The sequence below is a fragment of the Thalassophryne amazonica genome, chromosome 15 (genome assembly GCF_902500255.1).
Source record: "Thalassophryne amazonica chromosome 15, fThaAma1.1, whole genome shotgun sequence".
Taxonomy (NCBI): domain Eukaryota; kingdom Metazoa; phylum Chordata; class Actinopteri; order Batrachoidiformes; family Batrachoididae; genus Thalassophryne; species Thalassophryne amazonica.
Genome location: NC_047117.1, coordinates 93,387,917 through 93,448,876, shown reverse-complemented (window position 1 = coordinate 93,448,876; position 60,960 = coordinate 93,387,917). Strand labels below are relative to the sequence as shown.

At 44.0% G+C, this 60,960-nt stretch overlaps 5 protein-coding genes across 12 annotated transcripts in view; 2 read left to right on the top strand and 3 right to left on the bottom strand.

The window, feature by feature from the left end:
* The first annotated feature begins 9,200 nt into the window (after positions 1–9,200).
* tiprl (TIP41, TOR signaling pathway regulator-like (S. cerevisiae)) lies at positions 9,201–10,574 on the top strand. Its single transcript, XM_034188797.1, has one exon. The coding sequence runs from the start codon at positions 9,545–9,547 to the stop codon at positions 10,340–10,342; it is 798 nt and encodes a 265-aa protein (XP_034044688.1). The 5' UTR covers positions 9,201–9,544; the 3' UTR covers positions 10,343–10,574.
* A 929-nt stretch (positions 10,575–11,503) lies between these two features.
* Positions 11,504–22,098, top strand: tk1 (thymidine kinase 1, soluble). Its single transcript, XM_034189156.1, has 7 exons — positions 11,504–11,662; positions 11,891–11,922; positions 16,233–16,346; positions 16,662–16,755; positions 18,090–18,179; positions 18,327–18,446; positions 21,361–22,098. The coding sequence occupies exons 1-7, from the start codon at positions 11,597–11,599 to the stop codon at positions 21,538–21,540; spliced, it is 696 nt and encodes a 231-aa protein (XP_034045047.1). The 5' UTR covers positions 11,504–11,596; the 3' UTR covers positions 21,541–22,098.
* Positions 22,099–29,955: 7,857 nt separating this feature from the next.
* syngr2b (synaptogyrin 2b) lies at positions 29,956–36,365 on the bottom strand. The gene is made up of 4 exons (XM_034187535.1): positions 36,164–36,365; positions 32,864–33,101; positions 32,165–32,301; positions 29,956–31,090 (listed from the first exon to the last, which is right to left on the bottom strand). Exons 1-4 carry the CDS (start codon positions 36,272–36,274, stop codon positions 30,854–30,856), a joined length of 723 nt encoding a protein of 240 aa, XP_034043426.1. The 5' UTR covers positions 36,275–36,365; the 3' UTR covers positions 29,956–30,853.
* Positions 36,366–42,825: 6,460 nt separating this feature from the next.
* On the bottom strand, positions 42,826–49,997 carry si:dkey-93h22.7 (Fc receptor-like protein 3). Of its 5 annotated transcripts, none has more exons than XM_034187528.1 (14): positions 49,910–49,997; positions 49,804–49,830; positions 49,551–49,674; positions 49,289–49,480; positions 48,895–49,022; positions 48,375–48,561; positions 44,684–44,790; positions 44,311–44,586; positions 43,928–44,236; positions 43,744–43,845; positions 43,624–43,651; positions 43,397–43,442; positions 43,217–43,266; positions 42,826–43,129 (listed from the first exon to the last, which is right to left on the bottom strand). In XM_034187528.1, the coding sequence occupies exons 1-14, from the start codon at positions 49,938–49,940 to the stop codon at positions 42,955–42,957; spliced, it is 1,782 nt and encodes a 593-aa protein (XP_034043419.1). In that variant the 5' UTR covers positions 49,941–49,997; the 3' UTR covers positions 42,826–42,954. The 5 variants fall into 5 exon arrangements, 3 of the variants coding, with proteins under 3 accessions (XP_034043419.1, XP_034043420.1, XP_034043421.1); XM_034187530.1 differs by having other exon boundaries at positions 42,955–43,129; positions 43,207–43,266; XR_004565107.1 differs by having other exon boundaries at positions 43,089–43,129; positions 43,207–43,266; positions 43,820–43,845.
* Positions 49,998–51,569: 1,572 nt separating this feature from the next.
* The window catches only part of LOC117525629 (Fc receptor-like protein 5), a 10,001-nt gene continuing 610 nt past the window's right edge, over positions 51,570–60,960 (bottom strand). The window contains exons 3-9 of one of the 4 annotated variants that reach the window (XM_034187533.1): positions 60,783–60,960; positions 59,171–59,467; positions 54,693–54,965; positions 54,289–54,612; positions 52,857–52,906; positions 52,671–52,777; positions 51,570–52,528 (exon numbers count right to left, since the gene is read on the bottom strand). The exon at positions 60,783–60,960 is cut by the window's right edge and continues 152 nt beyond it. In XM_034187533.1, coding sequence (XP_034043424.1) covers positions 52,709–52,777; positions 52,857–52,906; positions 54,289–54,612; positions 54,693–54,965; positions 59,171–59,467; positions 60,783–60,960 — 1,191 coding nt within the window. In that variant the 3' untranslated portion in view covers positions 51,570–52,528; positions 52,671–52,708. Of the gene's footprint in view, positions 52,529–52,670; positions 52,778–52,856; positions 52,911–54,288; positions 54,613–54,692; positions 54,966–59,170; positions 59,468–60,782 lie in introns of all 4 variants that reach the window. The other 3 variants (XM_034187531.1, XM_034187532.1, XM_034187534.1) reach the window with 3 other exon arrangements.

Genomic DNA, 60,960 nt, shown 5'->3' with positions numbered 1-60,960 from the left:
ACAGTCCTTTTGTGACAGTTTTGTGTCAGTCCCTTTTGTGTCAGTTTTGTGACAGTCCCTTTTGTGACAGTCCCTTTTGTGTCAGTTTTGTGTCAGTCCTTTTGTGACAGTCCTTTTGTGTCAGTTTTGTGTCAGTCCCTTTTGTGTCAGTTTTGTGACAGTCCCTTTTGTGACGGTCCTTTTGTGACAGTCCTTTTGTGTCAGTCCTTTTGTGTCAGTTTTGTGACAGTCCCTTTTGTGACAGTTTTGTGACAGTCCTTTTGTGTCAGTCCTTTTGTGTCAGTTTTGTGTCAGTCCTTTTGTGACAGTCCTTTTGTGATAGTCCTTTTGTGTCAGTCCTTTTGTGACAGTCCTTTTGTGACAGTTTTGTGTCAGTCCCTTTTGTGTCAGTTTTGTGACAGTCCCTTTTGTGACAGTCCCTTTTGTGTCAGTTTTGTGTCAGTCCTTTTGTGACAGTCCTTTTGTGTCAGTTTTGTGTCAGTCCCTTTTGTGTCAGTTTTGTGACAGTCCCTTTTGTGACAGTCCTTTTGTGACAGTTTTGTGACAGTCCCTTTTGTGACAGTTTTGTGACAGCCCTTTTGTGACAGTCCTTTTGTGTCAGTTTTGTGACAGTCCCTTTTGTGACAGTCCTTTTGTGACAGTCCTTTTGTGACAGTTTTGTGACAGTCCCTTTTGTGACAGTTTTGTGACAGTCCCTTTTGTGACAGTTTTGTGACAGTCCCTTTTGTGTCAGTTTTGTGACAGTCCCTTTTGTACCAGTCCTTTTGTGACAGTCCCTTTTGTGACAGTCCTTTTGTGACAGTCCCTTTTGTGACAGTCCTTTTGTGACAGTCCCTTTTGTGACAGTTTTGTGACAGTCCCTTTTGTGACAGTTTTGTGACAGTCCTTTTGTGTCAGTTTTGTGACATTCCTTTTGTGTCAGTTTTGTCACAGTCCCTTTTGTGACAGTCCCTTTTGTGACAGTCCCTTTTGTGTCCGTTTTGTGACAGTCCCTTTTGTGTCAGTTTTGTGTCAGTCCTTTTGTGACAGTCCTTTTGTGTCAGTTTTGTGTCAGTCCCTTTTGTGTCAGTTTTGTGTCAGTCCTTTTGTGACAGTCCCTTTTGTGTCAGTTTTGTGTCAGTCCTTTTGTGACAGTCCTTTTGTGTCAGTTTTGTGTCAGTCCCTTTTGTGTCAGTATTGTGTCAGTCCCTTTTTTGTCAGTTTTGTGTCAGTCCCTTTTGTCTCAGTTTTCTGTCAGTCCCTTTTGTGTCAGTTTTGTGACAGTCCCTTTTGTGTCAGTCCCTTTTGTGTCAGTTTTGTGACAGTCCTTTTGTGTCAGTTTTGTGTCAGTCCCTTTTGTGACAGTTTTGTGACAGTCCCTTTTGTGTCAGTCCCTTTTGTGTCAGTTTTGTGACAGTCCTTTTGTGTCAGTTTTGTGTCAGTCCCTTTTGTGACAGTTTTGTGACAGTCCCTTTTGTGTCAGTTTTGTGTCAGTCCCTTTTGTCTCAGTTTTGTGTCAGTCCCTTTTGTCTCAGTTTTGTGACAGTCCCTTTTGTGACAGTCCCTTTTGTCTCAGTTCTTTTGTGTCAGTCCTTTTGTGATAGTCCCTTTTGTGGCAGTCCTTTTGTGGCAGTCCTTTTGTGACAGTCCTTTTGTGACAGTCCTTTTGTGTCAGTCCTTTTGTCTCAGTTCTTTTGTGTCAGTCCTTTTGTGACAGTCCCTTTTGTGACAGTCCTTTTGTGTCAGTCCTTTTGTGTCAGTTTTGTGACAGTCCTTTTGTGTCAGTACTTTTGTCAGTTTTGTGTCAGTCGCTTTTGTGACAGTCCTTTTGTGTCAGTTTTGTGACGGTCCTTTTGTGACAGTCCCTTTTGTGTCAGTTTTGTGTCAGTCCCTTTTGTGTCAGTCCTTTTGTGTCAGTCCCTTTTGTGACAGTTTTGTGCCAGTCCTTTTGTGTCAGTTTTGTGCCAGTCCTTTTGTGACAGTCCTTTTGTGTCAGTTTTGTGCCAGTCCTTTTGTGTCAGTTTTGTGCCAGTCCTTTTGTGCCAGTCCTTTTGTGTCAGTCCCTTTTGTGTCAGTTTTGTGCCAGTCCTTTTGTGACAGTCCCTTTTGTGTCAGTTTTGTGCCAGTCCTTTTGTGTCAGTTTTGTGACAGCCCTTTTGTGACAGTCCTTTTGTGTCAGTTTTGTGACAGCCCTTTTGTGACAGTCCTTTTGTGTCAGTTTTGTGACAGTCCCTTTTGTGACAGTCCTTTTGTGACAGTCCTTTTGTGACAGTTTTGTGACAGTCCCTTTTGTGACAGTTTTGTGACAGTCCCTTTTGTGTCAGTTTTGTGACAGTCCCTTTTGTGACAGTTTTGTGAAAGTCCCTTTTGTGACAGTTTTGTGACAGCCCTTTTGTGACAGTCCTTTTGTGTCAGTTTTGTGACAGCCCTTTTGTGACAGTCCTTTTGTGTCAGTTTTGTGACAGTCCCTTTTGTGACAGTCCTTTTGTGACAGTCCTTTTGTGACAGTTTTGTGACAGTCCCTTTTGTGACAGTTTTGTGACAGTCCCTTTTGTGTCAGTTTTGTGACAGTCCCTTTTGTGACAGTTTTGTGACAGTCCCTTTTGTGACAGTTTTGTGACAGTCCTTTTGTGACAGTTTTGTGACAGTCCCTTTTGTGACAGTCCCTTTTGTACCAGTCCTTTTGTGACAGTCCCTTTTGTGACAGTCCTTTTGTGACAGTCCCTTTTGTGACAGTTTTGTGACAGTCCCTTTTGTGACAGTTTTGTGACAGTCCCTTTTGTGACAGTTTTGTTACAGTCCTTTTGTGTCAGTTTTGTGACATTCCTTTTGTGTCAGTTTTGTCACAGTCCCTTTTGTGACAGTCCCTTTTGTGTCAGTCCTTTTGTTTCAGTCCTTTTGTGAAGTCGTTTTGTGACAGTCCCTTTTGTGCCAGTCCTTTTGTGTCAGTTTTGTCACAGTCCTTTTGTTACAGTCCTTTTGTGTCAGTTTTGTCACAGTCCTTTTGTGACAGTCCTTTTGTTTCAGTCCTTTTGTGAAGTCGTTTTGTGACAGTCCCTTTTGTGCCAGTCCTTTTGTGTCAGTTTTGTCACAGTCCTTTTGTGACAGTCCTTTTGTGTCAGTTTTGTCACAGTCCTTTTGTGACAATCCTTTTGTGACAGTCCCTTTTGTGACAGTTTTGTGACAGTTTTGTGACAGCCCTTTTGTGACAGTCCTTTTGTGTCAGTTTTGTGACAGCCCTTTTGTGACAGTCCTTTTGTGTCAGTTTTGTGACAGTCCCTTTTGTGACAGTCCTTTTGTGACAGTTTTGTGACAGTCCCTTTTGTGACAGTTTTGTGACAGTCCCTTTTGTGTCAGTTTTGTGACAGTCCCTTTTGTGACAGTCCCTTTTGTACCAGTCCTTTTGTGACAGTCCCTTTTGTGACAGTCCTTTTGTGACAGTCCCTTTTGTGACAGTTTTGTGACAGTCCCTTTTGTGACAGTTTTGTGACAGTCCTTTTGTGTCAGTTTTGTGACATTCCTTTTGTGTCAGTTTTGTCACAGTCCCTTTTGTGACAGTCCCTTTTGTGTCAGTCCTTTTGTGAAGTCCTTTTGTGCCAGTCCTTTTGTGTCAGTTTTGTCACAGTCCTTTTGTTACAGTCCTTTTGTGTCAGTTTTGTCACAGTCCTTTTGTGACAATCCTTTTGTGACAGTCCCTTTTGTGCCAGTCCTTTTGTGTCAGTTTTGTCACAGTCCTTTTGTGACAGTCCTTTTGTGTCAGTTTTGTCACAGTCCTTTTGTGACAATCCTTTTGTGACAGTCCCTTTTGTGACAGTTTTGTGACAGTTTTGTGACAGCCCTTTTGTGACAGTCCTTTTGTGTCAGTTTTGTGACAGCCCTTTTGTGACAGTCCTTTTGTGTCAGTTTTGTGACAGTCCCTTTTGTGACAGTCCTTTTGTGACAGTTTTGTGACAGTCCCTTTTGTGACAGTCCCTTTTGTGACAGTTTTGTGACAGTCCCTTTTGTGACAGTTTTGTGACAGTCCTTTTGTGTCAGTTTTGTGACAGTCCCTTTTGTGACAGTCCCTTTTGTACCAGTCCTTTTGTGACAGTCCCTTTTGTGCCAGTCCTTTTGTGACAGTCCCTTTTGTGCCAGTCCTTTTGTGACAGTCCCTTTTGTGACAGTTTTGTGACAGTCCCTTTTGTGACAGTTTTGTGACAGTCCCTTTTGTGACAGTTTTGTTACAGTCCTTTTGTGTCAGTTTTGTGACAGTCCCTTTTGTGTCAGTTTTGTCACAGTCCTTTTGTGACAGTCCCTTTTGTACCAGTCCTTTTGTGACAGTCCCTTTTGTGCCAGTCCTTTTGTGACAGTCCCTTTTGTGACAGTCCTTTTGTGTCAGTTTTGTGACAGTCCTTTTGTGACAGTTTTGTGACAGTCCTTTTGTGTCAGTTTTGTGACAGTCCCTTTTGTGTCAGTCCCTTTTGTGCCAGTTTTGTGACAGTCCCTTTTGTGATGGTCCCTTTTGTGACAGTCCTTTTGTGTCAGTTTTGTCACAGTCCTTTTGTGTCAGTTTTGTCACAGTCCCTTTTGTGCCAGTCCTTTTATGACAGTCCCTTTTGTGCCAATCCTTTTGTGACAGTTTTGTGACAGTCCCTTTGTGTCAGTTTTGTGACAGCCCTTTTGTCAGTCCTTTTGTGACAGCCCTTTTGTCAGTCCTTTTGTGACAGCCCTTTTGTCAGTCCTTTTGTGACAGCCCTTTTGCGTCAGTCCTTTTGTGACAGCCCTTTTGCGTCAGTCCTTTTGTGACAGCCCTTTTGTGTCAGTCCTTTTGTGTCAGTTTTGTGACAGCCCTTTTGTGTCAGTCCTTTTGTGTCAGTTTTGTGACAGTCCTTTTGTGACAGTCCTTTTGTGTAAGTCCTTTTGTGTAAGTCCTTTTGTGACAGTCCTTTTGTGTAAGTCCTTTTGTGTCAGTCCTTTTGTGTCAGTTTTGTGACAGTCCTTTTGTGACAGTCCTTTTGTGTCAGCCCTTTTGTGTAAGTCCTTTTGTGCCAGTCCTTTTGTGTCAGTCCTTTTGTGACAGCCCTTTTGTGTCAGTCCTTTTGTGTCAGTTTTGTGACAGTCCTTTTGTGACAGTCCTTTTGTGTAAGTCCTTTTGTGACAGCCCTTTTGTGACAGCCCTTTTGTGTCAGTTTTGTGACAGTCCTTTTGTGACAGTCCTTTTGTGACAGTCCTTTTGTGACAGTCCTTTTGTGCCAGCCCTTTTGTGTCAGTCCTTTTGTGACAGTTTTGTGACAGTCCCTTTTGTGACAGTCCTTTTGTGACAGCCCTTTTGTGTCAGTTTTGTGACAGCCCTTTTGTGACAGTCTTTTTGTGTCAGTTTTGTGACAGCCCTTTTGTGACAGTCCTTTTGTGTAAGTCCTTTTGTGACAGCCCTTTTGTGCCAGTCCTTTTGTGACAGTCCTTTTGTGCCAGCCCTTTTGTGTCAGTCCTTTTGTGACAGCCCTTTTGTGTCAGTCCTTTTGTGCCAGTCCTTTTGTGACAGTCCTTTTGTGCCAGCCCTTTTGTGTCAGTCCTTTTGTGACAGTTTTGTGACAGTCCCTTTTGTGACAGTCCCTTTTGTGACAGTCCTTTTGTGTCAGTTTTGTGCCAGTCCTTTTGTGTCAGTCCTTTTGTGTCAGTTTTGTCACAGTCCCTTTGTGCCAGTCCTTTTGTGACAGTCCCTTTTGTGACAGTCCTTTTTGTGCCAGTCTTTTGTGACAGTCCCTTTTGTGCCAGTCCTTTTGTGACAGTCCCTTTTGTGCCAGTCCTTTTGTGTCAGTCCTTTTGTGTCAGTTTTGTCACAGTCCCTTTTGTGCCAGTCCTTTTGTGCCAGTCCTTTTTGTGACAGTCCCTTTTGTGCCAGTCCTTTTGTGTCAGTTTTGTGACAGTCCTTTTGTGTCAGTCCGTTTTGTGACAGTCCTTTTGTGTCAGTTTTGTGACAGTCCTTTTGTGACATTTTTGTGACAGTCCCTTTTGTGCCAGTCCTTTGTGATCAGTCCTTTTGTGACAGTCCTTTGGTTTGTGACAGCCTTTTGTAGAGTCCTTTTGTGACAGTCCTTTTGTGTAAGTCCTTTTGTGACAGCCCTTTTGTGACAGCCCTTTTGTGTCAGTTTTGTGACAGTCCTTTTGTGTCGGTTTTGTGACAGTCCTTTTGTGACAGTCCTTTTGTGCCAGCCCTTTTGTGTCAGTCCTTTTGTGACAGTTTTGTGACAGTCCCTTTTGTGACAGTCCTTTTGTGACAGCCCTTTTGTGTCAGTTTTGTGACAGCCCTTTTGTGACAGTCTTTTTGTGTCAGTTTTGTGACAGCCCTTTTGTGACAGTCCTTTTGTGTAAGTCCTTTTGTGACAGCCCTTTTGTGCCAGTCCTTTTGTGACAGTCCTTTTGTGCCAGCCCTTTTGTGTCAGTCCTTTTGTGACAGCCCTTTTGTGTCAGTCCTTTTGTGCCAGTCCTTTTGTGACAGTCCTTTTGTGCCAGCCCTTTTGTGTCAGTCCTTTTGTGACAGTTTTGTGACAGTCCCTTTTGTGACAGTCCCTTTTGTGACAGTCCTTTTGTGTCAGTTTTGTGCCAGTCCTTTTGTGTCAGTCCTTTTGTGTCAGTTTTGTCACAGTCCCTTTTGTGCCAGTCCTTTTGTGACAGTCCCTTTTGTGACAGTCCTTTTTGTGCCAGTCTTTTTGTGACAGTCCCTTTTGTGCCAGTCCTTTTGTGACAGTCCCTTTTGTGCCAGTCCTTTTGTGTCAGTCCTTTTGTGTCAGTTTTGTCACAGTCCCTTTTGTGCCAGTCCTTTTTGTGACAGTCCCTTTTGTGCCAGTCCTTTTGTGTCAGTTTTGTGACAGTCCTTTTGTGTCAGTCCGTTTTGTGACAGTCCTTTTGTGTCAGTTTTGTGACAGTCCTTTTGTGACATTTTTGTGACAGTCCCTTTTGTGCCAGTCCTTTTGTGTCAGTCCTTTTGTGTCAGTCCTTTTGTGACAGTCCTTTTGTGTCAGTTTTGTGACAGCCCTTTTGTTTAAGTCCTTTTGTGCCAGTTTTGTGACAGCCCTTTTGTGTAAGTCCTTTTGTGACAGTCCTTTTGTGACAGTCCCTTTTGTGCCAGTCCTTTTGTGTCAGTTTTGTGACAGCCCTTTTGTTTAAGTCCTTTTGTGCCAGTTTTGTGACAGCCCTTTTGTTTAAGTCCTTTTGTGCCAGTTTTGTGACAGTCCTTTTGTGACAGTCCTTTTGTGCCAGTTTTGTGACAGCCCTTTTGTTTAAGTCCTTTTGTGCCAGTTTTGTGACAGTCCTTTTGTGACAGTCCTTTTGTGTCAGTTTTGTGACAGCCCTTTTGTTTAAGTCCTTTTGTGCCAGTTTTGTGACAGCCCTTTTGTGACAGTCCTTTTGTGACAGTCCTTTTGTGTGCATGTGCGCTACATGTATTTGTTTTTGTACTAAAATTATAATATAAAATACATATGATTGTATTTATTTACATACAGAAATTACAATATAAAAACATGTAAGTATTGATTTTATTTATTTACATTCAAAAATTACAATATAAAAACACGTAAATATTGAATGAAGTATTTATTTCCTACCTGTGGCAATCAGACTGTATTGTTGGGAAAGTGTAGGAACACGGACCCACAACAGGGGGCGCAAATGAACGGACAATGGAGTAAGTCGAATAACAACGCTTTACTGTTGTGAATGTGCACAACGAATACAACCAATCACAGAAATGGACAACAGTCAATTTACAAAAGTGTCGTGTGGGCAGGCTCGAAGATAGGAGACGCCTCTCCAAGGTAAGACCGGTACCACACGGCTTCCTCCGCCACAGGACCCCGGGAATACTGGAGCCGCCAAGTCCCGAACTCCCAGGTGGCCACTGCCTCCGCGTGTCGGACCTGGTACTGCTGGCGAGGAACAAAAACACAATTAAAGGTGGGCGCGTTTGCACCCAGTAATCCACACGGCAGGAAAGCTACCTCCACCTCTCGTTGGAAAAAAGGTCTGTTATCACTCACAAAAGTCACAAAAGGTTACTGTCAAGCAGTCAGCTGAGAATATTATCTTCCAGGTAGAACGATATCTCGGCAATGAGGTGGAGATGCCGTCCTGCTGATATACCCCACTGATGATTGCCGTCAGCTGTCTCAGGTGATGGGTGACAGCTGTCACCGAGGCTGCTCCCGTGAGGCGGCGGCGCCCTCTGGTGCCTGGAGCCCGCACTCCAGGCAGGGCGCCCTCTGGTGGTGGTGGGCCAGCAGTACCTCCTCTTCAGCGGCCCACACAACATGTATAACTCTTCCCCCTTCTGCAAGATTAACACATAACGAAAAGTGTTATTCAGAGTTATTCAGTTATTCAGAGTTATGTGCAATATTGTCAAATCAATCTTGTGAAAATGTCTTCCAGTCATTTGGCATAAATTTGTTGTAGTGATTGTAAAAAAAGAAAGAAAGAAAAAAAACCATTGTTCACTGTTTACTGTTTCTGTACTCTGGAATAAATAAAGTTGATCTTATCTTAAGAAATACAATTACAGTGTAAAATACACATAAAAGCATAAAACATCTACTTTGTGTACTTGGAAAAAACACAAAAAGATAATATTACTACAAACAACACTTGATAAATATTATCAAATAAGTGCAAATTTAAATTGCAAGAGGTAAATATATTTAAACCTAATTTAGTTATAAATGAAAGTAGTATTTCTGACTAAAATACAACACAATGACTACTAAGTAAGTAAACTAGCAAGTAAGAGACTAATAATATATCAAATCAACCAGTGTTCTCTTAAATTAAAGACATTAACTAGTCTTTAACAGATTTTTAAAAAAAACTGATTTGAGACTTTAGGGCAATTCTATGGTAACGGAATTACAACAGCAGCAAAATCTGGACATATGGAATCTAACCATGACAGATTAGCTCAGATTGTAATTCCGTTACCGTAGAATTGCCCTTTAATGTTCTCAGGCGGATTGTGAAAGAACAAAAAAAAAAAATACACGAACATTTTTTGTATCAAAGACAGCAGACTTTATTTTTGGGATGAATCTACTTTAAGAAAATAAACTTGTTTTTAGATTAATTCATTATTATTATTATTATTATTATTATTATTTTTGAAAAGAGAATGTAGCTGTTTTTCATGCTGGCGCCGCACGGTGGCGATAGTCCGCTGCCAAACAGATAAGCAGAAGAGGAACAAAACAACCAAAGAAGAAGGAGGACTCTTTGACGTGATCTTCGTTTTTGAGTCGCGATTTCACGACAGTTATCGGACGGATTTGGAGGTCGGAGTGTGGCCTTAATATTCCGCCGCTGACGGAGCAGGTGGCGCCGCTTCGGTTTCGGTTCGTGGACGGTGTGAAATCGGCCGTTTGACCAGTGGAATCTGAACTTTTGCTACTTTGTAATTGTGACTTTTAGCTCCGAGCCGAGTTCGGGAGGCGGTTCTGTGGGTTTAGTACTCTGAGCGGTTCGGTTCGGCCTGTTTGGAGGAAGTGACGTCGGTTGGCGTTCTCCTTAATGACATCACCTGACGCGCTTCACCTCCGTCATGATGTCACATGGCTTTATGAGCAGTAAGCAGGACTTCCGGTTTGGACCTTGGCACGTAACTACGGCCAAGAACCACATCATGAAGTCCAAAGACGTAGAGCGTCTGGCGGAGGAGATGGGCCTGCCGTCGCTGCCCGAGATGCTGTTCGGGGACAACGTCCTACGCATCCTCCACGTTGACGGCTACGGCATTGAGTTCAACGCCGTGGACGCGCTGAAGAGGGTCAACAACATGGAGGACAGCGTGAAGGTGGCGTGTGCGCAGGAGTGGCGGGAGAGCCGCGCTGACTCGGAGCACTCCAAGGAGGTGGTGCGGCCCTACGACTGGACCTACACCACCGACTACAGGGGCACGCTGATTGGTGACCGCATCGCTGTGGTGGAGACCGCTGAGCGCATTGATCTGGAGAAGCTGAAGGCCCGCGAGCAGATCATCTTCTTCGAAGAGGTTCTGCTGTTTGAGGATGAGCTCCACGACCACGGCGTGTCCACCATCAGCGTCAAGATCCGCGTGATGCCCACCAGCTTCTTCCTGCTGCTGCGCTTCTTCCTGCGGGTGGATGGCGTGCTGATTCGGATCAACGACACGCGGCTCTACCACGAGGCTGGGAAGAACTACATGCTGCGTGAGTTCAGCATGCGGGAAAACAAAGTGGCGGACCTGAAGAACGTTCCGGCAGCTCTCTACACCGACCCCAACGAGATTGCTCAGCACCTCCGGTTGAAGCTGATGCAGTGTGAGAAGCTGCATCTTCCAGAGCTAGAGCTCGCTGCCGCCAACAGAGCCCGTCAGTGAAGCTTGAAACACTGCAGCCCATTCTGCACGAGAAGACTTCGATTGTACGAGATTCATCTTCACAAAGACGTCATCCTGCCAACATAAACCTTTAGACCACCCGGGCGAGTGGGCGTGGTCACCTGGGGGAGTGGGAGGGGCCATGAGGCTGAGGTGAAGATGTACATTTACCAAATGTTTGTGTTTTTGTTGGTTTGTCTGTATGAGGAAATAATAAATGACACATAACGACTCTGTCCAATCAGATGATTTGTGTCATAATTAAAATTAAAAACTTCACCTCAGTGAGACTCGGACACAGATCTGGACCTGACTGGATTCACAGGACACTCACAGTTTTATTGAAACAAATCATTATGTTCTTGAACAAATCAAAAGTTAAGATATGGTTTTAGGTTTTTGTGCTGTTTAATGTCAGATCATTTCAAAGGTTCAAAACTTTTTGTATCGTTTCTGAAAATGACCCTTCAAACATTTTTCCACTGACGACTCAGCCCGTGTAAATATATATCCGCAGAAACAACCACAATGAAAGAATTCTGTCTTAAAAATGGACCAATTATGGAACTTAATCCAATTAAGGCTCGCAAGGGGTGGAGCTTATCCCTAGTCAGTGGGTGAGAGGTGGGGCTCAAACACATTCATACCTGATGGTCTAGTGGTTAAGGCGTTGGGCTTGAGACCAGAAGATCCCAGATCAAATCCCAGCCTGACTGGAAAATCACTAAGGGCCCTTGGGCAAGGTCCTTAATCCCCTAGTTGGTCCCGGTGTGACGTGAGCACAGCAGAATGTGAGGCATTCTGATGGAAAAAAAACGCTATATAAATGCAGTCAGTTTAAAGTCTAGTGCAGCGAAATGGCTGTGGACGTGGGAAGAACCGACTTAAACTCCACACAGAAAGGACCAGGCGGGACGAGAACCCACAACCTTCTGCAGCGTGCTGTCCTCTGAAATAATAACAGTTTAGTCATAGATACTTTGTGGAATGACCTAAAGATTAAATATCTCTAAGATGGTTCATTTTAAAACTTCTTGTTATACAAAAACAAACGCGGACCTGGCAACAAGAAACCAGCAGCCGCCAACGGTCTGATTGGTCAGGGATGGCGCGTGATGCTGTCTGCGGATGCTGATTGGCTGGGCTGAGATGCGCGCGCGCGCCGTCTTTAAGTGCATTTCAGTATTAGCAGCAGAGCGGTAGTTTTATTCTAGTTTTCTTTTATTATTGGGTTCTCCCTTTCTTAGATGACAAATGGACTGCGTGGATTTCCCGAGAGTTATTCCAAATTCACCGAGGAAAGCTCGCGGACAAATTCAGGTTCGTATTTCTGTACGAATTTGTAACGAAACGGTTCGAAACTCATTCCTGAACTAAAACCACGATTCATGACTCACGGTTCGAACTCGGAACCTTTAAATGTGACTAATTTTATTGATTTATTGACGACGTATCGAGGGGCAACGTCATCTTGTCAGATGTGACGTTTTGTTAGTTGTTTCTTTTTTATATCGGTCACTAACGTTTGGCTGTAACTGGTGTTTTCAGGTTATCTTTGGACCGATGTTTTCTGGCAAAAGGTGAGTTATTGGTTTTATAATAAAACTCATAATCGGTATTGTTCTGACGTCACAGAAAACGTTATCCCGCCAAATTGTTAGCTTAGCCCCTCCCTCTGATACATAATGAGCCAATGAAAATGAAAACTGTTTATTTCGAACATTAGATACAACAACAATTACAAGATAGATCAGTAAAGACAACAACAAAAAGTTCCTACTGTGTACCCAACATGTCCGAAAAGGGGTAGGGTGAAGCATCAGCTTATTTATCTCTACCCCTTCTTCCCCACAACCAGTAATACCCTTTGCCACATATACACATAGATTCTTACACACCTAAACCAATATCAATATATATATATATATTGATATCAACATACATATATACATACATACACACATATATACACATATATATACACAAACATAAATATACACCTACACATACCTACTTACATACAAAATACTATATATTTACAAGCCGAAGCAAAAAACAAAAACACCCTAACCCTCATTACCCTTCCTCCTCCCTATACCTAGAAAAAACCATATTTTTGTACCGCTGTTTGAACTGGTTCATGCTTGGACATTGCTTGAGCCCCACTCCCAATCTGTTCCACATCCTCACCCCACAGACAGAAATACAGAAACCTTTTAATGTTGTTCGTGCCCACTGATGCTTTAAATTAAATTTCCCCCTCAGACTGTAATCCCCTGATCTGTTAAAAAACATATTTTTAATATTTGCTGGAAGTAAATTGTTTATTGCTTTATACACGATTTGTACTGTTTGAAAATGAACCAAGTCTGTGAATTTTAAGAATTTGGATTGTAAAAATAGTGGATTTGAATGATCTCTATAGCCAGTATTATGAATAATTCTTATAGCTCTTTTCTGCATTACTGATAGTGATTGTGTTGTACCTTTATAAGTATTACCCCATACCTCTGCACAGTACTGTAAATATGGTAAAACCAGTGAGCAGTAAACAATGCGGAGTGAGTTGTGGTCCAGAATATGTTTCGCTTTGTTTAGAACTGAAATACTTCTTGACAGTTTACTTTGTATATGTTTTCTATGAGTCTTCCAGTTTATCTTATCATCTATTATCACCCCCAGAAACTTATTTTCATGTACCCTTTCAATATCTACCCCCTCGACTTGTAACTGAACCTGTATGTCTGTATTACAATAGCCAAATAACATGCATTTTGTTTTACTTAAGTTTAATGATAATTTGTTTCTGTCAAACCATATTTTCAATTTTCCCATTTCTATACTGATCCTCCTCAGTAACTCCTGCAAATCCCCCCCTGAACAAAAAATGCTTGTGTCATCTGCAAATAATACTAATTTTAATATTTTGGAAACATTGACAATATCATTTATATAAATTAGAAACAGTTTTGGACCCAATACTGACGCCTGTGGGACGCCACAAGCATTGTCCAAGCATGATGATGTATATTCCCCCAACTTCACAAACTGTTTTCTGTTACTTAAGTAGCTTCTCACCCAGTGCAACACCAACCCCCTAATCCCATACTGTTCAAGTTTACTGATTAATATGTCATGATTGATTGTATCAAAAGCCTTTTTAAGGTCTATAAATATTCCAACTGAATGTAATTTGTGGTCTATGGCGTTTGTAATCTCCTCAACTGATTCTATTAATGCAAGTGATGTTGAACTATGTGTTCTGAATCCATATTGACTATCAGTAAGTAATTTATGTTTATTTATGAATTTGTCTAATCTATTATTGAATAACTTTTCTAATAATTTGGAAAATTGTGGAAGCAAAGAAACAGGTCTATAATTTGTGAAGTGGTGTCTATCCCCAGTCTTATACAGCGGCACAACCTTAGCTATTTTCATTTGATTGGGAAATTTACCGGTTTGAAATGATAAGTTACAGATGTATGTTAATGGTTCTACAATCCATTCAATGACCTGTTTTACCACCACCATATCAATTTCATTTAAATCGGTAGATGTTTTATATTTACAATTATTCACAATGTCTATAATTTCTTTTCCATCCACTGCTGTGAGGAACATTGAACAGGGATTTCTTTCTATGAGATTATTATCCCAATCCTCAGGTTGGGAATCGGGAATTTTTTCTGCCAAGCTTGGTCCAATATTTACAAAAAAATTATTAAAACCGTTGACTACCTCATCCTTATTTTCCTTCTTGACATTATTATCAATGAAATACTGAGGGTAACTCTGTTTTTTATTACCATTTTTGATAATGCTATTTAATATATCCCATATTCCTTTAATATTGTTTTTGTTATTATATAATATGTTACTATAATATTCCTTCCTACATACCCGTATAAATATTAGTTAATCTATTTTTGTATTTCTTATATCTATTTTCTGCCTCTTTACTCTTTAGTTTTATGAATTCTCTATACAGTGTATTTTTCTTATTACATGCATTTCGTAACCCTTTCGTCATCCATGGTCGATCTTGGATTTTTTGTTTTCTGTAGTCTTGTTTAATTGGACAATTTTTATCATATAATGATGTAAATATTTGTAAAAAAGTTTCATATGCACTATCAACATCACTTTCACTGTATACCTTTTCCCAGTTTTGCTCTTGTAAATCCTTCTTTAGTGTGTTCATGTTTTCCTCTGTCCGCACTCACCTGTATTTTATTTTCTCCTCTGGCTGATTCCGCCGATGGTTTCTATTATAAACGATGAAAACTGGTAGATGATCACTAATGTCATTGATTAATAATCCACTCACAGTGTTATTCTCAATATCATTGCTGAATATATTATCAATTAAGGTGTTTGTTTTTCTTTCTCTGGTATACGCTGACATTTGTTTGTTTTTTCTTTCTCTGGTATACGCTGACATTTGTTTGTTTTTTCTTTCTCTGGTATACGCTGACATTTGTTTGTTTTTCTTTCTCTGGTATACGCTGACATTTGTTTGTTTTTCTTTCTCTGGTATACGCTGACATTTGTTTGTTTTTCTTTCTCTGGTATACGCTGACATTTGTTTGTTTTTCTTTCTCTGGTATACGCTGACATTTGTTTTTGTTTTTCTTTCTCTGGTACACTGACATTTGTTTGTTTTTCTTTCTCTGGTATACGCTGACATTTGTTTGTTTTTCTTTCTCTGGTATACGCTGACATTTGTTTGTTTTTTCTTTCTCTGGTACGCTGACATTTGTTTTTTTTTCTTTCTCTGGTATACGCTGACATTTGTTTGTTTTTCTTTCTCTGGTATACGCTGACATTTGTTTGTTTTTCTTTCTCTGGTATACGCTGACATTTGTTTGTTTTTCTTTCTCTGGTATACGCTGACATTTGTTTTTCTTTCTCTGGTACGCTGACATTTGTTTGTTTTTCTTTCTCTGGTATACGCTGACATTTGTTTGTTTTTCTTTCTCTGGTATACGCTGACATTTGTTTTTGTTTTTCTTTCTCTGGTACGCTGACATTTGTTTGTTTTTCTTTCTCTGGTATACGCTGACATTTGTTTGTTTTTCTTTCTCTGGTGTACGCTGACATTTGTTTTTGTTTTTCTTTCTCTGGTATACGCTGACATTTGTTTTTGTTTTTCTTTCTCTGGTATACGCTGACATTTGTTTTTGTTTTTCTTTCTCTGGTATACGCTGACATTTGTTTGTTTTTTCTTTCTCTGGTATACGCTGACATTTGTTTGTTTTTTCTTTCTCTGGTATACACTGACATTTGTTTGTTTTTCTTTCTCTGGTACGCTGACATTTGTTTTTGTCTGTTATGCTGTTATTTATTTGTTTGTTTTTCTCTGGTACGCTGATGTCTGTCTGTTTTTCTTTCTCTGATATGCTGACATTTGTTTTTGTCTGTTACGCTGACATTTGTTTGTTTTTCTCTGGTATGCTGATGTTTGTTTATTTGTCTGTTTGTCCCTGGTACGCTGACATCTGTTTGTTTGTTTTTCTCTGGTACGCAGGCATTTGGTTTTTTTTGTTTGTTTTTTTCCCTCTGGTACGTTGACATCTGTTTTTTGTTGGTACGTTGACATTTTTTTATTTTCTGTTTTTCTCTGGTACACAGGCATTTATTTATTTATTTATTTATTTGTTTGTTTGTTTTTTCCCCTCTGGTACACTGACATCTGTTTTTTGTTGGTACGTTGACATTTTTTTATTTTCTGTTTTTCTCTGGTACGCTGATGTCTGTTTGTTTTTCGCTGGTATGCTGATGTTTGTTTGTCTGTTTTTCTCTGGTACGCTGACATGTTTTCTCTGGTACACTGACGTTTGCTTGTTTATTTTTTCCTCTGGTACGCTGACGTCTGTTTGTTTTGCAGCACTGAACTGATGCGCCGAGTTCGCCGCTTCCAGCTCGCTCAGTACAACTGCCTGTTGGTGAAATATGCCAAAGACACGCGGTACTCTGAGTCGGGCGTGGCCACTCACGACAGGTAGGACACCTGTTCCCGTTGTCGCTGTCTGTTTTTGTGCACTCCGTGGCCTCCTTTATCACATTACCTTTAATGATTGATTTTATCTTCATTAAGAGGAGAACCGACATTAAAAAATGATGGGCCCTTTAAGTTTGTGTTTGTGAAAATAAGTCAAATAAAAACATGGCATTCCTGACGTGCTGTTGGCGAGATCCAGCTTCACTTCAGAATATCAGCGGCCACGCCGTGTAGCATAATTGTTGTTTGTAGTGTTTTTCTGACAACTTGTGATGAACCGGAATAAATCGTTGTGCTGATGTTCCTCCCCGTTAGAACCATGATGGACGCTGTCGCTGCCAGCTGTCTGACGGACGTGCGCCCCTTGGCCCTACACGCCTGTGTCATCGGCATCGATGAAGGCCAGTTTGTGAGTATTTGGACCGCCAGCCCAGATTCCTACAACTAGTGGATCACCTGTTCTGTTCTTACCTGGTCCGTGTTCAGCTCAGTCAAAACATAGCAAAACTTTTATTTAAACGGAAACCGCGGTGCTGTGAACTCCTTGTTGTTACAACTACAGCAGCTGAGAAGGCCACTCATCACATTCTCCTTGAGGACCTGATTCTGGGTTCAAAACGCTCTCGATGTTCAGTCTGGCATCTGGTTCATACTTGCCGTGATATTTTACCAGTGAGACCAAATTTTTAACTAGCGTTACATGCTATGCCGTGTATGAACATGCACGGACTGTAGCTTTTAAATACAGAATTCATAACTGTGGATGTGCCTTCCTGAACTGTCCAACAGATGCCAGTGTTCAGCATATGAGATCTTCATGTGGACTCCAGAAAAATGTTTAAAACAAGTTTTAAGTTAGCGTCTGCTAATTTACAGTACCATCCCCAGCCACACAATCTATCTCCTCCTTCATTCTGCTTTTCTTTCCTGTCCTGTTATGGGTTTTTGGCTCATTTTAAAGCCTTTCAACAGACACACTGAGCATCAGAACGTTTTTCTACATTTTACTGGCACTGAACCCACTTCAGATGATCTCAAAAATAAACCACATTACTGCATATTCATTCATTCATTCATTCATTCATTCATCTATCTTCTACCGCTCAGTCCAATTAAGGGTCGCGGGGGGCTGGAGCCTATCCCAGCAGTCATAGAGCACAAGGCGGCGTACACCCAGGACAGGACGCCAGTCTGTAGCAGGGCCACAAATAGACAAACAAACACAGACACACCCACCCACACACACATACCTACGGACAATTTCAAAGAGTTCAATCCACCTAAACCGCATGTCTTTGGATGTGGGAGGAAACCAGAGTACCCGGAGGAAACCCACTCAAACACGGGGAGAACATGCAAACTCCACACAGAAAGGCCACAGGAATTGAACCCACAACTTTCTCGCTGTGAGGCAACAGTGCTGACCACTAATCCACTGTGCTGCCCCATTACTACATATTATAAAAATAAAGTAATTGAAGTCTGTAAAATGTATTTAAGTTCTGAAATGAGTTCTCTGAAAACGCTTGAGTGCAGATGGTTGAAATAAAGTAAATTTAAAGACCAGACATCCTCAATGAATAAACTTTGTCTGCACGGCCCGGGAACGATACATGAAACCTTAAAAACTGAAGCAGTGTCCAAATACATGTTGCACTTTATTCTAAGTGGTGTTTAAAATGTTGAAGTGGTTGTTTTGGTGTCTGAAGCTGGTTTTTGTTTGTTTTTTGGCTGTTGCCATAGTTTCCGGACACAGTGGAGTTTTGTGAGGAGATGGCAAATTTAGGGAAGACTGTTATTGTTGCTGCGCTGGATGGAACCTTCCAGAGAAAGGTGAGGATTGTTGCTTTGGGTGAAGCAAAATGCCAAACATTCTTAGGAAGGATGACCTCGTGCATCCATTTAAAAAAACAAACAAACCACAACAACAGGATTAGAGTCACGTGATGATAGCTGGCAAATGGCGCTTGTGTCCCACAGGCATTTGGAAACATCCTGAACCTGGTTCCTTTGGCGGAGAGCGTGGTGAAGCTTCACGCCGTCTGCATGCAGTGCTACAAAGAAGCTGCGTACACAAAGAGGCTGGGGGCCGAGAAGGAGGTGAGTCGGTGTGAGAGAGACACGCTTCAGAGCCTGTTTATGCACAGACCAACTGAAACACACAAAAACCAGTTCAACCTCTCAGGGACCAAGTTAAAAACTAACAAAACTGGACAGGCAGAGGTCAGTTAAAGGTCACACAGGGGTCAAAGATTTAAAGTGCTGCAGTTCCACAACAAAAGACAGTTCTTCCATTCAAATGACGACAGCTTTGCAGGGCAAAACTTATAACCGTCCGTTTATTGTTCAGCTTTTGGAAACTTTGTATAACATCAGTACATTAGGTAAGCAAGTAATGTTTGCCTGGATCCCTAGTCATACAGGCATTAAGGGGAATGAAAAAGCTGACAAGTTGGCAAAAGAAGCTCTTGCTATGGATGTTACAGAAATAAACTCACCCTACACGGATCTAAAGCCGAAGATTAACAATTACACAATTCACAACAGTTATACCTTTGGGCAAGGTATTTTGTTCCAATTGCCTAGTCTTTCAGAGGAGACTTTCAACCGTCGGGCCCGTGTAAGGGAGGGCCACACCTTTTGTACACTAACAACCCTGCTTTGTTTGTCGTAAAAAGTTGGGATTTATCCTGGTGAAGTAGTCACTGTCCTAAACTACTGATAGCCTACTGTTTAACCTGTAATGAATGACATTGCGGTGACCTTTGTGTTTATTGTACCAGGTAAATATTTGGAAACTGTTTGACACTTATATGACACTTATGTGTTGGTAGTGTCGTTAATTTCTTATCAATCAATCAATCCAGTTGACTTTAAATATCTTCGAGACCTGAAATTTCCTCAAAACTCTCACACTGCTGTTAGCCACACCCACTGGAAGGTCCTCAGAGAGAAGATGCAGTAGTCTGTGTTGCCAGATTTTCAGAAGAAACAAGCCATCTCAAAAACATTACATCTTGAATGACGTAAAGACTTATTTTAACTCCTTCAGAAAGTGGGTGGGTTGAAGACCGTGCGTGCCCGTTCTCTGTGTAATGTGGAATTGTGCCAGGAAGGGCATCTGGAGTAAAACTTGTACCAAATCAACAGGTAGATCCATATTGGACTGGGAAAAGGGATGAGCTGGAAGAACGCAGTAGAAGATAGACGGGTCCAAACCGTGTGTGTCATCACAGCATGTGATCTAATGTCACATTCATCACTCTCTGTTTTACTTAACAATAATACAATTATTACTAATAAGATGTTTTGTACGGCATGTGCTGGAGTAGATTGAACATTTCAAAGTGTTTTTATAATTAAAATACCATATCCATGAATAACTGCACCACAGTTAGCTCAAGATTAAAAAAAAACAAAAAAAAACATTTATACAATTAACAGCCGACCAAAGAAATTTAGACAGTCGCCCTCATTGATTACCTGATCCAGCTTCCTGACATTTGATTATTATTATTACCAGTAAGCACTGTGTCTTCAGCTCAGATGGCAGGCTGCTACAGAAAATGTGCACCTGGGCCTGCTGGGTTTTATCTTTATCTTTGCAACATAGAACAGTCCTGCATTCTGAGAACACAGAGCACATGCCGGTACTTAAGACCTCCCAGGTAGGAGTGGGCTAGTCCATGTAAAAATTTATAATTTAACTATAAAGCTTTAAAAGCTGACCTTACATGAATTGGAAGCCAATGATGGGAAGCTAAGATCTGGGTAATTTGATCAAAGTTTTGCTGGACCAGTGTCCACCTCAGTCTTCTCAGAATTCAAGAGTAGATAATTACCTGACAACCAGTTTTTAATAAAAACCAGACAGTCCTCCGCCATCTTCATATGAGAGAGATTATTGGCATTTATGGACATAGAAAGGTGAATATTGTTTGCAGAAGATTGCACACTTGTGCCATAGCTTTTAGAATCTGTTTAAGGAGTGCCATATATAGTGAGAACATCAGTGGACCTAAAACAGAACCCTGAGGTATGCCATACTTCATCAAGGTATCAAGGTGTCTTTATTATCCCCAATGGGGCAATTTGTTGTGCAGCCAGCAGATAGAACACATTCATACATAAACTTAAATATGAAAACTCACCGGACAGTGGACATAACACAACATGATACAATAAATAGAACGAGTTAAAAACACTCGTGATAGTTTAAGAAACTCGTGATAGTGGGTTTTGATAGAGGACATAGGAGTTGTTATTATTATTATTATTAAAAACACTGCAATTGGTTGGACAAATGGGATGACATCCATGAAAGAACCTGACTAGAGGTGCCAGAGGTCTAAGTAACAACGTGCAGTGAGCTATCGATCATATCAAAGCTGCATTCTGCTCCGACAGCAACACTTCAGTGGGATCTGAATCCAGGGCGAGGCTTCAGACACTTTATTGCACAAATAATCTGCAAGTTGTTGCAGTGCTACTTTTCTCATTAAAAAGAAAGTCCAGACCAGCCTGAATTAGCTTATGAAGTGACGGGTTAATAGCAGTTAACATATTTGGTCCTAGAGGTGTTCCGGGCACGTCCCATTGGGAGGAGGCCCCGGGGAAGACCCCGGACACGCTGGAGGGACTATGTCTCTTGGCTGGCTTGGGAATGCCTCGGGGTTCCCCCGGAGGAGCTGGGGGAGGTGTGTGTGGATTGGGAGGTCTGGGCGGCTTTGCTTGAGCTGCTGCCCCCGCGACCCGACTCCGGATAAAGAGGAAGAAAATGGATGGCTGGATGGATGGATATTTGGTCCTAATGGTGATCACAAGTCTTTAAACACTTTGGATCATAACAGGTCAAGTCCAGGTGTTAAGTTTAGCATTAAAACGTCAGTGAAAGTATCTAATGGTTCTAAAACCAGCATTTCCTTAGCTGCCGATCGATCCCAGGTGACCATCGTTTAAGTTCTAAAGTCTGTTTTCCCGTCTCTTCTTCTGGGGTGAACTGTTGGTGCCGCAGGTGGAGGTGATCGGCGGAGTGGACAAATATCAAGCTGTGTGTAGGAAGTGTTACGGAGGCCTGATGCCTGAGAAGGAGAACAGCGCCCCCTTCAGAGAACAAACGCCTCACCATGTCTTCACAGAGAAGCACCTGGACTCCGGCGTTCCCAGGAAGCTTTTCTCCTCACTTCACCTCTGAAAACTAAACACCATCAAAGAATTTTACAAATCGCCAGTGAATTATGTGTGCGGATGGTTTTTAAATTGTTTTTGTATGTATGAATTTGCTCAGGTTTGATTCCAGAACCTGCACAGGGGCTGACCGGTGACACTTTATCACAGTCCGACCCGGAAAAACTAAATGTACTGCTCAGTGTGACGTCCGCCTCCCCGGCGGGCTCCAGGTTGCTCCTCAGTGACGTTCCTGTGACAGCTTCATCTTCTTCTTCCTGTCAAACTCAATGTGCTGTTTGATTTGGGGTTTTGTTTGTTTGTTTGCGTATTTGTTTTCACACTGACGATGTTTTGTGGAATAGAAACTTTGTGCAACGAACCTGAAGAAGAATCAAATTGTTGCTTTTTGAAAGACACAGTTGGATTTAGTGTTTGTCTGTTTGAGGCTGAGACCTGTGCGGGCTGTAACAGAACACCTTCACATGCTTCTGCAGACAAGAATAGCTCCTTTAAATCCAGACGGCTTCCAGCTCACCCCGTCAGCCACCAGCGACACCAAAATAAATCAATCCTTCATCAAAAGGTGATTTTTTTTTTTTTTTTTTTTTTTTAGTTTTTACAACACAGCCACACCTGAAAACAACAAAATAAATGATTTATTTTATTATTTTTATTTTATTGTGAAAAAGTGAAGAGGTGAAAATTCTGTTTGTTGGAGATTTGAGCGCAGAAACAAATACAAGGCAGATATTTTTTAAATGATAAAACTACATGAAGTCTGAGACATGAATTAAACATGAGGAGATAAAAAGTTACTTTTGGTGAAGTACTCTTGTTCCATAAAGAGGTAAATTACTGAAGCACTTCTGCAGTGAAGACATGAACGTAAAATCATTCTGTCATAAAGAAGTGTGAAAGCCACGGAGCAGGTGATTAGAGACCCTGCAAGGATTCTCAGCGGGGAAATTAGTGCAGAAAATCCACTATGGTGATAGTGCAGTTTATCTGCCAGGGAGGGAAATTCAACAAGTTGAGACTGTGGCCTGTTTCTGTAGATGTATCCATAAAAGTCATAGAGGGATATGCTTTCCAAACTTAATACCCATTACTATATTGGATGATGTTGAAACTGAGGATGGCCCAGTGGTTGTTCCAGCAATAGCAAAGATTTCATGTCTGCTACCTACAACGTGCGTGGAATGTCTCAAGCCTGAACCTACTTCTAGGCATCTTATATATGCTACTCTGGAACCACCCCTAAACCCAAACAGTTCAACTGTCAACCCCACTGAGGTGCTTAGACTGGGTCCCATTAACATAAGGTTACTGTCCTCAAAATCATTGTTGATCAATGATCTAATTATTGATCATCACTTAGATTAGATTAGAGAACCTGGCTTAAACCTACAGCTGTCCTCCCCTTAAATGAGGCCTGCCCACCAGCATATACGTTTAGTCATGTCCCTTGTGATGAAAAGCAAGGTGGGGGTGTTGCTCTTATTTATAAATCTAGGTTTAGCGTATTAGCTGTTGAGGGTCACAAATATAACTCGTTTGAGCATCTGATTCTCTGCTCTGCTCGGAATATTACATATTGCCAAGGTCAGAAGAGTAAAAATCAGCTGTATTACTTTGTCACTGTATATAGGCCTCCTGGCCCATATTCTGAATTCTTAGATGAATTTTGTGCGTTCATCTCTAACTTGTCAACTAGTGCAGATAACATTTTGATTATTGGGGACTTCAACATTCATATAAATAAGCCTTCTGATCCCCTCTGCAAATCATTTATGGAAATTGGATGCATTAGGATTTCGGCAATGCATTCAGGACTTGACGAACATTACTGGAAATACCCTGGATTTGGTTCTCGCACGTGGTATTGCTGTCATGAATACTGACATCATGCCTCTTACATCAGTGGTCTCTGATCACTCACTTATTAGGTTTACAGTTTTACTGCCGTGTTTAGTGGAACAACAACCTTATATATCATTACGGCGATGTATCAACGCCTCAACTAAGACTGAACTTGAAGCTAGACTGCCTGATGTCTTAGCTTCACATTTGGAAAATACCGAATCAGTAGACAGACTTGTGGATAGTTTAAACTCTGCTCAAAACTACACTCGACATGATTGTGCCACCTTTGTTAAAACCGCGCTCCCCAAAATCAGTCACCTTGGTTCAATGATAACTTGCATGACCTCAAGCATGAGGCAATCTTCTAAGGATTTTATGTAGATGAGATTACCAGCAGTTATCAGCATGTATAACTGAGTATCATCAGCATAGCAATGAAAGGTAATCCCAAAACGCCGCAATGTGTGCCCAAGGTGTGCTATATAAATGGAGAAAAGCAGGGGGCGTAAGACAGACCCCTGTGGTACCCCAAATTTCATGTCACTAAGGTTAGAGGGAGTGTTACTGTACAAAACACAGAACGACTGGACAGGTATGATGTCAACCATGCAAGAGATTATTCTCAGTAAGATAGTCCACGAGCTGCCGTGAAACCACTTATTCCAGAATTTTAGAGCAAAATGATAGATTTGATATAGATTTGATTAACACAGGTGGCGCAATCATGTCAAGTGTAGTTTTGAGCACTGAGTTTAAACTATCCACAAGCCTGTCTACTGATTGGGTATTTGCCAAACGTGAAGCTAAGACATCAGGCAGTCTAGGGTAGCAAGGTGAAGTCCAGATTGAAAAGATGTTCCTGCTAGCTTGGCTCGTGGGGAACTCCCCTTTGGCTGACCTGGTTGAGTTTTGGTCTTCAGTTCGAGCAGTCTGGTGTTTGTGGCCGAGTCGGCAGTGAGATTCAAAGATAGGTCCTCCAGTCACACTAGCTTCGAGTTGAGGATTTGATACGTCACCGTAGTGAAAAATAAGGTTGTGGGCTCCACGGTGTCTCCAGACCCTCTGATGTCTGTCACGTGCTCAGGATGAACCTGCTCTCATCTGGTCAAAGCACAGGACACCAGTGAGGGGACCTGCCATTTCTGGTGTTCTATGACAAATTCCTTTCAAGCTCCACTGTGCTGACCAGTGAGCACAGCGCCCCCTACAGGACATCAGGCCCTCTTGAGGTCCGTTTCTGATTGTTTGGTCACAGGTCCTTCTGTAGGGCTTTGTTAGTGCTCATCCTGTTCATTCTGGCACAAAGGAGCAGATTCTGGTCCTGCTGAGGGGTTAAGGACCTTCTTGGGCCCTGTCCAGCTGTCCTGGAGTTACTGCCCGTCTCCTGGAATGTTCTCCAGGGTCTTCAGACTGCGCTGGGAGACACAACAAACCTGGCAGTGCCACATATTGATGTGCGATCCTGGAGGAGCTGGACTACCTGTGCAGCCTCTGTGGGGTCCAGGTACCGCACCGTGGTACCGTTACTGACCCCAAATGCAAAACTGAAGAAAGGTCAGTCTGAAAGAATGAGGACAGAAACATGTCAGTGTCCTCCAGCTGTGAACCGGATTAACGACCTCTCTGCTCATTAATTCATCATCAATCATCATCAATTTTATTTATATAGCGCCAAATCACAACAAACAGTTGCCCCAAGGCGCTTTATATTGTAAGGCAAGGCCATACAATAATTACGTAAAAACCCCAACGGTCAAAACGACCCCCTGTGAGCAAGCACTTGGCGACAGTGGGAAGGAAAAACTCCCTTTTAACAGGAAGAAACCTCCAGCAGAACCAGGCTCAGGGAGGGGCAGTCCTCTGCTGGGACTGGTTGGGGCTGAGGGGAGAGAACCAGGAAAAAGACATGCTGTGGAGGGGAGCAGAGATCAATCACTAATGATTAAATGCAGAGTGGTGCATACAGAGCAAAAAGAGAAACAAACAGTGCATCATGGGAACCCCCCAGCAGTCTAAGTCTATAGCAGCATAACTAAGGGATGGTTCAGGGTCACCTGATCCAGCCCTAACTATAAGCTTTAGCAAAACGGAAAGTTTTAAGCCTAATCTTAAAAGTAGAGAGGGTGTCTGTCTCCCTGATCCGAATTGGGAGCTGGTTCCACAGGAGAGGAGCCTGAAAGCTGAAGGCTCTGCCTCCCATTCTACTCTTACAAACCCTAGGAACTACAAGTAAGCCTGCAGTCTGAGAGCGAAGCGCTCTATTGGGGTGATATGGTACTATGAGGTCCCTAAGATAAGATGGGATCTGATCATTCAAAACCTTATAAGTAAGAAGAAGAATTTTAAATTCTATTCTAGAATTAACAGGAAGCCAATGAAGAGAGGCCAATATGGGTGAGATATGCTCTCTCCTTCTAGTCCCCGTCAGTACTCTAGCTGCAGCATTTTGAATTAACTGAAGGCTTTTCAGGGAACTTTTAGGACAACCTGATAATAATGAATTACAATAGTCCAGCCTAGAGGAAATAAATGCATGACCTAGTTTTTCAGCATCACTCTGAGACAAGACCTTTCTAATTTTAGAGATATTGTGTAAATGCAAAAAAGCAGTCCTACATATTTGTTTAATATGCGCTTTGAATGGCATATCCTGATCAAAAATGACTCCAAGATTTCTCACAGTATTACTAGAGGTCAGGGTAATGCCATCCAGAGTAAGGATCTGGTTAGACACCATGTTTCTAAGATTTGTGGGGCCAAGTACAATAACTTCAGTTTTATCTGAGTTTAAAAGCAGGAAATTAGAGGTCATCCATGTCTTTATGTCTGTAAGACAATCCTGCAGTTTAGCTAATTGGTGTGTGTCCTCTGGTTTCATGGATAGATAAAGCTGGGTATCATCTGCGTAACAATGAAAATTTAAGCAATGCCATCTAATAATACTGCCTAAGGGAAGCATGTATAAAGTGAATAAAATTGGTCCTAGCACAGAACCTTGTGGAACTCCATAATTAACCTTAGTCTGTGAAGAAGATTCCCCATTTACATGAACAAATTGTAATCTATTAGATAAATATGATTCAAACCACCGCAGCGCAGTGCCTTTAATACCTATGGCATGCTCTAATCTCTGTAATAAAATTTTATGGTCAACAGTATCAAAAGCAGCACTGAGGTCTAACAGAACAAACACAGAGATGAGTTCACTGTCTGAGGCCATAAGAAGATCATTTGTAACCTTCACTAATGCTGTTTCTGTACTATGATGAATTCTAAAACCTGACTGAAACTCTTCAAATAGACCATTCCTCTGCAGATGATCAGTTAGCTGTTTTACAACTACCCTTTCAAGAATTTTTGAGAGAAAAGGAAGGTTGGAGATTGGCCTATAATTAGCTAAGATAGCTGGGTCAAGTGATGGCCTTTTAAGTAATGGTTTAATTACTGCCACCTTAAAAGCCTGTGGTACATAGCCAACTAATAAAGATAGATTGATCATATTTAAGATCGAAGCATTAAATAATGGTAGGGCTTCCTTGAGCAGCCTGGTAGGAATGGGGTCTAATAGACATGTTGATGGTTTGGAGGAAGTAACTAATGAAAATAACTCAGAACAATCTGAGAGAAAGAGTCTAACCAAATACTGGCATCACTGAAAGCAGCCAAAGATAACGATACGTCTTTGGCATGGTTATGAGTAATTTTTTCTCTAATAGTTAAAATTTTATTAGCAAAGAAAGTCATGAAGTCATTACTAGTTAAAGGAATACTCGGCTCAATAGAGCTCTGACTCTGTCAGCCTAGCTACAGTGCTGAAAAGAAACCTGGGGTTGTTCTTCTTTTCTTCAATTAGTGATGAGTAGTAAGATGTCCTAGCTTTACAGAGGGCTTTTTTATAGAGCAACAGACTCTTTTTCCAGGCTAAGTGAAGATCTTCTAAATTAGTGAGACGCCATTTCCTCTCCAACTTACGGGTTATCTGCTTTAAGCTGCGAGTTTGTGAGTTATACCATGGAGTCAGGCACTTCTGATTTAAAGCTCTCTTTTTCAGAGGAGCTACAGCATCCAAAGTTGTCTTCAATGAGGATGTAAAAGTATTGACGAGATACTCTATCTCACTTACAGAGTTTAGGTAGCTACTCTGCACTGTGTTGGTATATGGCATTAGAGAACATAAAGAAGGAATCATATCCTTAAACCTTGTTACAGCGCTTTCTGAAAGACTTCTAGTGTAATGAAACTTATTCCCCACTGCTAGGTAGTCCATCAGAGTAAATGTAAATGTTATTAAGAAATGATCAGACAGAAGGGAGTTTTCAGGGAATACTGTTAAGTCTTCAATTTCCATACCATAAGTCAGAACAAGATCTAAGATATGATTAAAGTGGTGGGTGGACTCATTTACATTTTGAGCAAAGCCAATTGAGTCTAATAATAGATTAAATGCAGTGTTGAGGCTGTCATTCTCAGCATCTGTGTGGATGTTAAAATCGCCCACTATAATTATCTTATCTGAGCTAAGCACTAAGTCAGACAAAAGGTCTGAAAATTCACAGAGCTGACTCATTTAAACTAACATTCATCCTGCTGTAACCAGGTTTCTGTAAGGCAGAATAAATCAATATGTTGATCAATTATTATATCATTTACTAACAGGGACTTAGAAGAGAGAGACCTAATGTTTAATAGACCACATTTAACTGTTAGTCTGTGGTGCAGTTGAAGGTGCTATATTATTTTTTCTTTTTGAATTTTTATGCTTAAATAGATTTTTACTGGTTATTGGTAGTCTGGGAGCAGGCACCGTCTCTACGGGGATGGGGTAATGAGGGGATGGCAGGGGGAGAGAAGCTGCAGAGAGGTGTGTAAGACTACAACTCTGCTTCCTGGTCCCAACCCTGGATAGTCATGGTTTGGAGGATTTAAGAAAATTGGCCAGATTTCTAGAAATGAGAGCCGCCTCTCCTAACAAGACCAGGTTTTCCCCAGAAGCTTTGCCAATTATCTATGAAGCCCACCTCATTTTTTGGACACCACTCAGACAGCCAGCAATTCAAGGAGAACATGCGGCTAAACATGTCACTCCCGGTCCGACTGGGGAGGGGCCCAGAGAAAACTACAGAGTCCGACATTGTTTTTGCAAAGTTACACACCGATTCAATGTTAATTTTAGTGACCTCCGATTGGCGTAACCGGGTGTCATTACTGCCGACGTGAATTACAATCTTACCAAATTTATGCTTAGCCTTAGCCAGCAGTTTCAAATTTCCTTCAATGTCGCCTGCTCTGGCCCCCGGAAGACAATTGACTATGGTTGCTGGTGTCGCTAACTTCACATTTCTCAAAACAGAGTCGCCAATAACCAGAGTTTGATCCTCGATGGGTGTGTCGCCGAGTGGGGAAAAACGGTTAGAGATGTGAACGGGTTGGCGGTGTACACGGGGCTTCTGTTTAGGACTATGCTTCCTCTTCACAGTCACCCAGTCGGCCTGCTTTCCCGGCTGCTCGGGATCTGCCAGAGGGAAACTAACGGCGGCTAAGCTACCTTGGTCCGCACCGACTACAGGGGCCTGGCTAGCTGTAGAATTTTCCACGGTGCGGAGCCGAGTCTCCAATTCGCCCAGCCTGGCCTCCAAAGCTACGAATAAGCTACACTTATTACAAGTACCATTACTGCTAAAGGAGGCCGAGGAATAACTAAACATTTCACACCCAGAGCAGAAAAGTGCGGGAGAGACAGGTGAAGCCGCCATGCTAAACCGGCTAAGAGCTAGTAGCTGCGCTAAGCTAGCGGATTCCTAAAAACACACAAAGTGAATAATGTGTAAATAATTTAGAGGTGATTCAGCAGAGGGAGTACTTTAGTTAAGGCACGTGAAGATTACACTGTGAAACAAATCGTTATCTAGGTAACTAGATCAATCTCACTGTGCAGATTAAACAGCTAACAGATACAGAAAAACACCGCTGTGCTCCGGAACAGGAAGTGATACAATACCGCAGTGAGAGCCAACCACCAGTAGAGGCAAGCAAGCAATTAAGCAGATCAACGTCCCAGAATCAGATCAACTTGCTGTTTACGTTTTTCTGCAGTGAAGTTCAGTGACTCTGACCTTGACCTTTTGACCCAAGCATCAGTGGGCTTCTCAGGGTTCCTGTGTCACAACTGGCTCAGTTCAGCTGAACTATCTCCTCACACAACCGCATGACCGCACACTGTGACATCACACCTGGTGGGGGCGCTGTGGAGACTTTGTTGATTTTAATTTTAGTGTTTGTAGAGCACGCTGAAACGTGAAAAGGAGTATCAGTGTTACGTCACCATGTGAACGCATCACCTGGAAACATCCACTGAAACGACAAAGGTTCTGTGGAGATTAAACGGCCGCTGTGTCCTTTAAACTGCAAGTTACCATGAAACAGACCTTAAATATCACAAAGAGCCTCGAGGATGTTGCAAGTGATCAACATGTTCCATGTGTGAGGTCAAAGGTCACCAAAATATTGTGATTTTAGAAGGATGTAGAGAAGAAAAGTGCAGAAACAACACGGACCCCAAAGATAACTCAAGCACATGGTTTGGTTTTACAGTCTCTTTATATTTTTCTCAAAGTTAAATTAATGAATTCTAAATTACAAAGGCACTTCAGCTAGATGACTCCTCCCCCAACCAACAGAGGGCAGTCAGGAGTCAACGTCATAAATGCTATTATTTTATTAAGTCCCATCATGTCTTTATGATGTCATAAAGTGACAATGACAAGTCAAAAGAAGATTTTAATCCCCGTTAACATTTAATCTGTTGACCAATAAAACAAAATATCTTCAGTCGTGTTGAGTAGTGTTTTTCAGATCTCAGCGTTTGGAGGCGATTGTATGACCTTTGCTCTCTGTGGGGGGAGGGGGCAGGGCTACACGTTTGTGCAACAGATCCTCAAATAAACCAAGTTAAAAACAACAACAAAAAAAAAAACAATGTGGCACACAAACAACAACACAGTTTTTTGTCAGATGTTTCTGTCAACATAAAAAATCTGCTCCAACACAGAACCAGCTCCTGTTCCAGATGGGGACTGGTTCCCTGGTCTCTAAAGGTTCCACACATCAGCAAACTGATTTTACTGAAGGAACGAAAAACCACTGCAGGAAAACCTTTGATAATGACCTCAGAGACAGAAGAACCAGGATCCGTGTCAAAGACCAGGATCCATCCAGACTGAGAACAGAAACTGGACTGGAGCTAGTTCCTAGAAGATGTGTGGAACTCGGGAGCTGGTTCCTGCGGTGGAAATGCGCCTAAAGATGAACACAGGAAGTTCTGGCAATTTTGACTTCAACATCAGGTGTCACATTATGTGACCTCTGACCTCTACTGATCCCCTTTGAGGTGAAGGTTGTGTGTTTGGCACAAATCTATGGCCAGGTCAGAGGTCAGAGGAATGAGTCCCTCACCTCCAACGCTGCTGCCTCGTCTGTCAGTAGGCGGGGGGCAGGTAGCCAGCGTCTGTGTGCACATCAGGCTGGTGTACATCAGGAGTGTTAGCAGGGTACACCGTATACGTGGTGGGCGTGTAGGTCGTCGGGTTGTAGGATGTTGGGGTGTAGGTGGGAGGGTAGGGGGGGTGATCTTCTGGTGCTTCTACGTAGGTTGGCACGGTAACGTCAGTCACACCATGGCGGTAACGACCCAAAGCGAAGTATGTCAGGATTCCCTGCAGTGACGTGACAGGAAGTTAAAAAAAAAAGTCAAACTTTTTGGTGTCGAAAAATTTAAATTCTAGTTTCCAGAAGCAGTCAGGAGTCAAAGCCACAATACAGACACCCACATCACTCATCTTCAACCACTTATCCGGGATCAGGTCGCAGAGGACCCCAGACTTCCCTTTCCCGGGCCACAATGACCACCTCTGACTGGGGGATCCTGAGGTGTTCCCAGGCCAGTGTGGAGATATAATCTCTCCACCTAGTCCTGGGTCTTCCCCGGGGTCTCCTAGATGGACGTGCCTGGAAAACTGCCCTAGGGAGGCACCCAGGAGGCATCCTTTACCAGGTGCCTGAACCATGTCAGCTGGCTCCTTTTAGCGCAAAGGAGCAGCGGCTTTCCTCTGAGCTCCCCACGGATGACTGAACTTCTCACCCTATCTCTAAGGGAGACACCAGCCACCCTCCTGAGGAAGCCCATTTCAGCCGCTTGTACCCCCGATCTAGTTCTTTTGGTCATGACCAAACCCTCATGACCATAGGTGAGAGTAGGAACGAAGATTGACCAGTAGATTGAGAGCTTCGCCTTTTGGTTCAGCTCCCTTTTCGTCACAACAGTACGGTAGAGCGAATGCAACACCGCCCCTGCTGCACCGATTCTCCGGCCAATCTCACGCTCCTTCGTCCCCTCACTCGTGAACAAGTCCCCAAGGTACTTGAACTCCTTCACTTGGGCCAAGACCTCATTCTCTAACCAGAGTAGGCAATCCATCGGTTTCCTGCTGAGAAACATGGCCTCAGATTTAGAGGTACTGATCCTCATCCCAGCTGCTTCACACTCAGCTGTGAACCAATCCAGTGAGTGTTGGAGGTCACCAGCTGATGAAGCCAACAGGACCACATCATCTGCATAAAGCAGCGATGAGACCCTGAGCCCACCAAACCGGAAACCCTCTTCCCTAACCCCGACTACGCCTCAATACCCTTGTTAGTTTGAGGTTGTTTGTTCTCTTCAGCTGCTTAGAAAGAACGAGATCTGGAGTCAGTGATTTTGAGGTGACAGATGTGGCGGGATCAGCCCTCACCCAGGTGGCAATGGAGAAAAAAGAGAAAGCCACCGTGGCGTTTGCGGCGTCCTGGGGAATACCGTCGAGGTCGCGTGTTCGACCCCACAGCGTGGCCAGGACACAGAAACACACGAACCACAGGAAGGTCCACACGCCTGAAACAAACAAACAAACACACGTGTGACTGTGGTCACAACAGCAAACAAACGGGCTCTAATTAGTCTTCTGACTCCATCTGTAAAGCTGTTCAAGGACCTTTTAGGAAGTTTTTATATTCTACATTTCTTGTTTCCATCTGGCTTCAGCTCATTCTGACACATAAAAAAAACAATTCTCGATGGTGAACGAGTCACTTCAGATTTATTTCATATCATTATTTTTTATCACTTTTTTTTTTTTTTTACTGTTCCACCCATGTGTCCTTAACTTTGGAGTACGTTCTCAAAGTTTCCCAGTCGCCGTTTGACGGTTAGCATGTGTTATGTTTTGGCTGTCAGGTGGAAAATATCTGCTGCAGGAACGCCACGACTGACAGGCCAAGAGGACACACCCAGTTTGCTGCTGTAACAGCAATCGACACCAGAAAGAAGTGAAGCCAGCGGGATTCAGGAGAGGCAGGAAATGATGTCATAAAACCTGCTTATCATTAATGCAAGCACAACACTGGTTAATATCTTTAAGTTATGAGATTAAAAAGAAAAAGAAATAGCAGCTGACCTGAGAATCCTAGATCCAACATGACGACGTACTTCCGGTCCCGCGCACTGCTCATGAAAGACAAATAGACGTCCAACACCAGGAACGCCAGGCAGGCAAGGAAGGCAATGACACCGATGCTGACGGCGTACTGACAGGCCGAGTCTGTCTGGTGGAAGATGCACTTTGCCTGCGAGCTGTAGAAGGGGTTAACGTAACCCTCCGTGGTGATGCAGGCGAAGACCACCAGAGCAAAAACCTGACACAGGAACAGGAAAAAGACCAGATCAAGAACATCCTGCAGGAGCCGCTACAGCTCCGGGTTTGCACTTTGACCTCATCTTCATCATCTCTTGTGCCAGAAATCTGACAATTAAGTTCAACAAACCACAGAGAGACAACGGCTACAAGACCCGCTGTGGTTAGCCAACAACCCGTGTGACCTAAGGCCTCAAGCAGCAACAATCACGGGGAGAGAAATGGACAGCGTAGGGGAGGTGATGGTCTAGTGGTTAAGGTGTTGGGCTTGAGTCTAGAAGATCATGGGTTCAAATCCCCGCCTGACTGGAAAATCACTAAGGGCCCTTGGGCTAGGTCTTTAATCCCCTATTGCTCCCAGTGTGTAGTGAGCGCAGATGGAAAAGCGCTATATAAATGCAGTCCATTTATCATTTACAGCGTTCAGGGAGACAGGTAGAACTTAGAGCACAAGACAGAGGCAAGTGATGTGTGGAGACGAGCTGTCAGAGTGGGGCTGAGAGACAGATGGGTTTGGACAAACGTTCGTCTGTGAGGAGCAAACAAAGGCATGTTTGTTGTGACACAAACAAAGGAAGTGGTCACTGCAGGCGTCTAAAGATGGACAGAAGCCCTGGACGTCCAGCAACGTCCTACTTTTAAATTCTGGTAAGGCTGAAATGATGGCTCTTGGTACAGTAAGACATCTGAATCAATTTGACCAGTTAACACTTAGCCTAGGCTCGTGTGTCACACATGACACTGACAAAGTGAGGAACCTTGGGGTAATTTTTGGGTCTGTTAGTGAAGCTTAGGGCTAGTGGCCGGCAATCACCTTAGTCTGAGGTGCGGAGGGTGTCGCACAGGATTGATGGCTACGGACTACGGGATGCTGGACTGACCGCGAGATGTCACATGTGAAGCTGATACAGCAGATGTTTTGTTTTCCTGATTTCTGTTTCTTCAGCTTTGTAAAACTTTGTAAAAGCCTTGTAACTGTTAGAATGGCCCAAGCATAGGGTCGCCCCTCTGAGTCTGGTCTGCTTGAGGTTTCTTCCTGAATATCATCAGAGGGAGTTTTTTTCTTCACCACTGTTGCCTGTGCTCTGGCTCTGGGGGTTGCTGAGGTCTGACCTTACTCGTGTGAAGCACCTTGAGGCAACTTTGTTGTATAAATGAAATAAATTTAAAAACTTACAAACCCAAAGTTTTCTGGGTCAAACCAGGTCAACAGACCTGGAAAGCACAAACAGGCAGCATTCAGGATCCAACCAGATCAGAACACGACCTCAATGCTCCAATCCGGACTCCTGCATCCTCACCAAGGAAACCCGTCTTTGAGGGTTGTTTGGAACAGAAATAAATATGTCCTTCTGATTTGCCAGGTCTGAAGCCCCACCCCCTTCCTGATGATGTCAACAAAATCAGTCTCATTGTGCCCTCACAGGCTCAGAGTTCTTGACCCGGGACGGAACCTCACTCCACACTGGCCCATCAGCCCCCATCTGCTGCCGACGTACATCAGCCTCATGGCAACAAAGGACACGTTCTGTCCTCATCACCATGGCAACAAGAGAAACTCACTGCAGCCACAAAGTTTCTACTTTGGGAAGCAGCTGGATCAAAACTAGTCCCAGGATCCTGGGTCAGGACCTGCAGGACACTTTCACAAAAACAGTCTCATGAAGACTGGAGGACAAACAATAAAAACCATCTCGTCGCTGATATTTTGTCTTTGTGGGTGTGGCTGGCTCACCTTCATGATGTTGTTCTTTATTATTATGTTTTAGAATTCCTTACAGTTTTATCAGGACGTTTTGTGTGTTATACTTTCTTTTTACTTCCTGTTGTATCAGTGTTGTTGTTTGCCACCCTGCTCAGTGTGCCGGAGCAACAACACACAGAATGTGTCTCTTTGTCCCAGATTGATCTCTTTCAGTGCAGCTTCTTGTTCTGACTTTAACACCAAGTTAACACCCACGTCTTTCATCACCAACTGTAAATGGTCATCAAAACATTCCAGTCGTATTTTTCTGAACTCTTCAGCATCAAACTCCATCGTGTCAATGTTTACAATGTGTTTGAGCAATAACAGGTGAAGTTGCTCATAAACTTTAAGTCTCTTAAATATTTATTACGGCCACTCTTAAAACTCCAGTTCTCTTTGTAATTTTATTACTGGTAAATTTTAGACTTAATTAGATGAGATATACTCATTATCTCACAGGAATATATCACAGTTATCTGGGAACTACTTTTTGCGCAGGAATTCATCAAGCACGTCGGCCGCGGGCGCGTACTCACACAGAATATACAGAAACTGTGGAAAGTTGTTCGGCCAAAACAAGACCGTCCACTTTTAGCTTGTCATGAGCTAAGCTAGTGGCGCTCGTCAGAGTGTGGCTGTTTGGTTCATGGTCATGTTACCAACTGATTGGTCGATTTGGGCTCCGCCCTCTTTGTGTTTTTCAGACCATTTTAACTCTCAGAAGATTTCAGTGAGTAGGTTCAAGGATTCTTAGTTATTTTAGTCCAGATCCAAATGCCATCAGGACTCATACGGCTTCATATGCCTTTCTGTCACTGTTTATTGATCTGATGGATGACAATCAGCTGACCTTTGACTCTGTGATGCAGCAGACAAGTGGTGGGCGGAGCTTAAACAGTATGGAGGAAGAGGAGGAGCTTCCCTAAAAACAGGAAGTGGACTTTATTATCTGACAGTTTATTTTGATGTTCGAACACAAACAAAAACATTTCAGAGCTCTAGTTTTAGTCTATAACCTGTACCTGACCTCTGACCTTTATACCCCCTTCAGACACCTGACGACCGTTTTTCAAAACATAATCTTTTCCCGTCAGGCAGCCACAGACCCGAGCAGAGGTCATCCCGGGTCAGCTGACTAACCCGGTTACTCTGGTCCCGGTGGAACACGTGACCTCAGGTGTTCACTTCCTGTCACCTGAAAGCTGCACAAACAAAAACACCACTTTCTTCTCTTCAGTCACGTGGCCTGTCTCAGCCGTCGAACACGACGTCACTGCGCAGCTGTCCGGTCGTCACCTTTGACCCCGTGCACTTACCCCGCTCAGCACGCGCACCACAGTCTGCGGCTGCCGGACAAACTTCTGGAAGTCGAACCCTCCGCCCGCCAGCGCGGCCCCGTACGCGCGCGTCGCCGCTGACTTCTCCATATCGAACCGAACCGGATCGGACGGCGTCACAGGGTGAAGAAGAAACTGACGGCGAACCGAGTGTGCGCGCGAGCGAGCGCAGGAGGCAGGCGGCGCGCTCTGCTGTGTTGCCAGATTGTGAGAGGAACAAGCAGCCACGTCCGTGAAATAAAAAAAAAAACTTCTCATTTTATCCATCAGCTCAAAGAGACTTTTAACTGATCAGTTTGAAAGAAAACAAACATCAGAAAGACTAAACGCTGCTCATCATTTAGAAATAACTTGGCTGTGTTCTGACAGTATTTGAATAAATTAGCACAGACTTACAGAAGCGCATTGACGTTTCACTGATACCGCCATGTTGGATTTGGCGCGGTGCACGCTGGGATCATTTGGGGACAAACAAAGCATCATTTGCCTACTCGAACGTGTTGTAGATGTTGTGTTTGTCACGTGTGATCTAGTAATTCTGTCATAAACCCACTGAATCCAATCAGCGACATGTTTGAGCTGATAGCGTCGCAGCCGTCGCTGTAGCAGCGTTTGTAACCTTACAGCCTCCAACAGTAACTCTTTCTGCATGCTAAACTGTTCTGCTCTTTATGTTTTCAGTCATATAATGTACACCATAAATATTCCAGCACCAAACTTAGGTTGGGCCGTTACATTGTTTTCGGTTGTGTAGCGGGAAAAGGATGATTTCTCTACGTTGTTTGTGGATCTGCGGGTTCTGATTCATAAGCAACAGATCCACAATTTAAACATGTCAATTGTGACTCAACTTTCTGCTGATTAAAGTCACTGACAGGACTCTTGTCTGTTCTTCCTCATAATGAGCCTTTTCCGTGGGGCAGCACACGAAGGTTCTCTGCCGTCGACTGGACCATTAATATCTCCCAGTCTATAAAGTTACGGTCCCTCATGTAAAGGAAAAATAATAATCATAAGGAGAAGAGGTGATTGTAATTTATCGCATAATTTGTTGTTTACAACTGGTGCCCAGTTTCTCTGGTGCGGCTATCAATGAGGTAACGTACTGAAGACAGTGTGGGAACGTATTTCTTCTGTATTCATGTCTCAGTCCTAAGTGATGACCTTGATACAGACAGACAATGCAGGCAGCTCAAGGGGATATGATCCTATGCAGATCCCATATGTGTAATCTTGATGCTAAATTAACCTTGTTTCATTCATTCTGCTCTCCTACATACACAGCTCAACTTTGGTGGATCTTCAAGAAATCATCTATAAAGAAACTGTATGTGTCCGATCACAACATCTTTAAATGATTCAAATATGAGAGTGCAGGTCCACTGTGCACAGTCTGTGACACACAGTGATGTCAGGTTGCAATCAGCAATCTGGTCTATGGCTTCATGCAGCGTTTAGACAAGTCTGAATCCCATCATACTCGTATGTGCTGTTCTTCACACCAGCTTCAAATACAGGTCCAGGATCAGGACCTGCTGGTTACTGATGTTACATACAAACTTCACTGTAGAAGTCTGTACATATGGACCTACGGACACATTTTGTATGAGATGAACTCAAAGATCTAAAACTTTTTCCACATACACAATATCACCATTTCCCTCAAATATTGTTCACAAACCAGTCTAAATCTGTGATAGTGAGCACTTCTCCTTTGCTGAGATAATCCATCCCACCTCACAGGTGTGCCATATCAAGATGCTGATTAGACACCATGATTAGTGCACAGGTGTGCCTTAGACTGCCCACAATAAAAGGCCACTCTGAAAGGTGCAGTTTTATCACACAGCACAATGCCACAGATGTCGCAAGATTTGAGGGAGCGTGCAGTTGGCATGCTGACAGCAGGAATGTCAACCAGAGCTGTTGCTCGTGTATTGAATGTTCATTTCTCTACCATAAGCCGTCTCCAAAGGCGTTTCAGAGAATTTGGCAGTACATCCAACCAGCCTCACAACCGCAGACCACGTGTAACCACACCAGCCCAGGACCTCCACATCCAGCAAGTTCACCTCCAAGATCGTCTGAGACCAGCCACTCGGACAGCTGCTGAAACAATCGGTTTGTATAACCAAAGAATTTCTGCACAAACTGTCAGAAACCGTCTCAGAGAAGCTCATCTGCATGCTCGTCGTCCTCATCGGGGTCTCGACCTGACTCCAGTTTGTCGTCGTAACCAACTTCAGTGGGCAAATGCTCACATTCGCTGGCGTTTGGCACGTTGGAGAGGTGTTCTCTTCACGGATGATGCGAAGGAGATGTGTTGCACTGCATGAGGCATATGGTGGTCCCACCAGATACTGACTGGTATCCCCCCCCCCCAGTAAAACAAAACTGCACCTTTCAGAGTGGCCTTTTATTGTGGGCAGTCTAAGGCACACCTGTGCACTAATCATGGTGTCTAATCAGCATCTTGATATGGCACACCTGTGAGGTGGGATGGATTATCTCAGCAAAGGAGAAGTGCTCACTATCACAGATTTAGACTGGTTTGTGAACAATATTTGAGGGAAATGGTGATATTGTGTATATGGAAAAAGTTTTAGATCTTTGAGTTCATCTCATACAAAATGGGAGCAAAACCAAAAGTGTTGCGTTTATATTTTTGTTGAGTATATGTACTCGTGCGTCTGAAATAAAGTCATTATTACTATTATTATTATTGTTATTGTTATATCATGCGTGTTGTTGTGGGACTTGGCTGATTCTAAGCATCGTTCCTCCAAATGCTGCTCGTGTAAAATAATAAAATAATAATAATCACTGTCAGATTCAGACTGACGTGACAAACGAGTAGGACAATTACATTCACGGGGGTTTAATGACGTATAGATCACAGCCGAGGATCACCACGTCTACAACACGCTGGAGTCAGAGGACGATGCTTTGTTTGTCCCCAAACGATCCCAGCGTGCACCGTGCCAAATCCAGTATGGTGGTATTCATGCATTCAGTGCATTAAAATAAAATAAGGTGTCTAATTGTTTTTAATCAGTGAATGCAATGCACTTATTCCGTAGGCTATTAAACAATAATTAATTAAAAATTACATGAACCGAGGATATTTTATAAAATACGATCATCTTAATAAAATTCTAAATCAAAAGTTTTCTTTCTTTTAGTTCATGTCCAAGTGGCAGAAGTGTATTAATGTGGCAAAGTGGTGCATCTGGAGGGATTGGAGTATGTTGGCATTTAAGACTGAAGTGCACAGTGTGCATTTGCCAGAGACTCGACCTTGTGACCAGACGGGTGAGATCGTCGTCTTGGGAGCCATCTCATCAGCAGCGGACGCTGAGAATGTCCAGGTTTGATGCACGGTCTGTGAAAGAGGAGAGGGTGAGGTCTCACGCTCGTCAGCACACTTCCTGAGGTACGTTGGATTTTGTGACTAACAGTTATACAGTCAGTAAATGTGGTGTCCCTCACACCTTATTGTATTGAGCTGTATGTTAGTCATGTATCAGCTTCCACTGCGGTGGTGATTTGTGAACGGGATGTTCCATGCCTGCAGGTTGGAAGCTGATCAGTAATCAAGCCAGGAAGTGTTTGCTGTTTGTACACCTTTTAAGTGTTCTGTGTGTAGAGTGTGGACTCACATAATGGTTCCTTCTTTCACAGACTCGGTTGTTGCGGCCACCTGGGGGGTGTCGGCGGGGTCCTTGGGTCCGAAACAGCTTCTGGCTCCGGACCATTAGCGCTGCTGGGAGCGCACCACGCCAGACCGCACCTGTTATTATTATTATGATCACTGTTATGTATTAAATTCAGTTAGCCTTTGTTCCGTGCTCTGCTTATTTCATACTGGGTCCTTCAAACGCTGGTCGGTTCTCCGAGCTGCGTCCGACACATAACAGTAGTCTCTGGCCAAACATCACGGACCCAGCGGTAGCAGAGACGGTAACGCGCCGGGAAGGCGGCAGCAGACGTTCAGTGGTTATCCGGATCAGTTGCGGGGCTCTCCGCCCGGAAGGTGCGTGTTTGAGAACCCATTACTGGATACTAATTTGTGCTCTCTTGCAGCCGTGTCCTGTGTTTGTGCCTTATCCGTGGGTCGTGGTGGAGTGTGACTGGCGACAGCTTCGCGTCACACTCCGACCGGATAAGAGGCTTAAACGGGAGCTGCAAGAGTGCGTTTGTAATGGGATCACGCGCACGGCGGAGCTCTGTTAGCACGGGTCGCTGGGCTTCCTGTGCTACAGTCGTAGCCCCGTTTCCCCGGATAAAAGGTAACTACTGCGTCTGTTGTTTCAGCTCCGGCGTTATTTAGTTGAGCACATTTTGGTTGTGTTGCACACAGCTGCGCACGAGGATGCAGCTCGTTTGTTTTTTGTCACCAAAGGGGGTTTTTCATTTTTTAGCACTCTGGTTCCCCCTTGTGGTGACTGAATCACGGTACCGTCAAGCTCTTGAGTAGGAACAGGTGTGTTCCATTTGGTTGAGCTTGACGGTATAACTCACTGATTTGTTTTGTGTTGGTTCATTTTGTGTGGGTGTTTTTTGAGTGGGTTTTTGTTTTTTGTTGTCCACTGTTTGTCTGGGGGTGCGATCCTGCGGCCTTTGTTACACACAAAAAAAAAAAAAGGAAAGACGGGGACCCAAACAACTGTGTTGGTCTGTTTTTTTTTTTCTTTTGTTTCTTTTTGTTTCCCCCCTCCCCGGGGTTAGATGGAACGGTCCCCTGGGGGGTGATGGGGTGGTATTTGGGTTGTTTTTTCTTTTTGTTTTTTGTTATGCCCTCTCTTCTCCTCTGACTCCAGCCGGGGGTGCCGTAGTGTCGGCATTGCTGGAGGGGTGCAGTTAGGTTGTACTGGGCGTTTCCCAGGTGGCCTCTGCACCCGGGAGGGGAGGGGGGGGGGTTTGGGGTTTTTGTTTTTTTTTCCTCCCCCAGTTTCCGCCCTCAGGGTTTGACTGTGGTGTCCTCTGGGGGGGAAAAGGCGTTGGGTCCATCTAGCCGTGGGCGGCCGGGGCTGGGTCCATTGGTCGTGTGGGGAGGCGTCTCCTGGGGTTGACGAGTGGTCCTCTGGGGGCGCTGGTAGTCCCCGTGGGTGACGGTGGATCCCAGAGGGACCTCGGCCGTGGTTATTACTCCTGGAGCTGGCGGGTGGCCCTCTGGGGGGTGTTGGTCCCTGCGTGTCGTTTGGGGGGGAGGAGGGGGGGGTCTTTTGGCATTTTTGTTTGTGTGTTTACATGTGGGTTGTTTTTCTTTTCTCCCCTCCCTGGGGTTTGATGGAACGGTCCTCTGGGGGGGGGGGGGGGGGGGGTGTTTTAGTATTTTGTTTGTAGGCTTGGGTTTGGGTTGTTTTTCCTTTCTCCCCTTCCCTGGGGTTTGATGGGACGGTCCCCTGGGGAGGGGGGGGGGGGGGGATGTTTTGGTTGTTTTGTTTTTGACTAATCACACGTTTGGTTAAAGGCTGACCGCACAGGTGTAGGAACTCCTGGCCACACCTGTGCTAAGACTGTCAGAAACAAAGGCAAAGATGCAGCCAGTTCAACCAGTCTGTTGGAGGACTAACACGGACGTGGTTTCCAGCCATGGTCCCTGGAGGGGGGTGTTTCTCCTGGGCCAGGTGTGTGTGGTCGCCGGGAGGCTTCCCGTGAGGGTGGGGTACTGTTGTATGGCTGGGGGGGCCTGGCTGCTGGTTTGTTTGCCTTTTGTGTTTCCTCCCAGGTGGCATGCATTTGGGACTGAGTGGCTGTGTTGCTGAGGCTGTTAGGACTTCACCCTGATCACCTGCGACTCGTCAGGACTCACAGCTGAGGTGCATCTGGAGGGATTGGAGTATGTTGGCATTTAAGACTGAAGTGCACAGTGTGCATTTGCCAGAGACTCGACCTTGTGACCAGACGGGTGAGATCGTCGTCTTGGGAGCCATCTCATCAGCAGCGGACGCTGAGAATGTCCAGGTTTGATGCACGGTCTGTGAAAGAGGAGAGGGTGAGGTCTCACGCTCGTCAGCACACTTCCTGAGGTACGTTGGATTTTGTGACTAACAGTTATACAGTCAGTAAATGTGGTGTCCCTCACACCTTATTGTATTGAGCTGTATGTTAGTCATGTATCAGCTTCCACTGCGGTGGTGATTTGTGAACGGGATGTTCCATGCCTGCAGGTTGGAAGCTGATCAGTAATCAAGCCAGGAAGTGTTTGCTGTTTGTACACCTTTTAAGTGTTCTGTGTGTAGAGTGTGGACTCACATAATGGTTCCTTCTTTCACAGACTCGGTTGTTGCGGCCACCTGGGGGGTGTCGGCGGGGTCCTTGGGTCCGAAACAGCTTCTGGCTCCGGACCATTAGCGCTGCTGGGAGCGCACCACGCCAGACCGCACCTGTTATTATTATTATGATCACTGTTATGTATTAAATTCAGTTAGCCTTTGTACCGTGCTCTGCTTATTTCATACTGGGTCCTTCAAACGCTGGTCGGTTCTCCGAGCTGCGTCCGACACATAACAAAAGTGTTGTCATGACGACCATCACTTTATGTATTTATATGAGAACAGTACGTCACACTGATATACCCACAGTTTAGTTTACTACGTCATAGAAATGTTCAGATTAAAGTTCAAATGACATCTGGCTGTTCATTAATACATCATAAAATGATATTATTCTTATGTATTTAATGTCTTTTCTTATTTCAATATTTTTCAGGGTAAATGGTCAGATTCTTTTTTTTTATTATTATTACTGTGTTTTATTAAGAAGCTTCATTGAAAATGTCTGAAACATTTAGAAAATGTTGCCATAAATGAAACAGATCCACTACTGATGGCGCGGCAGTGGTTTGGTGATGAGTTAGTCAGAGTTAGTGAGTTAAATGATGTGACGGCAGGTTGGACGTCTTCTTCATCTTTATGTTTCCTCTTCGGAGGCGTAGGACACCTGAGACAAACATGGCAACATCTCAGTGTGGATTCGTGTGATTGATGGGTTGGTTAATTGAATGAAATTGATCAGACCTGATCAGACCTGATCCAGTCCATCAGCTCCTCAACGTCGTCTGCAAACGTGGACACGTCCTACAAGAGACACCATCGAAAGACCTCAAACACATCTGACAGCCGTGTGTTTTACTGGGAAGTGAACGCATCACATCATCTACTTCATGTACTTCGTGTACTCCGTGTACTTTATGTACTGTGGACTGACCAGCTCGTCCTCAGTAGACTCCATGTTGTCCATCTTCATGTCCAACCTGAGACCACAGAAAATGGACATTTATAACACATCTGCATTTTTTTAATGAGAACATTTATTGAGTGTTTTAATAAGTTTTTAGTGACATTAAAGAGAAGCTGCAGTACCTCTGCTGACCTCACGGGCAGGTGATGAACGTGTGAATTCATTTTAAAAGTCTAAAGTGGGAAAGAACTCACCCAGGTGTTGGTCCGGTTCGCCATCGCCCTGAAAGAAGATTAAAGGTTATTTTAAAGGTGTGAAGAAGAAGGAGGAGGTGGAGCCACAGCCATTCAGCAGAGGAGCCGTGTGGAACTTACTGAACAAAACAGAAACCCAACAACAAATCCACACCAAACAAACCAGGAAGGTGAAACTTCCGAAGACCACGCCTACCACGGACACAGGAAGTTGGTTGAGTCCTGAAGTCGCAGGAAGACGAAGCAGAACTGAATCAGGTGCTGAAGTTCCTGCTAACACACGCCAAAGGGAGGAGCACTGTACCTTGTTTGTCCAGATATTGTTCGCGGCTGCTGATGGCGGCGGCGGCGCTGTTGAGACCATCGGACACCTTGCATTGGTACGTTCCCGTGCTGTTGTCCCCTACAGACAGCAGCAGCACTGACCCGTCTGCAGGTCCGTCCACCACCCAGAAGAAGCTACCTCGGCCTTGCAGGAGGGTACCGTTGAAGAACCACTGGTACCGGGGATGTGAACCCTTTGCCACGTTGCAGTACAACCTCAGGCCAATCACAGCAAAGTCTTCTCCGATGTCATAGTCATAACGAAGTGTCACAGGTCCGCTGACTGGGTCTGGTTTAGAGGACAGACAGCAAAGTCACCAGGTGTCACAGGAGAACCGTCAGAACTTTCAGTGGTGGACGTACCGACGTCTAAGGTGAGCCATCGACTGGACACAACCTGGCCTCCATTGTTTGCACGGCACTGGAACAATCCTGAGTGTTGGCCCGGTTTCACCGGCACCATGAATGTTGCCTTTGGCTCGTCGACTGTCACATTGTGGACCAGGTTGGTCCGGTTGTAGAGTGAGAAGGCGATGGGCGGAGTCCCTCTGCCTGACTGACACCTGACCTGGGCTAAATACATATCCGAGTTCTCTATGAAGACAATGTTGAAGTCAATATCAGGATTTGATACCAAGTCTGAGGGGACAGAGGAGGTTTAGTGGATCAGAACCCGTATCTGAACTCTATCACAACAGCTGGACCACTTGGTCGTCATGGTGATGATGATGCTCACCCTTGACTGTGATGATGATGTCGGAGCTGTTGGCAGTGAAGACGTGTGTCTCGTTGAACTGGTTGCTCACGACACACACGTAGGAGCCGCTGTCCTCAGAGACGGTTCTGATGAAGACAGAAAATTATGAGTCAGCTCAAAGATGTTGGACTTCTCAGACAGGACATTTGTTTTAGAAAAATATACATCAAAAAGAAACTGCGCATTCTGTCCATTCAGCCCTTCTTCAGTCCATTCATTCATCCTTCTATCTGTCCATGTGTCCCTTCATCCTTCTATCTATCCATGTGTCCTTGTGTTCATTCATCCTTCTATCTGTCCATGTGTCCCTTCATCCTTCTATCTGTCCATCTGTCCTTGTGTTCATTCATCCTTCCATCTGTCCATCTGTCCTTGTGTCCATTCATCCTTCTATCTGTCCATCTGTCCATGTATCACTTCATCCTTCTATCTGTCCATGTGTCCCTTCATCCTTCTATTTGTCCATCTGTCCTTGTGTCCATTCATCCTTCTATCTGTCCATCTGTCCTTGTGTTCATTCATCCTTCCATCTGTCCTTGTGTCCATTCATCCTTCTATCTGTCCATCTGTCCATGTGTCACTTCATTCTTCTATCTGTCCATGTGTCCCTTCATCCTTCTATTTGTCCATCTGTCCTTGTGTCCATTCATCCTTCCATCTGTCCATCTGTCCTTGTGTCCATTCATCCTTCTATCTGTCCATTTGTCCATGTGTCCCTTCATCCTTCTATCTGTCCTTATGTCCATTCATCTGTCCATCTGTCCTTGTGTCCATTCATTCTTCTATCTGTCCATGTGTCCCTTCATCCTTCTATGTGTCCATCTGTCCTTGTGTCCCTTCATCCTTCTATGTGTCCATCTGTCCTTGTGTCCATTCATCCTTCTATCTGTCCATGTGTCCCTTCATCCTTCTATCTATCCATGTGTCCTTGTGTCCATTCATCCTTCTATCTGTCCATGTGTCCCTTCATCCTTCTATCTGTCCATCTGTCCTTGTGTTCATTCACCCTTCCATCTGTCCATCTGTCCTTGTGTCCATTCATCCTTCTATCTGTCCATCTGTCCATGTGTCACTTCATCCTTCTATCTGTCCATGTGTCCCTTCATCCTTCTATTTGTCCATCTGTCCTTGTTTCCATTCATCCTTCCATCTGTCCATCTGTCCTTGTGTCCATTCATCCTTCCACCTGTCCATCTGTCCTTGTGTCCATTCATCCTTCTAGCCGTCCATTTGTCCATGTGTCCCTTCATCCTTCTATCTGTCCTTGTGTCCATTCATCTGTCCATCTGTCCTTGTGTCTATTCATCCTTCTATCTGTCCATGTGTCCCTTCATCCTTCTATCTGTCCATTCACCCATCCATCCATTCATCCATCTGTCCACGCGTCCATCCTCCCTGGATTCTGTCGGAGGCTCGCTGATGTTCTGGAGTTCGGTTCCTGCCGTTGTGGCGTTTGACCTGTTCATGTCAATGTTTGTATATTTTCCATGTGTGACAGAACTGTCATGGCGGGGTGTGACGTGGCACAGAAGGAAGTAGAACACACGATGCAGATTCGCAGGCAAAGGAGTAAAGGTAAAAAGGCTTTATCGAGATAACAGGCGACGGTACGGTACACAGTGAGGCAGTCAGTGGGGTGGCGGTACAGGTCGACAAGAGGCAGAATCATAGGTCAGCAAACAAGTAGGGTTCAGGATCACAGCGTGGCGGAGGTCGGAGATAACAAGCAAGGTCGAAAACACGAGGCAAACAGGACTGAAACAAGGATGCAAGGATGTGAAACAAGTTCGACAAACTGGCAGGACAGAGAGACAGTGAGGGCTTAAATAGAGGGGGAGTGGTCAGGGCGCGAGGAGACGCAGGTGTGAGGAAGGTTCTAGAAGGGGCGTGGCCAGACAAGACAGGGAAGACAGGTGGGCGTGACAGACAAAACAACTGAGTGCACGTGACCCCACCCACAACCAAACAGAGACAGAAGAGAACTGAAAACCACAGACTGAAGTGCTCATGTGACAGGAACCAGGAAATAACTAAGACAGAACTCACGTGTGGCTAAAGAGTAACAGGAAAAAACAACTAATGACAACTAATGCAGAGTGCGAAAATAAAGAGCAAAAACTAAACTAGAACTCACAGGAGGCAAAGACAGAATTAAGAGATAACAAAACACGTGATCCAAACAAAACAGACAAGTGACACAACTAATGATACCTGTTGAAAACAAACGCAGGCTGAATGGAACTTAATCAGATCAGAAACACCAGGAGATTAATAACAACCAAAACCTGTGACGGAAGCAGAACACAAATAATGTAATAAACAGAACAAAACCTAGACTGAAGCAACTTAAGGGACCGAGAGTGAAGAAGCAAAAAACTCGTAAATGAAACCAACCAATTAAAACCGACGTGACGTGAATAAAAACACAGAAGGTTCAGAGCCCGGATGTGGACAAGAGTCCAGAACCAAAACAACTGCCAACATCATGACAAACTCAAACTTTACACGTCCATCTCCGGGTCGCCTGTCTTCAGTTCATCTGTCTTCGGCTCGCCTGTCTTTGGTTTATCTGTCTCCGGGTCGTCTGTCTTCAGTTCACCTGTCTTTGGTTCGTCTGTCTTCGGCTCACCTGTCTTTGGTTTATCTGTCTCCGGGTCATCTGTTTTCGGTTCGCCTGTCTCCGGTTCGTCTGTCTTTAGTTCATCTTTCTTCAGTTCATCTGTCTCCGGGTCATCTGTCTTCAGTTCATCTGTCTCTGGGTCGTCTGTCTTCGGGTCATCTGTCTCCGGATCGTCTGTCTTCTGTTTGTCTGTCTTTGGTTTGTCTGTCTCCGGATCGTCTGTCTTCGGTTTGTCTGTCCCCAGGTCTACTGTCTTCTGTTCATCTTTCTTCAGTTCGTCTGTCTCCGGATCGTCTGTCTTCTGTTCGTCTGTCTTCGGGTTGTCTGTCTCCAGTTCGTCTGTCTTCTGTTCATCTGTCTTCAGTTCATCTGTCTTCAGTTCGTCTGTCTTCGGGTCATCTGTCTCCGGATCGTCTGTCTTCTGTTTGTCTGTCTTCGGGTCGTCTGTCTCCAGGTCTACTGTCTTCTGTTCGTCTGTCTTCAGTTCGTCTGTCTCCGGATCGTCTGTCTTCTGTTCGTCTGTCTTGGGTTTGTCTGTCTCCAGTTTGTCTGTCTTCTGTTCGTCTGTCTCCAATTCATTTGTCTCCAGTTAATCTGTCTTCAGTTTGTCTCTCTCTGGTTCATCTGTCTTCAGTTCGTCTGTCTTCGGTTCGTTTGTCTTCAGTTCATCTGTCTCCGTGTCGTCTGTCTTTGGTTCGTCTGTCTCTGTTTCGTGTGTCTCCGGTTCCTCTGTATCCTCCCTTGATTCTCTTCACGCCTACTTCAGCAGGCGTCTCGGACAAATAGCTGAATCATGTTTATCAGCTGATATTTGAGCTCTAACGTTGATGTTTTTTTTTTTTCTGTCCAAATGTTGTCTGTCCCCAGCAGACTCTGGGACACGGAGAGACAGATGGACAGAAAGTGTGTGAGACGCTTTGTGGACAAAGTTTTTTGTTTGACGAAATAAAATAATTTAATACTACTTTGTGCACAGCAGCTGAAAACCTGAAGCAGTTTCAGTTCAGTCCACTCGGGGGCGTAAGCACCCTGAGAGACATGACCTCTGACCTGTGGATGAGCAGCTGGTCGTGTGAAGGATGGCGGCGAAGAGACTGAGCGATGACGCGACCGTTCAGCAGCCACCTGTAGACCAGGTGATTCCCCGCTGTGACCTTACAGGACAGCATCAGTGTCGTCCCCTCAAATATGTCCACTGGACCCGACAGGACCACCAGCTCTGCATCACGCACGGGTTCTGCAGGACAACAGACTGATGTCACACGCTGACTGTGCCTGAAGGTACGAGTTCGACATCGGTGTCCTTCTCCGTGAAGAATGGACACGGGGTCGTGAACCTTGTGCTGCCTAGGTGTCTGCTGTGCTCCCCCTCCCCTCCTCTTCCTGCAGGCGCCATGTCACGGAGCCAATTCTTCACGCCTGCCAGCAATCAGCTACACCTGTATTTAAACCGTGGCCCCGCCTCTCTGCAGTCACCAGAAGCTCAGCTCCGCCTGCCTGGTACCTGACCTTAGTTCTTTTTCCTCTCTGACTTGCTGTCTTTGCATTTTTGACAATCTGTTTCTTGTACCTCCAAGATTCCAGTCACCATCGCTCCGTTGCGGCTGCCTGGTCCTGGTTCTGGTTCTGGTTCTGGTTCTGGTTCCAGTGTGCAGCATTCTGGTCACGGCAGCGTCTCCTTGTTCTGGTGTCTCCTTCCTGGAATTTGTGAAATATTCCTGTCTTGTGTTCACACAATAAATTCTTATTTGCCGCTAACCTGACTCCCTGCGTTTGGGTCCTAACTTTGTCTTCTGGTCTAACCATAACAATGAACCAGGAACCTTCTGCTTTGGAACCGTGTACACTGAATATGTGTCCAGCAGGCTGCCCGAAATATTCAAATCAAATAAAGTTTAATTATAAACGACATCAAAGACGTGTGGGTGGAGAACACAAATGACACAGAGACATTTAAACCTTACACTGAACCCAGCTGACCTATGACCTTCAGGTGGTGGGCGGAGCTGACGGCGGGCTGGATGTTGGAGTTGTTCTGCACTCGCGCCTCGCACACCAGGTTGCCCTGGTGGGACTTTGTGACCAGGATGGGGAAGTGTCCGACTTGTCCATCCATGGAGGTGTACTCAGCCAGCAGCTGGCTCCAGTCCTCCTGCCTGGACAGTTTGTCTCATTAGTTCGGCGGTTTCACTTTAACGCGGCACTTTAACGTGAGAGAAAACACACTTAAAGAGCTGCAGGAGGACGGACTCGTTGGTCCATGACGTCACCTCACACTGGAAATCTACGACGTCCTTGACCAATGCCACCACGGGGCCACGGAGCCGCGGAGCTCCAACAAACATCAAACCTAAAACCAAAAATCACATTCTGGAGACGGATTAAGATAATAAATAGAACAACGACTTCTGCACAACGACAACGGTTCTGCACAGAACCAGCGGACAACAAATGTCTCACGTCTCCACACACAACTTACTGCCATCCTTTGGACACAAGAGGACGTCTGCAGAGAGGAAAGAGACATTGGGTGAGATTCAGTGGTTCCACGGTGACCCGGTGCGGGTGGTGCAGTGTGACCTCACCCAGAGCGAGCATCAAGACCAGCCACGGCATCCTGGGAGGTCCTTGAGGAGGAGACCAGTGTGTTTGTGGAGCAGTTTGGAGGAGTGACTGTTTGAAACGTGCACTGGCCTGATATTCACTCTGCTGCTCCGCCTTATCACATCCACAACCTTCACTGACTCCGCCCTTTCTGCAGAGTCACATGTTGGACTTGTTTTTTCAGCCTCAACGAGTTTCTGCTTTTTTACACTTAAACTCTTCAGATGGTTTAAAAACTTGCCACAAAAGTGCAACTGCTGAAAAATGAGTCTGTGCACTCCCGTCCACGTCAGGTCAATTTTTAACATAAATTATTAAATGGAGGGAAGTTCAAATGTCGTAAAGTTTGATTTACTTTCCTTTGAGTTGCGTTTTCAAACTACAGACCTGTTTCTTTCCTGATGCAACACGGATTTAAAATTAAAGACCAACAGAATAAAAGAAAGTCATATCTGACTGACTTCTTTGCTAACTTACTGTAGCACAATGCTAGTTTGCTCTAGTGTCATGCTAACGTACAGTAACACTACGCTAACTTACTCTAGCACCATGCTAACTTACTGTAGCACTATGCTAACTTACTCTAGCACCACGCTAACTTACTGTAGCACTATGCTAACTTACTCTAGCACCATGCTAACTTACTGTAGCACTATGCTAACTTACTCTAGCATCATGCTAACTTACTGTAGCACAATGCTAGTTTGCTCTAGTGTCATGCTAACGTACAGTAACACTACGCTAACTTACTCTAGCACCATGCTAACTTACTGTAGCACTATGCTAACTTACTCTAGCACCATGCTAACTTACTGTAGCACTATGCTAACTTACTCTAGCACCATGCTAATGTAGTGTAGCACTATGCTAACTTACTCTAGCACCATGCTAACTTACTCTAGCACCACGCTAACTTACTGTAGCACTATGCTAACTTACTCTAGCAGCATGCTAACTTACAATAGCACTATGCTAACTTACTCTAGCACCATGCTAACACAGTAGTACTATGCTAACTTACTGTAGCACTATGGTACCATGCCGCAACAACATGCTAACTTACAGTAGCACTATGCTAACTTAGTCTAGCACCATGCTAACTTACTGTTGCTCTATGCTAACTTACTCTAGCACCATGCTAACTTACAGTAGTACTATGCTAACTTATTGTAGCACTATGCTAACTTATTCTGGCACCATGCTAACTTACAGTAGCACTATGCTAACTTATTCTGGCACCATGCTAACTTACTGTAGCACTATGCTAACTTATTTTGGCACCATGCTAACTTATAGTAGCACTATGATAACTTACTCTAGCGCAATGCTAGCTTACGGTAACACAATGCTAACTTACAGTAGCACTATGCTAACTTACTCTAGCGACATGCTAACTTACAGTAGCACTATGCTACCACTGTGTTATTCTGTTCTAAAGTCAGGCGAATTCTGAATGATCATATTCTACTTAAAAACTTTGTTTCAAACATTTTTATCACTTATTTTATGCTGCCTATATGTGAAAAGTCATGTTTAATTTTTCTCTTGTTTGCTGATGTTTATTTTGCTGCATTTTCAGATTTTGAGTTTTGTATTTTAATTTTCATTTCAGGAGAGTCACTGAACTCAAACACAGGATGATAAGCTTTAATGGTTTTTACTGCTTTAATAAAAACAACAAAGCAAGCAGTCATTAAAGAACATAATTCATTTGTGTTCAGCTGAACACTGAATTCATAGACTGATTTTGGAGTGTGATATGATGAGGGTGATTTCACAGGGAGATTCATGGTTGATCATAGAGGGTGATTTGATAAGGTGCTCTCAGAGCATGACTTCACAGGATAATTTCACAAGGTGATTTCACAGAGGGATCTCAGGGGCTGATATCACAGGGAGCTTTCATGGGGTGATTTCACAGGGTGATCTCAGAGGGTGATTTGATGAGGTGCTGTCAGAGCAACATTTCACAGGGAAATTTCACGGAATGATCTCAGAGGGTGAATTCACAGGGAGATTACACAGGGTGATCTCAGAGTGTGATTTCCCGGCTGATCTCGAGTGGGATTTCACAGGATGATTTCAGGGGGTGATTTCATGGGGTGCTCTGAGTATGATATCACAGGGTGATCTCAGAGCGTGATTTCCCGGCTGATGTCAGAGCGTGATTTCACAGGATGATTTCAGGGGTGATTTCATGGGGTGCTCTGAGTATGATATCACAGGGTGATCTCAGAGCGTGATTTCCTGGCTGATCTCAGAGCGTGATTTCACAGGATGATTTCAGGGGTGATTTCATGGGGTGCTCTGAGTATGATATCACAGGGTGATCTCAGAGTGTGATTTTCCGGCTGATGTCAGAGCGTGATTTCACAGGATGATTTCAGGGGTGATTTCATGGGGTGCTCTGAGTATGATATCACGGTGATCTCAGAGCATGATGTCACAGGGTGATTTTCACAGAGTGATCTCAGAGCGTGATTTCACAGGGTGATCTCAGAAGGTGATCTGACAGGGTGACCTCAGAGCGTGATTTTAGGGGATGATCTCAGTGCATGGTTTCATGCCGCACCCTCGTTGGCTCTTCTGAGCTTCATGACCTGAAACAGATTCACACAATCAGGATTTTCTCCAGTCGACACAATGTGATCAGAGTCCAGCTGTAACTTCAAAGTAAAATGTACAAATAGACAGGAAGTTTACAGGCAACCACATGGCGGCACAGGACAAAAAGGCGGATACCTGGAGGTCATGCATCCTGCATGCACAGGCCACACCCACTACCAATACGAGAAGCAGAAAGCAGCAGAAAATGATGGCGATGACCTCAGTCTCGGTCGTGACGGCATCTGCAGGAGAGCAAAGTCTGATTTATTACTTCGAGGCAGAAAATGGTCAAAGAAATGATCACGTCATGATTTTTGTTACTTGGTGGTGCTGGAGTGCTCGATGGTGGACGGCGGTCAAGAGGTCGGGTTCTGTCTGATAGAAAGTGAATATTTATGTCAGAGTATTCTACTAGTAGAATCTCTGATTGTACCAAATCACAGACTTTGCTCTGACATTTACATTAGTGTGAATAAAAGTGTAAATGTGTTCGTTGGACGTTGGACAGTGCGCGACCTGGAACCGTGAAGCCACAAATGTGTTTTTAACTTTCATTCAAGTACGGATTTAAACTGTTGATATTTAAATCTTTTTGTAAAAATTATCAATAAGAATGTTCAAGTCAAAAAATAATTTCAGAGTTTTAATCTGAAAAGCTATGCAGTTCAACTTCCTGGTGGTGCATTCAGGGACTGTGGGAAGAATTTGGCATTGTGCTGTAATCACACTGGGATGAGAAACTGAAAAGAAAATATCCAAAATGGGTTAAATGCTTTAAAGTCATTGCCTCAAACAGAGGAGGGCAGAACTCTGAATAATTGTAGATTTCTTTGTTTTTGAAATGATATAACTCAGGAAGAGATTGTGATGAAGTTGTGGGGAAAGCTGATCTTTGGACTGAGCGAGACTTTGGTGATCTGTCTTTAAATTTATGTCATTTCATAGCATTGTTGTTTGATGATGACACAAAGAGCTGATGGAGAAAATCTTTTCCCTCTGTTGGTTGGTGAAGGTAATATCGGTCGGACATCAATATCCTGCCAGATGGAGGCGCTCTTCAAGAGAACCCTCCAGTTACTCAAGCTTGGTAAACTGTTTGTTTGTTTTGTGGTTTGGTTGGTCAGACGGTCGCTCGATTGTTTTTTCTGCAGAGAGGCTCCAGACTTTGCTAACAGGACTGATCCTGAGCCAAATCAGAATATTTTAACTTTATTGTTTTAACATTCTAACGTTCCAATTATTGCAAGAAATGTCCTTATGACATCATCACAGAGAACGGTACAGGTCCTTGTGGAACTCAGAATTCTCACTTTAATCACAGCCTTCCTTATGATGTCACAAAGGTCTTTGGAAGCATGTTTAAACTCCGCCCCTGTAGGTAGCCAGTGGTAACCAGGTGGAGGTCTGCGCTCTTTGAGTGCACTTCCTGTTTACCTTCGCTGGTTAATGATTACGATGGAGCTGAATGATGCTATTCTTTTTCCTTTTTTTTTACTGCAGCATTTGAATGCATCACACAGAAATGTTTCTGGTAAACTCGGGCAGCAGTTATAAAAAACAACAATAATACAATAATAATGCCTGATGGTGTTTGAAGTATCCTGATTTTGAGCTGAGTGATCTGTAGGTGATTGATAACTGAGAGCAGTGAACTTCACGGTGCCCAGGAAACGTAGAAAAACGGTCAAACTGTTGACAGGAATGTGTAGAAGAGACTCAAACATGAACCGGTTTGGTCCTTTCCAGGTTTCACCTGCGACTTGGACTTTGACTGCCGCACTCCTCAGCCATGGGGAGGAGTCATCATAGCTGTTCCTGACCTGGCACCGGTAGTACTCGGGCCGGTGTGGATCCAGCTCTGTGAGGATCAGGGTTCTTCTGCGGCCAGCAAGGGTGTAGTGACTGTGGACAGACTCCATGTGGTGCTCCAGAGCCGGAAGAACAGAATCATTGAAGAGCCATGAGAAGTATGGGAAGGTTCCGGCGCTGACGTGACAGTGGAGTCTGGCCCCGGCCACCTTGGACTCAGCCGTGTAGAGGTATTCCACTTCTACCCTCACTGAGCCGCCCACTGGGACTGGACAAAGACAGAACTGTTCAGGAAAAGACATAAAGGGAACTCGGGTGCCGACAGCAAGCGTTTGTTTCAGTTCGTACCCACTTCCAGAACCACAGGCTCACTCTTCAGCTCCTGCACATCGGTCTTCACGTGACATCTTGCCAGGCCCATGTCCTGCCCAGGTACCATGTCCACTGAGAAGCAGGCATCAAGGGACTCGGCAGCTGAGACAAACCCCACGTGCCTGTTGTCCAGCGTCAGGGAGAAGTTGACCGGAGGACTTCCTGTTGATGACCAGCAGGTTACATTGGCAGAGTAAGTGGATCCCACTTTGGAGATGGAGAAGGAGATCCTGGGTGTGGACACGTAGGCTGAGGACGGGAACACAAATGTCACTGCTCACTTTGCAGCTTGAGAGACAAACGTCAGAAGCTTACTTCAGTTTCTGTTTTGTCCCAGATTTATTTCCACACTCGATGAGATCTTTGACATTTAAAGAGGAGAATCTGAGATTTTGTTTGTTTTTCTGTTCTTCAGACAGACCTGAGAGACAGGAGAAATAATGAGACACGATAAGACCTCATAACCCTATTGTTTGAGGAGGTGATGGTCTAGTGCAGGGGTATGCAACCTGTTCCAGAAAGAGCCATGAGGGTGCAGGTTTTCTTTGCAACCACTGACTCCACCAGGTGATTTCACTGATTAACTGATTCCATCTGCTCAAAGTGATATTAATCAGTAAAATCACCTGGTGGAGTCAGTGGCTGCAAAGAAAACCTGCACCCTCATGGCTCTTTCTGGAACAGGTTGCCTACCCCTGGTCTAGTGGTTAAGTGTTGGGCTTGAGAGGATCCTCGGTTCAAATCCCAGCCTGACCGGAAAATCACTAAGAGCCCTTGGGCAAGGTCTTTAATCCCCTATTGCTCCCGGTGTGTAGTGAGCACCTTTTATGGCAGCACCCTGACATCAGGGTGAATGTGAAGCATTATTGTAAAGCGCTTTGAGCGTCTGATGCAGATGGAAAAGCGCGACATAAATGCATTCCATTTGCCATTTATTATTATGTTTAGGAATCAATTTGTTGTATGGCTGGGGGGGCCTGGCTGCCTTTTGTTTCTGTCTTCTGTGCTGTCTTTTGTTTTTCCTTCCAGGTGGTACGCGTTTAGCAGCTGACCAATGCTGCCCCCTTTCTTGAGCTTTACCTGCCAGTTATTGGACTGTCTGCCTGGTATGTTTGGTGACTGTGTTTTTGACCGTCTGCAGGTTCAATCAATCAATCAATTTTTTTATATAGCGCCAAATCACAACAAACAGTTGCCCCAAGGCGCTTTATATTGTAAGGCAAGGCCATACAATAATTACGTAAAAACCCCAACGGTCAAAACGACCCCCTGTGAGCAAGCACTTGGCTACAGTGGGAAGGAAAAACTCCCTTTTAACAGGAAGAAACCTCCAACAGAACCAGGCTCAGGGAGGGGCAGTCTTCTGCTGGGACTGGTTGGGGCTGAGGGAGAGAACCAGGAAAAAGACATGCTGTGGAGGGGAGCAGAGATCAATCACTAATGATTAAATGCAGAGTGGTGCATACAGAGCAAAAAGAGAAAGAAACACTCACTGCATCATGGGAACCCCCCAGCAGTCTAAGTCTATAGCAGCATAACTAAGGGATGGTTCAGGGTCACCTGATCCAGCCCTAACTATAAGCTTTAGCAAAAAGGAAAGTTTTAAGCCTAATCTTAAAAGTAGAGAGGGTGTCTGTCTCCCTGATCTGAATTGGGAGCTGGTTCCACAGGAGAGGAGCCTGAAAGCTGAAGGCTCTGTCTCCCATTCTACTCTTACAAACCCTAGGAACTACAAGTAAGCCTGCAGTCTGAGAGCGAAGCGCTCTATTGGGGTGATATGGTACTATGAGGTCCCTAAGATAAGATGGGACCTGATTATTCAAAACCTTATAAGTAAGAAGAATAATTTTAAATTCTATTCTAGAATTAACAGGAAGCCAATGAAGAGAGGCCAATATGGGTGAGATATGCTCTCTCCTTCTAGTCCCCGTCAGTACTCTAGCTGCAGCATTTTGAATTAACTGAAGGCTTTTCAGGGAACTTTTAGGACAACCTGATAATAATGAATTACAATAGTCCAGCCTAGAGGAAATAAATGCATGAATTAGTTTTTCAGCATCACTCTGAGACAAGACCTTTCTAATTTTAGAGATATTGCGTAAATGCAAAAAAGCAGTCCTACATATGACATATCCTGATCAAAAATGACTCCAAGATTTCTCACAGTATTACTAGAGGTCAGGGTAATGCCATCCAGAGTAAGGATCTGGTTAGACACCATGTTTCTAACATTTGTGGGGCCAAGTACAATAACTTCAGTTTTATCTGAGTTTAAAAGCAGGAAATTAGAGGTCATCCATGTCTTTATATCTGTAAGACAATCCTGCAGTTTAGCTAATTGGTGTGTGTCCTCTGGCTTCATGGATAGATAAAGCTGGGTATCATCTGCGTAACAATGAAAATTTAAGCAATACCGTCTAATAATACTGCCTAAGGGAAGCATGTATAAAGTGAATAAAATTGGTCCTAGCACAGAACCTTGTGGAACTCCATAATTAACCTTAGTCTGTGAAGAAGATTCCCCATTTACATGAACAAATTGTAATCTATTAGATAAATATGATTCAAACCACCGCAGCGCAGTGCCTTTAATACCTATGGCATGCTCTAATCTCTGTAATAAAATTTTATGCTCAACAGTATCAAAAGCAGCACTGAGGTCTAACAGAACAAGCACAGAGATGAGTCCACTGTCTGAGGCCATAAGAAGATCATTTGTAACCTTCACTAATGCTGTTTCTGTACTATGATGAATTCTAAAACCTGACTGAAACTCTTCAATAGACCATTCCTCTGCAGATGATCAGTTAGCTGTATTACAACTACCCTTTCAAGAATTTTTGAGAGAAAAGGAAGGTTGGAGATTGGCCTATAATTAGCTAAGATAGCTGGGTCAAGTGATGGCTTTTTAAGTAATGGTTTAATTACTGCCACCTTAAAAGCCTGTGGTACATAGCCAACTAATAAAGATAGATTGATCATATTTAAGATTGAAGCATTAAATAATGGTAGGGCTTCCTTGAGCAGCCTGGTAGGAATGGGGTCTAATAAACATGTTGATGGTTTGGATTAAGTAACTAATGAAAATAACTCAGACAGAACAATCTGAGAGAAAGAGTCTAACCAAATACCGGCATCACTGAAAGCAGCCAAAGATAAGGATACGTCTTTGGGATGGTTATGAGTAATTTTTTCTCTAATAGTTAAAATTTTATTAGCAAAAAAAGTCATGAAGTCATTACTAGTTAAAGTTAATGGAATACTCAGCGCAATAGAGCTCTGACTCTTTGTCAGCCTGGCTACAGTGCTGAAAAGAAACCTGGGGTTGTTCTTATTTTCTTCAGTTAGTGATGAGTAGTAAGATGTCCTAGCTTTACGGAGGGCTTTTTTATAGAGCAACCGACTCTTTTTCCAGGCTAAGTGAAGATCTTCTAAATTAGTGAGACGCCATTTCCTCTCCAACTTACGAGTTATCTGCTTTAAGCTACGAGTTTGTGAGTTATACCACGGAGTCAGGCACTTCTGATTTAAAGCTCTCTTTTTCAGAGGAGCTACAGCATCCAAAGTTGTCTTCAATGAGGATGTAAAACTATTGACGAGATACTCTATCTCACTTACAGAGTTTAGGCAGCTACTCTGCACTGTGTTGGTATATGGCATTAGAGAACATAAAGAAGGAATCATATCCTTAAACCTAGTTACAGCGCTTTCTGAAAGACTTCTAGTGTAATGAAACTTATTCCCCACTGCTGGGTAGTCCATCAGAGTAAATGTAAATGTTATTAAGAAATGATCAGACAGAAGGGAGTTTTCAGGGAATACTGTTAAGTCTTCAATTTCCATACCATAAGTCAGAACAAGATCTAAGATATGATTCATCTGGTTCATCTGGTTTTCTATACAGATGATGTTGCCATGTGCACTGCCTTCCCTGTTATGCTTCTACCCTCTGCTTGTGTTCTCGGTTAACCCACCCACCTGTTCCCACGTGGATTGAACCTCTGCGTGGTGTATATACTCTCGACTCCGTCACCCAATGCAGACACAAACTCACAATCTCCAGCATGGGAGGCAGACGCTCTGACCAGAAGTCCAAAACATGTGGACTATGGTGTCTGAGTCCAGAGGATCTTTTGGTGGTGGAAAGTGAGGTTTACTGACTACCATATGCACAGCGCCTCCTGCTGGCGTCTGTCACACAGTCCCTGTTATTGAGCGGACTGCCGTTCCTGTGTTGACTCCTACAGTTCCAGCGGCTGTAAATATCATCAGTGTATTTGACTGTTCTGGTTTTTCCTGGTTGTGCTACAGTTGTTAGAGCAGTGACAGATATTATAGAATGGAGCCAGTACACACTGTCTCAAGTGAACTTCTTCTTCAAACCTTTTTTCTACACTACAGGAAACCTGTGATCTTGTTGTTGTGCATTTGATGGTGTGGTTGTTGATGTTTACCTTTTACTGTCACCTGGACCTCTCCGCTACTGGAAACCCTCGTGAGATCCTTCAGCCAGGATCCAGCCATGCAAGAATATCTCCCAGCATGCTTTGCAGTTGTCTTTTCCAGCACAAGTTTGTTCCCACTCAAGTGGGAGGAGGGGAACATCTCAGATGAAACTTCTTTTCTGTTGAAAAACCAGGTGTAGGTCACATGTGAGCCCTTTGTGATGTCACAGCTCAGGATGAGGCGTGACCCCTCGTATACGACAGGGGGGGAGGGCACAGAGGTCACTCTGGTTCCTGACACAGGAGCTAGAAATCAGCCAATGACAGAAAGAGGACAGATTTGGGAACAGGAAAGAATCCAAAGACCTTTCTTCCTGTTGGACTTTTGTATTTGTGAAATCGGGTGAAAAACATGAAACGAATTCTACCACCTAAAAACCACAATGAGACATATAAGGACAGATTAATACAGTGTCACAGTGAGACAGAGTGGGACAGATTAATACGGTGTCACAGTGAGACAGAGCAGGACAGATTAATGACATGTCACAGTGAGACAGAGCGGGACAGATTCATACGGTGTCACAGTGAGACAGAGCGGGACAGATTAATACGGTGTCACAGTGAGACAGAGCAGAACAGATTAATATGGTGTCACAGTGACACACAGAGCAGGACAGATTAATACAGTGTCACAGTGATACAGAGCAGGACAGATTAATACGGTGTCACAGTGAGACACAGCGGGACAGATTAATACAGTGTCACAGTGAGACAGAGCAGGACAGATTCATACAGTGTCACAGTGAGACAGAGTGGTACAGATTCATACAGTGTCACAGTGAGACAGAGCAGGACAGATTTATACAGTGTCACAGTGAGACAGAGTTGGATAGATTCATACAGTGTCACAGTGAGACAGAGCAGGACAGATTCATACAGTGTCAGAGTGAGACAGAGTGGGACAGATTCGTACAGTGTCACAGTGAGACAGAGTGGGACAGATTCATACAGTGTCACAGTGAGACAGAGTGGGACAGATTCATACAGTGTCACAGTGAGACAGAGCAGGACAGATTCATACAGTGTCACAGTGAGACAGAGCAGGACAGATTCATACAGTGTCAGAGTGAGACAGAGTGGGACAGATTCATACAATGTCACAGTGAGACAGAGTGGGACAGATTCATACAGTGTCACAGTGAGACAGAGCAGGACAGATTCATACAGTGTCAGAGTGAGACAGAGTGGGACAGATTCATACAGTGTCACAGTGAGACAGCGGGACAGTTTAATAAGGTGTCACAATGAGACAGAGTGGGACAGATTAATGAGGTGTCACAGTGGGACAGTTTAAATACAGTGTCACAGTGAGACAGAGTGGGGCAGTACAATAAAGTGTCACAGTGAGACAGAATAGGACAGATTAATATGGTGTCACAGTGAGACAGTGCGGGACAGAGTAATAAGGTGTCACAGTGAGACAGAGCGGGACAGATTAATGAGGTGTCGCAGTGAGACAGAGCAGGACAGATTAATAAGGTGTCACAGTGAGACAAAGAGGGACAGATTAATAAAGTGTGACAGTGAGACAGAGCGGGACAGATTAATAAACACTCACTGGACGCTCCTGGTCTGACACACAGGCTCTGCCCCCTCTGACACTCACTGACTACTTGCAGTTTAATGTGGTTGCTGGTTCCCGTCCGGTCTTTGGTCTTGGCTCTGCAGTAGTACAACCCTTCTGATGTCACAGTGACCTTCAGGAGAAATGACACCGGCTGGTCTCCCTGGAGGGC

Bases quoted from the DNA above. Each gene is read 5' to 3' on its own strand.
- tk1 (XM_034189156.1), top strand. From the start codon at position 11,597: ATGGACTGCGTGGATTTCCCGAGAGTTATTCCAAATTCACCGAGGAAA. The intron at 11,923-16,232 runs GTGAGTTATTGG...TTTGTTTTGCAG, and splicing joins CCGATGTTTTCTGGCAAAAG to CACTGAACTGATGCGCCGAG. The intron at 18,180-18,326 runs GTGAGGATTGTT...TGTGTCCCACAG, and splicing joins ATGGAACCTTCCAGAGAAAG to GCATTTGGAAACATCCTGAA.
- syngr2b (XM_034187535.1), bottom strand. From the start codon at position 36,274: ATGGAGAAGTCAGCGGCGACGCGCGCGTACGGGGCCGCGCTGGCGGGC. The intron at 33,102-36,163 runs GTAAGTGCACGG...TTCCTGTGTCAG, and splicing joins TGGTGCGCGTGCTGAGCGGG to GTTTTTGCTCTGGTGGTCTT. The intron at 31,091-32,164 runs GTGAGGGCTGAT...ACGTCACTGCAG, and splicing joins TTTTCTCCATTGCCACCTGG to GGAATCCTGACATACTTCGC.
- si:dkey-93h22.7 (XM_034187528.1), bottom strand. From the start codon at position 49,940: ATGCCGTGGCTGGTCTTGATGCTCGCTCTGG. The intron at 49,831-49,909 runs GTGAGGTCACAC...TCCTCTCTGCAG, and splicing joins GGTCTTGATGCTCGCTCTGG to ACGTCCTCTTGTGTCCAAAG. The intron at 49,023-49,288 runs GTAAGGTTTAAA...CACAAATTCCAG, and splicing joins ATAGGTCAGCTGGGTTCAGT to GAAGGAGACACCAGAACAAG.
- tiprl (XM_034188797.1), top strand. From the start codon at position 9,545: ATGATGTCACATGGCTTTATGAGCAGTAAGCAGGACTTCCGGTTTGGA.